General features: G+C 48.7%; 1 protein-coding gene and 1 pseudogene across 2 annotated transcripts; one reads left to right on the plus strand and one right to left on the minus strand.

The window, feature by feature from the left end:
- The first annotated feature begins 2,808 nt into the window (after positions 1 to 2,808).
- Positions 2,809 to 8,421, plus strand: LOC142912383 (putative RNA-binding protein 46). Of its 2 annotated transcripts, none has more exons than XM_076060544.1 (2): positions 2,809 to 2,974; positions 6,177 to 8,421. In XM_076060544.1, the coding sequence occupies exon 2, from the start codon at positions 6,340 to 6,342 to the stop codon at positions 7,468 to 7,470; it is 1,131 nt and encodes a 376-aa protein (XP_075916659.1). In that variant the 5' UTR covers positions 2,809 to 2,974; positions 6,177 to 6,339; the 3' UTR covers positions 7,471 to 8,421. The 2 variants fall into 2 exon arrangements, with proteins under 2 accessions (XP_075916659.1, XP_075916658.1); XM_076060543.1 differs by lacking the exon at positions 2,809 to 2,974 and adding an exon at positions 3,580 to 3,625.
- A 3,276-nt stretch (positions 8,422 to 11,697) lies between these two features.
- On the minus strand, positions 11,698 to 55,522 carry LOC142912364 (uncharacterized; annotated as a pseudogene).
- Positions 55,523 to 72,089: the final 16,567 nt, after the last annotated feature.

Below are 72,089 nucleotides of genomic sequence, written 5' to 3' on the forward strand. Positions count from 1 at the left end.
CGATCGAAACGTCGTGGGTTTATTGCTTTATTTAAAAAAATATATTTTTGATTTAAATTATTGTTATTTTCATTTTATTATCTATCTACGTGACTTTACCGAAAGAACCAAGAATATTAATTCCTGCAGTCACCAAAGTTTTAAGTCAAAACATTCACACACGTTGACAAAGCCTCACCTTGTGTTGTTGTGGGCAGGTCGCTTCTGATAACAAGAGCGGTATAGCAGCTCAAGCGGGCTTGGCCTGCTAACAAAAGAACGAAAATAAAAACTGCGTGAATATTTACAATAAAACAAAGTTACAAAGTGGCGAGCCGGGTGAAGACAAATTAAACTTAAGCGAGATAATTAAAGTGAATGCAATCAGGCGAGGGCAGGAGGCAAGGCCCCGCGTGGCTAGGCCCCGCGTTGTAAAGTTCCAACCTGGACATCGATTCCCATGCTCGCTGCTACTCAACTGACATCCCTACGAGAGAGAGCGAGGCTCTACCTTGGTAAACAACAACCACCACAACCACCACCACAACAACCACAATCGCAATGAGAATTTCTCACCTCGGATTCCAGTGCAGGAAGCGATAGCTTCGCTTCCTGTTACCTCATGACGTAACGCGGCAACAGGTGACGTGACGTCACTTCCAGAATACAAGACACGCTCCTCCTACAATGAGCTGCTCCGTAACTAATTAAATTAGAGAATTAATCAATTATGTTAATGTGACCCGTCCCATGTGTCGTGGGCAATGAACTGGTCGCAATAAACTCGCGACGGCTTTAACGAATACATTATGTTAATGAGCCACCAGTCACTGGGCGTAGCTTTGCCCAAATAAGGATTGGCACTGGAACGATATCGGCAGTGACGCAGGCGGAGGGACGTCACGCTCAAGAGCGCAGTGGACGGATGAGGGATGAATACCTTGGTGACATGACGTCACTATCGAGGTACACCTCCCCCTGGCGTTTCACGCCAATGAAGTAATGCTGAGAGATGACGTCACAGAGCGGGATTGGAGTTTAAGTTGATTTAGATTCATTTTCCATTGCTCCCTCCCTTGGGTGCGTGGGCTCAGCTACAACAACAACGTGGACATTATTGTGTATACAGTGTGTGTGTACACTGTGTGTGTATATACTGTGTGTGTACAATGTGTGTGTGTGTACACTGTGTGTGTACACTGTGTGTGTATACTGTGTGTGTGTACACTGTGTGTGTGTGTACACAATGTGTGTGTATACAGTGTATGTGTACACAATGTGTGTGTGTGTACACTGTGTGTGTGTGTACACTGTGTGTGTACACTTTACACTGTGTGTGTACACAATGTGTGTGTACACTGTGTGTGTGTACACTGTGTGTGTGTACACTCTGTGTGTGTGTACACTGTCTGTGTGTGTACACTGTGTGTGTGTACACTGTGTGTATACACTGTGTGTATACTGTGTGTGTGTACACTCTGTGTGTGTACACTATTGTGTGTACACTGTGTGTACACTGTGTGTGTACACTGTGTGTGTGTACACTCTGTGTGTGTACACAATGTGTGTGTACACAATGTGTGTGTGTGTACACTGTGTGTGTACACTGTGTGTGTACACTGTGTGTGTGTACACTGTGTGTATACACTGTGTGTGTGTACACTGTGTGTGTGTGTACACTGTGTGTGTACACTGTGTTTGTTTAGACTGTGTATATACACTGTGTGTACACTGTGTGTGTGTACACTGTGTGTGTACACTGTGTGTGTGTACACTGTGTGTGTGTGTACACTGTGTGTGTGTGTACACTGTGTGTGTGTACACTGTGTTTACACTGTGTGTGTGTACACTGTGTGTGTACGCTGTGTGTGTGTACACTGTGTGTGTGTGTACACTGTGTGTGTGTGTACAATGTGTGTGTACACTGTGTGTGTGTGTACACAATGTGTGTGTGTACACTGTGTTTACGTATATACACTATGTATGTACATACACACTGTGTGTATATACTGTGTGTGTACACAATGTGTGTGTACACTGTGTGTGTGTACACTGTGTGTGTGTGTGTGTACACTGTGTGTGTGTACACTGTGTGTACACTGTGTGTGTACACTATGTGTGTGTACCCTGTGTGTGTGTACACTGTGTGTATACACTGTGTGTGTGTACACTGTGTGTGTACACTGTGTGTGTACACAATGTGTGTACACTGAGTGTGTGTGTACACTGTGTGTACACTGTGTGTGTACACTGTGTGTGTGTGTACACTGTGTGTTTACACTGTGTGTGTGTGTACACTGTGTGTTTACACTGTGTGTGCACTGTGTGTGTGTACACTGTGTGTTTGTACACTGTGTGTATACTGTGTGTGTACACTGTGTGTGTGTGTACACTGTGTGTTTACACTGTGTGTATACACTGTGTGTGTGTACACTGTGTGTGTACACTGTGTGTGTACACTGTGTACACTGTGTGTGTGTACACTGTGTGTGTGTGTACACTGTGTGTGTACACTGTGTGTTTACACTGTGTGCGTACACTGTGTGTGTGTACACTGTGTGTGTGTACACTGTGTGTATACTGTGTGTGTACACTGTGTGTGTGTGTACACTGTGTGTTTACACTGTGTGTGTAAACTGTGTGTGTGTACACTGTGTGTGTACACTGTGTGTGTACACTGTGTGTGTTTGTGTACACTGTGTGTGTACACTGTGTGTGTGTACACTGTGTATATACACTGTGTGTGTACACTGTGTGTGTGTACACTGTGTGTGTACACTGCGTGTGTGTGCACTGTGTTTACACTGTGTGTGTACACTGTGTGTGGGTGGGTGAGTGAGCGACTGGGTGAGTGGGTGAGTTTGGCGCAGTAGCGGGTACAGGTGGTGCATCAGCCAGTCATCTCAGCCGTCTCAGTCAGTCGACCCGTGGCACCTGCTGGGCCTGCCCCGTGACTTCCTGCCAGCGGGCGTTCGACACTTCACGTGGCCTCAAGGTGCACCTAGCCTGGCAGAAGCGTCGTGGTGGCGTCACCGCCACTTAGTGGCGAATGGCGGTTGTTGTTGTTGGCAAAAACAACTCCCTACCTCCGCGTGGTGCCGGACGGGCAACGTTGTCGTGGACAGTGCTGTGGGGTGGAGGGCCAATTCCAATCGGCCTCTTCTCTCAGGGCATTTGCGACCATCATAGCGGCTAATTAATTGAAGGTGGAGGGGCTGGTAACCCCTCCACCTTCATTTACTTAATTGAAGGTGGAGGGGTTACCCACTCACCCACCCACTCACCCAGACACTCACACATCCACCCACTCGCCCACCCACTCACCCAGACACTTACCCAGACACTCACCACCCACTCACTCACCCGTCCACACACATCCACCCACTCACCAAGTCGCCCACACACCCAGCCACTCACAACAATCGCCACTAATTGGCGGTGACGTCACCACGACGCATGTGCCAGGCTCACGTGGTTAGCAGTAATTAATTAATTAAGCCCCTCTCCACCTTCAATTAATTCACCCCTCCACCTTCAATTGATTACCGCTAACCACGTGACCCTGGCACAAGCGTCGTGGTGACGTCACCACCAATTAGTGGCGATTGTTGTGAGTGGCTGGGTGAGTGGCTGGGTGAGCGAGCAGGTGAGTGAGTGGGTGAGTGGCTGGGTGAGTGAGCGGGTGAGTGAGTGGGTGAGTGGCTGAGAGAGTGGGTGAGTGAGTGGGTGAGCGTGTGGGCATCTGGGTGGGTGAGTGGGTGGGTGAGTGAGTGTGTGAGCTGAGTGTGTGGGCGACTGGGTGAGTGGGTGGGTGAGTGGGTGGTGAGTGTGTGAGCGACTGGGTGAGTTAGTGTGTGGGTGGGTGAGTGAGTGAGTGGGTGAGTGAGTGTGTGAGGTGAGTGTGTGGGCGACTGGGTGAGTGGGTGGGTGGATGAGTGGGTGGGTGACTGTGTGAGTGAGTGAGCAACTGGGTGAGCAACTGGGTGAGTGTGTGAGGTGAGTGTGTGGGCGACTGGGTGAGTGGGTGGGTGAGTGGGTGGTGAGTGTGTGAGCGATTGGGTGAGTGTGTGGGTGAGTGGGTGAGTGAGTGTGTGAGGTGACTAGGTGAGTGTGTGGGTGGATGAGTGGGTGGGTGACTGTGTGAGTGAGTGAGCAACTGGGTGAGCAACTGGGTGAGTGAGTGTGTGTGCGACTGGGTGAGTGAGTGGGTGGGTGTGTCTGTAGATGAGTATGTGAGCGACTGGACGAGTGAGTGTATGAGTGGTTGGGTGAGTGTGTGGGTGGGTGAGTGGCTGAGTGAGTGGGCGAGTAAGTGAGCAAGTGAGTGGGTGAGTGAGTGGGTGAGCCAGCAGGTGAGTGATTGGGGAGTGGCTGAGTGAGTGGGTGAGTAAATGGGTGGGTGAATGTGTGAGCGACTCGGTGAGTGAGTGGATGAGTGAGGAGGGGTACTGCGGAGGGTGGGGGGGGTGTACCAGGGGTGAGGGGTAATGATTATTATACAGGGCGGTACAAAAGTCAGGACACAGTTTCTTGGGTTTCTCTTTAAGTTTATTGTGATTTTTCGAATTCATATAGTTTAACACGTAGCAGGCTTTCGCGACCAATATTTTTAAAGGTTTTTGGGTAAGATCGCGTTATTTATAAATGTGTCGTAACCCTCCACCACCCGACACGGCCAATCAGCAAAAAAAGTGTCACGTTGACAAAAGACAAATAGTTCACTACTTTAGCCCACCGGTGTGTTGAAGAGTGAATCCACAACATTTACAGTTTGAGTAGTGTGACGTTTCGCTGGTAATTACATCCAGCATCATCAGGCAATTCGCCAGAATGGTAAATACCCTCTCCACTTGCTCCCGGTCTTAAATAGAGCAGCAGCAGGGTGACGTCATCATTTAACTCATATCAGGTGCAGTGATTTGAGGCTGAGGGGGGGGTATTGTAATGATATAATCGAATAGTAATCAGTCAATGGTTATGATTAGTAATGAGTTGTAGATTAGTAATTAGTTGTAATGTGTGTTAGTAATCCGTTAATTAGTATGTGTTTCCCCTATAAGGAATTGTAATATGTATTATTTAATAATACGCTTCCAGGCCGCACTAAGCCTGTAGCTGTCAGAGCGATTAAAGTTATTTTTATTCCTCTCAATTTCAATGGATTCTCTAATTAGTCTTTGCCAGCAATAATTAGTTTTACACAACACTTCAACGTTATCAAAATCAATTGAGTGTCCTTGTTGACAAGCATGTTCTGCCACTGCCGACAGTTGTGTTTGAGATAATTTTATATTTCTCTGATGTTCTTTTAGTCTTACGCTGATGTTACGTACCGTCTGTCCAATATAGCATCTGCCACATAAACAATTAATCCGATATACACCTTCTGTTGATAATTTAGGTAATGCGTTTTTAGTACAAGATACTAGTTTTTGAATTTTGTGTACTGTACCAAATCTTACTGTAATGTTTTGCTTTTGCAAAACACGGGCTAATTTGTCAGTTACTCCTGAGATATATGGAATTTTTTATTGTTTTAACAATGTGATCGCTTTCAGCAGTATTGCTTTGCGATCGTGATTTGGCATTCAGTGCTCTGTTGATTTGAGCATTATTGTAGCCATTCTGTCCTAGTGCGTCTTTAACGTGTTTGATCTCTCTCACTAGACTCTCTCCATCTGACACTGTTTTAGCCCGATGTATGAGCGTCTTGATAAGAGAGGATTTCTGAGCTGGATGATGATGTGATTCTGCATTCAGATAGGTATCAGTGTGCGTTTGCTTTCTGTAAACGCTGTGTGTTATTTTACCGTTTAGGCCATGTCCAAGCAAAATATCTAGGAATGGGAGTGTGTTATTCACCTCCATTTCCATGGTGAACTGGATGGCCGGGTTTTGTGCATTGAGATGATTTAGAAAATCATTAAGCGTATCTTTACCATGTGACCAGACAACCAAAGTGTCATCCACATATCTAAACCAAAAAGATGGTTTTAATGTTGTCTTTTGTCAATGTGACACTTTTTTTTGCTGATTGGCCGTGTCGGGTGGTGGAGGGTTAAGACACATTTATAAATAACGCGATCTAACCCAAAAACCTTTATTATGAGTTTATATAGGTAGCTCTGCTTAAACGCGTCTCTCTCTCTCCATCCATCTCTGTCTTCACTCTCTCCCTCTCTTCATATCCCCTGTAGGTTCGGGCCCGAGCGAGTTCCTGCCGGGGATTTGGCTCTTCAGGAGTTGATTCCCCCCGTGACTTTGTCGGCACGAGGCGACCGCGCGGAGCGTCAAGGGCTCCACCGGGCCCCAAGGCGCCGCCCCAGCACCACCGTAGCAGCCAAACCACCGGTGCTCGGCATGGCCTGCATGAAGAAAGTCCAACTGGACCTCATGTTGCGCACGGGGTACAACATCGTCCAGGAGAGCAGACAGAGGAAGTTCGGACCGCCGCCCGACTGGCGGGGGCCCCCTCCCGCCCGTGGCTGCGAGGTGTTTCTGGCTGGGATCCCGCGCGACTTCTACGAGGATGAGCTGGTGCCCGTGCTGGAGACGGTGGGGAAGCTCTACCAGCTCCGCCTCGTGATGGCGCACGGCGGAGAGACCCGCGGCTACGCGTTCGCTACCTACGCGACGCTCGCCCAAGCCACGGATGCCGTCAAGAAACTCAACAAATTAGAGATCCGTCCCGGACGCCGCATTGGAGTCCACTTCAGCGTGGACAATCGCCGCCTCTTTATTGGGGGGCTGCCAAAGGACAAGAAGCGGGCGGAGGTGATGATGGCGATGAGCGGTGCCACGGAGGGCATGGTGGACGTCAAGATGAGCGTCTGTTACTGGGACAAAACCCTCAACCGAGGCTACGCGTTCATCGAGTACGGGAGCCATCGCGCGGCCGCCATGGCCCGGAAGAAGCTCCTTCGAATCGACTTCCGGCCGTGGGGCCGGACCATCAAGGTGGACTGGGCCATCTCGGAACAGGCGGCCGCGGCCGCGACGGCGGCGGAAGACGAGGAGGAGACGGAGCCGGCGGTGCCAGACCTACTGCAGCCGGAGTGCACGGCCACCGGCAAGGCCGCGCACAGCCTGTTTGGGGGCTGGGGGGCACGCACGTGGCTGTGGTGGGTACCTCTCCACCTGCGGCCCATGCCCGTGGCTCTCGAGGCGCTGCCGCAGGCGGCCATGCTGTCGTGGCAGGCGCGGCTGCGGGTGCTGTGCCGGACCGCCGGCGTCAGCTACCCGACCTTCGAGCTGCACGCTCACTCGGGGCCCGGGATACCCGTGGGCCTCCTCTATAAGGTGTCGATTCCCGGGATGGGAGAAGGCGCCGGAATCTTCCCCGCATTTCTGAGCTCCAGCGAGGAGGGAGCACGGGAGGTGGCGTGTCAGCTCGCCCACAACATCCTCAGCGATGCGAATCCTCTGAGAATGCGCCCAGCCCCCGCCGCGACACCACATCCCAGCCGCCTCTCCCAGGACCTCTCAGCGTAACCCGGCTCCTTCCCCATGACCCAGCAGGTGGTCGCCACGTGCTGTACCTGCTCCAAAAGCGACATGTACCCGTAGCGACATGCGTCCATTGCAGCGGCGTTCGTCAGACCGCTGACGATGTTCTACCCACGAGCCCTCACTTAGCGTTCGCTCTGAACCTCACGTCCATTGCGGCGTTCAAACTGCAAATTACCCGGCCGCTCACTCTCTACGTTCACGTTCCCGCACGCTCTCCACTCAGCCATCCGCCCCCTTTCCTTTTTCCCCTCGTGCGGGGGGGGGGGACCACCCCTGACTTCATTTGACTTGTCGCCCCGTACGCGTCCTCATTCGCTCCTTCTCACCGGACCACGCGCCGCTACCTCGCTCGCTACGCACGTCTCACCAAATGACTCTCCACGTTACGTCTCGTCACTGTGCCGGCTCTTCTTGGCCACGATTCCGGCTGGCGGCGTGACGGCGATGGAGAGAGATGCCGGCGAACGGCGACACGCCAGGACCCGGGACCCCACGCACGAGCCCCGAGCTCCGGGTCCGCTCCCCCTTATATCCCCCCAGGCGTGGCTAGGCCCCGCCTCCGGCCACGCCCTCTCGTGGAACCTTCCAGCAGGTTACACGAGAGGGCGTGGCCGGAGGCGTGGCTAGGCCCCGTCTCCGGCCACGCCCTCTCGTGGAACCTTCGAGCAGGTGACCGGAGTAACTCGGCTAGCGCCACCTGTTGCCTTTGCCCCAGATGCGCCTCCTTCCCTGATTGGTTGTTACCTCTGTGGCCGTACCCGTGAAGCCCTTGCCAGGCCAGCGGGTGTCACCCTGTCAGCAGGTGTCGCCCTGTGATGTCAGCAGGTGTCACCCTGTCATGTCCAGGTGTCACCCTGTCATGTCAGCAGGTGTCACCCTGCCATGTCAACAGGTGTCACCCTGTGATGTCACCAGGTGTTACCCCTTGTCATGTCAGCAGGTGTCACCCTGTGATGTCGGCAGGTGTCACCTTGTGATGTCAGCAGGTGTCACCCTGTCATGTCAGCAGGTGTCACCCTGTCATGTCAGCAGGTGTCACCCTGTCATGTCAGCAGGTGTCACCCTGTCATGTCAGCAGGTGTCACCCTGTCATGTCAACAGGTGTCACCCTGTGATGTCACCAGGTGTCACCCTGTAATGTCACCAGGTGTCACCCTGTCATGTCACCAGGTGTCACCCTGTGATGTCACCAGGTGTCACCCTGTGATGTCAGCAGGTGTCACCCTGTGATGTCAGCAGGTGTCACCCTGTGATGTCAGCAGGTGTCACCCTGTGATGTCAGCAGGTGTCACCCTGTCATGTCAGCAGGTGTCACCCTGTGATGTCAGCAGGTGTTACCCTTTGATGTCAGCAGGTGTCACCCTGTGATGTCAGCAGGTGTCACCCTGTGATGTCAGCAGGTGTCACCCTGTGATGTCAGCAGGTGTCACCCTGTGATGTCAGCAGGTGTCACCCTGTGATGTCAGCAGGTGTCACCCTGTGATGTCAGCAGGTGCCACCCTGTGATGTCAGCAGGTGTTACCCTGTCATGTCAGCAGGTGTTACCCCTGTCATTACACTTTAATGTAAACCGACAACAGAATCCTTGAAGAAAAAAAACTCATTCAGGTTTTTTGACATGTCGACGCCATTTCGTTTTTGAAAATGCACGGGAGAATAATATATTGTGTTCACGTCGCATTCTGATGTCAGAACATTTGATTGTTTATCAAATAGAAAAACCCTTGAACAACTTTGCTGCACACGGAGATGTCCGTGCACCGCCTCGTTTCCACGGCCTCTATCCCGGTGCCATTTGTATTTTAGTTCTGTTCCTTCACCTGAAGAAGGCTACTTGTGTTGTGGCCGAAACGTCGTGATTTTTGTTGTTTTATTTTTTACCTACGTGGTGACTTTACCGAATAGAACCAAAGAGTACACATACAGCTGTTAAGAGGTTGATGTTTTATTGATTTTCAGTTTAGGTGTTTTTTTCCAGTAATGTTTCTGTTGTTAATGTTTTAGTGCAAATAAAGTCCTAAAAAGTCTCTCTCCACTCTCTCTCTCCACTCTCTCTCTCCACTCTCTCTCTCCACTCTCTCTCCACTCTCTCCACTCTCTCTCTCCACTCTCTCTCTCCACTCTCTCTCTCTCCACTCTCTCTCTCTCTCTGAGCGTGCTCGGAGGAGGTCGCATCCAGGTGGAGCTCCGTGCTGCACACCTGGAACAATGGAGGCCTGATTTTCCATCAATTAGGCCAGGCCTGAGAGAGGTTACAATGGGGAGATTAAACATCACTCTTTCCCCACGTTTTGTGAAGGTTTATTCCTTTTGATTTCTTTCTTTATTTTGCTCACTGAGTCGTCCCGAAAAGTTTATTTCGAGCGGCTCGTGAGCTGGACGGAGAACGGCAACGACGACAACAACAACAGCGAGCCCGTGCGCAGGTGTGCTGCTGCCGACCACCACCATGGCGCAGCGCACCGCGCTGGAAGCTCTCACGAGGAAGAATGGTCTCGCCGTGTATCCGCCATCGGAGGTCGCCGTCGACGCCGTCGCCGCCGCGGTGGCCGCGCGCGGCGGCTACGCCGGCGTCGTCGCGGCCCAGCGGCAGAGCGGCGGCGTCACGGTGTACGTGGCGGAGGAGGCGATGGCGGCGCGCCTGGTGGAGACGGGGCTCACCGTGGGTGAGCTTCACCTGCGGTGCGCCCCACTCACCGCACCCGCCGTCAGGGTGGTGCTCTCGGGCGCGCCGCCCTTTCTGAGCAGCGCCGACATCCTGCGGGACCTCCAACGCTACGGGACGGCGGTGTCGTCAATCGTGATGCTGCCCCTGCGGACGAGGGACCCCAGGTTGGCGCACGTGCTGACGCTACAGCGCCAGGTTTTCATGGTCCTGAAGGACGGCAACTCGGACCTGGACGTGAACTTTAAATACACGGTGCAGGGCCGCGCGTACACGGTGTACGCGTCTACAGCTGGCATGAGATGCTACGGGTGTGGTGCCAACGGCCACGCCCGGAGGAACTGCCCGAACAGGGCGAGCGAGTCTGCTGCGTCTGCCGTGCCGCCCGTAGCGGAGCAGGCGGAGCAGCAGCAAGAACAGCAGCAGCAGCAGCCGCAGCAGCGGCAGCAACAACCACAGAAGCAGAAGCAGCAGCAGCATTAGCAACAACAGCGGCAGCAGCAACAACAGCAACAGCAACCACAGCAGCAGCAGCAGCGGGGGCAGCGGGGTGATCTCGCCGTCCCGGCAGCTGACTGCGGAGAGCGGACGACCGATGACGAGCGAGATGTGTTGGTCCGCCCGTCCGTCCCTCCCCGGCGGAGGAAGCGGAGGGCCAGGGGCGATCCCGTGGTAGCGGGACGCGTCGAGGCCCCGCGAAGTGATTGGTGGTCGCCGGCGCTGACAGAGAGCCAGAGAGCCACGCGGACATGGAGACAGAGAGCCGGGACGAGCCCGCGCCGCGAGATGAGACGGACGACGGCGGCGACGACGCGCTTCGTCCGCCGGACTGGGACCCACCCCGAGCCGGGGGGGGCCCCAGCCCTGAGTGGGTCGATGGGCGGAGCGGCTGCCGGGCCCCAGGTGGGCGTGCATCGGGGTTGTGTTTCCAACTCTGACTTTGGTATGGAACGAGCGTGGACGGGATCGGGATCGGAGTCGACGATGGTGTACGACACCGACCCGACCGACGCCGATAGCGCCGAGTTCGGCGAGCGGGGAGACAGGGAGGTCGAGGAGTATGACGAGCAAGTCGTCCTCGACTTCGTGCGAACGACTCGCGGGAGGCGAGGGGTGGACGCCGAGACTTCCTTCCCCAACAAGGTGGCCTTCCTGGCGACCCCACGGAAGATCTACCGCACCGTAGACGATGGCGGCTGCACTTATGGGGATTATGAGAGACTGAAGTATTTGTCGTTAAGGATAAAGGAGAGGCTGCGCACTCTTCGGGCGCCCCCGGTGGCCGCCGAACCGATCGTCACCGGGAGCGATGGCTGCCGGGGGCAGGAGCGGCAAGACACGAAGCCTCCCGTTACACGGGAAATACCACTCGGCTCGCTGATACGTCAGGGCCGGGAGGGAGCGTCGCAGCTTGGACAAACCTTCTGCGAGATGTGAAATGTTTTCGTGCGAGAACAGTTGAAAAGTTGAGGCAGTGCCTAGTCGGCTTTGTCTCTCTATGCTGCCTCGTGGCTGCGTTTTTTCCTACTGAACGCTGTGCACGGTCACCCGTGCTGCAGTTGGTTTACTGGGCTCGATGGGTGTTTTCCTGCTCCTTTCGCGTGGCACAGCGGTTTATCTCCGTGTCGTGCGCTGCTTGCGGACCCGGGACTGTGTTGTTGTTAGTTTGTTGTTGTGGTTGTTGTTTTTGTTCGGAGACGCCGGGCGTGCGCGCGCAGGTGCGCATCGATCGGGGTGTTTGGTTTACACTCCATTGGCACGTCGGTCACACGCGCGATGGCGAGCGTGGACCCCGAAGCCGTTTTTTTTTCGCACGTGTTCACTCACGTGCTGGCAGGGGAGCCCCCTCCCCCCCCATGTGCAGTGCGTGTGTTGGATTCTGGACCCGGGGTGGTTGGGTTTTCCCACTTCTCTCGTTGTGAAGCGTTTTTTTTTTGCTTGTCTGTGCTGGTGGCGATCAGCTGTGTCGGTTTCTTTTGCTGCGCACGCGATGACGCGCGAGGACCTGTTTCTGGGTTGGTGGCTGAGCTCACCTGTGTCTTGTGGCGGTGCGTGGTTCGCACCTGGCCACGTTTTTTTTTGTTTCCCGTTTCAGTGTCATTACGGTACGGTTTTCTTTTTGTAACGAAATGCACGCTTGCGTAGATGGTGACGCGGTTTTTTCTGACTGTGGCTGTTGTTGACGGCTCGCGCGAGGGGACGCACATGGACTTTGTGTATTGCATTCTGTTTATTGGTGACTCTCGCTGTGTGAAAACCGAAACCGCCAGAGCATTTGCTGCTGGGTAATAAACGATTCAAAGGTCAAGGTCTCTCCACTCTCTCTCTCCACTCTCTCTCCACTCTCTCTCTCCACTCTCTCTTTCCACTCTCTCTCCACTCTCTCTCCACTCTCTCTCTCTCTCCACTCTCTCTCTCCACTCTCTCTCTCCACTCTCTCTCTCTCCACTCTCTCGGCCGAGTCCCTGCCACTTGTGGTTCTGAGTGTCACACGCTTGGGATCCTTCTTGCCCTCCACTGCGGTTCTGTGTGTGACCGACGACGTGTGTGGAGAGCTGAAGGGTAGCGGTTAGCGCTACGCTGCACCACGAACCTGACGACCCAAGTTCGATTCCCACTCACATCCAACATCGGTGACGATTATCTGAACCGGTCCAGGGCCTCCCCTAGGTCGACTCCGCCTCAAATGAGTACCTGGTGCGGTGTGTAAACATCGCCACTAGGGAGACTAAGGCGGCCGGGCGTGGTGTTGGTCACCCACCCCCTCGTGTACCGTGCCGGCCTTATAGGAGCTCGCTAACAGCACTTGCCCCTACAGTCTGTTAAGGCTACACGGGGGATCTTTGTCTGTGCGCGCCACGGTGAGTGTGTGCAGCGAGTGTCTCTGCTGGGCGTATCAGAAGGCAACGAAAATAAGGACAACTTGGCAGTCACACAGACACAGTGACACACACACGCAGAGACACAGACACACGCAGAGACACAGACACACACACAGAGACATAGACACACACGCAGAGACACAGACACAAGCAGAGACATAGACACACGCAGAGACACAGACGCAGAGACACATAGACACACACGTAGAGACATAAGACACACACGCAACCACAGACACACACGCAGAGACAGAGACACACAGAGACACATAGACACACACACGCAGAGACAGACACACACGCAGAGACATACACACACGCAGAGACAGACACATGCAGAGACACAGACACACACCGATACAGACACAGACACACGCCGAGACAGACAACAACAACAACCGCAGTTCGCCACCAAGTGGCGGTGACGTCACCACGACGCTTGTGCCAGGCCATGTGCACCTTGAGGCCACGTGAAATGTCGAACGCCCGCTGGCAGGAGGTCACGGGGCAGACCCAGATGCGACGGGTCGACTGACTGAGACCTCTGGCTGATGCACCACCTGTGCCCCCTACTGTGCCAACCTGCTGTCCTCAACGGATGGCACCTCAGCCAGCCACTCACAGTGGGTGACTTCCTCCAATATTTGAGGCACCGCAGCCTCAGTAGGGTCATCCCCACTTTGTCCCACGTTTTCCTGGCTGAGGGATTTCTCCTTCCCGAGGACCTCAGAAATGCTCAGAAAATCTGCAAACCTGTTCCTGGGGGTCGGATATTGGATCACCGTTCTTTCCTATAATGATTGTAATAGGTGTGACGCTGCAGGTTACTTTTTTGATGGAATTAAAGAGCGATTTGTGATCGCGGGCCACTGAGGCAGACTCCATCTCCTCAGCAACCCGCGACCACCACCCATCCTTGCAGCGCCTCACGGCTCTCCGAACCTCCGAGCGAAGGCTGCGGTAAGCCTCCTCATTCTCCGACGTGGGATGCTGTAGCCGATGAGAGTGGGCCTGTCGATTTTTCTCAGCCAGCTTGAACACCTCCTCTTGTCAGCCAGGGTCTCTGGGGAGGTCTGGACCGTGTACCCAAAGCAGCCATTGCAGCTACAGGAGCTACAGTCCTAAACCTCGCCCATTTCCCCTCGACATCAAGAGGAGTGGGGGACGATTCCAATCCCAGCCGCAAGCGATGATGAAATTCTCGTTTGTAACTTTCATCAGCTAGCTGAGACCATGCCACTAAGGGTTTGAATGGGGTCCTGGGTGTACACCCACCACCGGAGTAGAAGAATTGCAGGTGCATCTTACAGATGACAAGTGGATGGTCAGTAGGCAGATCAGCTCCACGGTAGGTCCTTGTGTCAAGGACATGGGCCCGCATTCACTGTTCCGTCACTATGTAGTCCAGCAGATGTTCTTGCTTGGACCCGGCATACATCCATGATGTGGTGTGGATGCGCCGATGCCGGAACAGCGTGTTGGTAATTACAAGTCCATGGGCTGCACAAAAATCTAGCAGCCTCCTGCCGTTGTTATTGAGCTGATCTGCCCGATGCCTTCCAATTACTCCAGACCAGGTGCCAGCATCATGACTAACTCGGGAATTGAAGTCACCCAAGAAGATGACTATCCCGAGGGGCTACTTTAGCCAGCACCTGTGACAGGAGGTCATAGAAGACATTTGACTCATTGGCCTTGCTTGCATCCCTCCACGGATGTTCGTCTTTGGTGGGGGCATAAGTTACCATGACCACCACTCCTCACCTGTGGTTGATGGCAAGGCGAGCCCAAAGTAGCCTGGAGCTTACAGCTTCCCACACCTCATCACCACGCTCCCACGCCCCCGTCATTCTTTTATTCAGAAGACGAGCCACACCCTGTTGTTTGGCAGTCTCCTGCCCCGAGTAGAGGACTGTCCACCCCTCATGGTGGCAGGAGCCAGAGCCGGTCCACAGGACCTCCTTATTACCACAGAGATCCAGGCGGTACCGGTCCAGCTCTTGACAGAGGAGTGGCAGCCTCTCCTCCGCAGTGAGCGTTCAAACATTCCACGTGGTCACATGGCATGGTTTTTTGTTGTTTATGGAGGAGCACCGAGGGGAAGGATTCAGTCTCCTGGCTCCGCCAAATGGGGTTTGGCCAGGAGACGTCATAGACGCCTGTCCCCCCGGGGCCTCCGGCACAAGCTTATATAATGTTGTGGTCGTGGTTTAGTGGTAATTAATTGGAGGTGGAGGGGTTACCAGCCCCTCACACCTGTCCAGAGCCCCCACTTAGCCACTGTGGTGGTTACAAACGCCATGAGGGGAAAGGCCAATCCGAATTGGCCCTCCCCCCCGGCACTGCCCACGGCAGCGTTGCCCGTCCGGCACCACAAGGAGGTAGGGGGTTGTTTTGCCGGACACCACCACCATTACTACCACTACTACCACCAACACTACCACCACCATTACACCACCACTACTACCACCACCACTAGCACCATCACCACCACCACTTCCACCATTACCACCACTACTACTATACACTACCATCACTACCACCACCACCATTACCACCACTACTACCACCAACACTACCACCACCATTACACCACCACTACTACTACCACCACCACTAGCACCATCACCACCACCACTTCTACCACCACTTCCACCATTGCCACCACCACCACTACTACCGTACACTACCATCACTACTACCACCACCATTACCAACATCACTACAATCTCTGACCACCACCGCTACCACCAATACCACCACCACTACCGGGATGTTTGCGTGCTGAATGCTGGAATCTGATCCCGCGTCTCCTCCCTCTCCTCCGGCCCTCCCTCCTCACCAGCGGCCTCCCAGACAGCCTCCCCCGGCACGGGCCCCGACCCCGACCACGGCCACGGCCACGGCCGCCCCCTCCGCGAGGGCTCGCTCCTCCCGGCCCATCCGGGTGCCCAAGCGCTCCGCGGACGCCGGAGGAGGAAGAGCCGAGTCCCACGCGGCGCCCTTCAAGGTCGCTCGCCCGGGAGACGGCGACGACGCCGGGGGGCCGGGGCCCGCGCCGGGGCCTCCCCGCCGCGGCCGTCATCTTCGTCGCTCCGTGACGTTCCGGGCTCTCGAGGGGGGGGGGGCACCGCCGCCGCCGGAAGACTCCGGCGGCGACGGCGCCCGGCCGACGCCGGGAATCGGCCCGAGTGTCGCCCCGGAGCGCGGAGACGGCGGCAGAGAGTCGGGGCCGGCGCTCGGCGCCGACGAGGCGGCGGGCGAGGAGGAGGAGGAGGCGGAGAGATGCAGGGAGGCCGCGGTTGGACCGCGTGCAGCGTGGAAGAGACACTTCGACTTTTGGTGGCAGGGCATGGGCAGGAGGGGGAGCAGCAGTAGGGGCGGAGGAGGAGGCGGAGCGAGAGGAGGAGGAGGGGAAGAGGAGGCCGAGGCGGCGATGAAGGCGGAGGAGGAAGAGGAGGAGGAGGAGGTTTTGACCGGGCAGTCGCCGCTAAGCAAGCGGCGGGAGGCGGCGGCGGCGGCGGATTGTCCGGCGGGACCGAATCCCGATCCCTGCCCGGGCTCCTCTACCTGCCGCGCTCCTCCGCCTCCTCCGCCTCCTCCGCGCTCGGCCCCACATGGGGCGACGTTCCACTTCTTCTCGCTGATGCCATGGCCGCTGGCTGAGCCGCCACCACCGCCCACCGGGAGGCGCCGGGGTCGCGCCCTGGAGAAGCAGCGGCAGCGACGGAGACAAATTCAGCAACAATACCGGCAGCAGAGAGCGTCGTCATCGTCGCCCAGCTGTTGGTCGTTCTCGGACGCATCGTCGTCGTGGTCGTCTTCATCGCCGGAGGAGGTGGTGGAGGGTGACGAGGCGAAGGAGCGGTGGGGCGAGGTGGAGGAGGTGGTGGAGGGTAACGAGGTGAAGGAGCGGAGGGACGAGGAGGTGGTGGAGGGTGACGAGGTGAAGGAGCGGAGGGACGAGGAGGAGGTGGTGGAGGGGGGCGAGGTGAAGGAGCGGAGGAACGAGGAGGAGGATGTGGTGGAGTCTACGGGGGGCATCCGCAGGCTGCTGCTGAAGTTTTGCACCAGCCGCCTGCAGCCGAGCGTCGACAGAGCACGAGACGATGGGGAGGTGGCGGACAACGAGGAGGAGGAGAACGAGGAGGAGGAGGAGAGGAAGACGAGGAGGAGGAGGAAGAAGAAGAGGACGAGGAGGAGGGGACTACGGAGATCACGCAGTGCAGCCGATGATGGCGACTGCAAGTCGGGCGACGAGGTGGAGGAGGAGGAGGAGAGGGTGGCGAGTCTCAAAAGGGTGGAGGAGTGCCGGATTCTCAAGCAGATAGACGACATCATGGCTGAGATACCCCAGCTGGAGGGGAGATGCAGGGTGAGGAGGAGCAGATGAGGTGTAGGGTGGTGAGGAGGGGCTGGGTGGTGAGGTGTAGGGTGGTGAGGAGGTGCTCGGTGGTGAGGTGTCGGGTGGTGAAGAGGAGGGTGAGGAGACTCCAGGGCAGCGGGTCAGGGCGTTGGGAGTGGCTCACTCAGTCACTCACTCACTCAGTCAGTCACTCACTCAGTCACTCACTCAGACACTCACTCACTCAGACACTCACTCAGTCACTCACTCACTCACTCAGTCACTCACTCACTCAGACACTCACTCAGTCACTCACTCGCTCACTCGAACACTCAGTCACTCAGTCACTCACTCACTCAGTCACTCAGACACTCACTCAGTCACTCACTCAGTCACTCACTCAGACACTTACTTAGACACTCACTCAGACAGTCACTCACTCAGTCACTCACTCAGACACTCACTCAGACACTCAGTCACTCACTCAGTCACTCAGTCACTCACTCAGACACTCAGTCACTCACTCAGACACTCAGTCACTCGCTCAGACACTCAGTCACTCACTCACTCAGACACTCACTCAGTCACTCACTCACTCAGACACTCACTCAGACACTCAGTCACTCACTCAGTCACTCAGTCACTCACTCATACACTCAGTCACTCACTCAGACACTCAGTCACTAGCTCAGACACTCAGTCACTCACTCACTCAGACACTCACTCAGTCACTCACTCACTCACTCGAACACTCAGTCACTCACTCAGTCACTCACTCAGTCACTCACTCAGACACTCACACAGTCACTCACTCAGTCACTCACTCAGACACTTACTTAGACACTCACTCAGACAGTCACTCACTCAGTCACTCAATCAGACACTCACTCAGACACTCAGTCACTCACTCAGTCACTCAGTCACTCACTCAGACACTCAGTCACTCACTCTGACACTCAGTCACTCACTCAGACACTCAGTCACTCACTCAGACACTCACTCAGACAGTCACTCACTCAGACACTCACTCAGACACTCAGTCACTCACTCAGTCACTCACTCAGACACTCAATCACTCACTCAGACACTCAGTCACTCACTCAGTCACTCACTCGCTCACTCAGTCACTCACTCAGACACTCACTCAGTCGCTCACTCGAACACTCAGTCACTCAGTCACTCACTCAGTCACTCAGATACTCACTCAGTCACTCACTCAGTCACTCAGACACTTACTTAGACACTCACTCAGACAGTCACTCACTCAGTCACTCACTCAGACACTCACTCAGACACTCAGTCACTCACTCAGTCACTCAGTCACTCACTCAGACACTCAGTCACTCACTCAGACACTCAGTCACTCACTCAGACACTCAGTCACTCGCTCAGACACTCAGTCACTCACTCACTCAGACACTCACTCAGTCACTCACTCACTCACTCGAACACTCAGTCACTCACTCAGTCACTCACTCAGTCACTCACTCAGACACTCACTCAGTCACTCACTCAGTCACTCACTCAGACACTTACTTAGACACTCACTCAGACAGTCACTCACTCAGTCACTCAATCAGACACTCACTCAGACACTCAGTCACTCACTCAGTCACTCAGTCACTCACTCAGACACTCAGACACTCACTCAGACACTCAGTCACTCACTCAGACACTCAGCCACTCACTCAGACACTCACTCAGACAGTCACTCACTCAGACACTCAGTCACTCACTCAGTCACTCACTCAGTCACTCACTCAGACACTCAGTCACTCACTTAGTCACTCAGTCACTCACTCAGACACTCAGTCACTCACTCAGACACTCAGTCACTCACTTAGTCCCTCAGTCACTCACTCACTCACTCAGACACTCAGTCACTCACTCAGCCACTCACTCAGACACTTACTCAGACACTCAGACAGTAACTCACTCAGTCACTCAGACACTCACTCAGACACTCAGTCACTTAGACACGTACTCAGACACTCAGTCACTCACTCAGTCACTCACTCAGACACTCAGTCACTCAGACACGTACTCAGACACAGTCACTCACTCAGACAGTCACTCAGTCACTCACTCAGTCACTCAGTCACTCACTCAGACACTCAGTCACTCACTCAGACACTCAGTCACTCACTCAGACACTCAGTCACTCACTCAGTCACTCACTCAGTCACTCACTCAGACACTCAGTCACTCACTTAGTCACTCAGTCACTCACTCAGACACTCAGTCACTCACTCAGACACTCAGTCACTCACTTAGTCCCTCAGTCACTCACTCACTCACTCAGACATTCAGTCACTCACTCAGTCACTCACTCAGACACTTACTCAGACACTCAGACAGTAACTCACTCAGTCACTCAGACACTCACTCAGACACTCAGTCACTTAGACACGTACTCAGACACTCAGTCACTCACTCAGTCACTCACTCAGACACTCAGTCACTCAGACACGTACTCAGACACTCAGTCACTCACTCAGACAGTCACTCAGTCACTCACTCAGACACTCAGTCACTCAGACACACATTGACACACTGACACACACACACTGACACACACACACTCAGACACACACTGATACACACACACACTGACAAAGCAAAAAACAAAGATCCCCCGTATAGCCTTAACAGACTGTAGGGGCAAGTGCTGTTAGCGAGCACCTACACACACTGACACACACACCATGATACACACACTAACTGGAGGAGGTGGAGCGTGGTCAGCACATCTACGCCTGAAACATTTTAGAAAGAAGCGGAGAATACGGAACAACCCACCTGTTGTCCATTTCGATTTCCGCGTTGCCTCTAATCTTCAGTCTTGCTGTGTATCCACCGTCTGCTGGAGCTCACCTTCTATAGCGAGGATATCCATCATCTCCAGTTTGTGTGTCTTTAATAAATTGTCTCGGATATTTCTTGCTGCCCTCTATGTCCTTCATACATGCTGCTGCATTGACATTAAGGTTTCCGCATGGCCCATGAATCATTTTTGCGGTCACTACTGCAAACAGATTTTGGGTCTTCCTCTGGATTTGGAAACTCGGCAGATATAACATCGATTTGGATTGGATGATTTTTTTCTTTCAGCCAGATTAAAATATGAGCGTGGGGAAGTCATCTACATCATTAGACCTCCTTTGCCGGTACCAAAATATAATAATAGGGGTTTTTCCCCTTTTTTCTGGCAACAAAACTGAAACCTTTTTACAAGGATTAATGTCGCTGCATTAACCACAATACCTGCAGTCAAAATGCAAACAAAACATGCACTATGATAATATATGATGCATTGTCCTTGAAACCGATTGGTCCACACCAAGGGACGGCTTTCTTTAGAGCCTCGACTCAATTGGTCCTCGAGCAGAGGACGCCAACTCAGTTGAGTACATCCAGCATCTTGATTCTCCAAAAAACACGACTATCAGTGAATGCTCTCGATGAATTTAACTTGCTTTTGTCTGAACACCTTGGCTGTGAAGTCGTATCGACGGCTGGGTGTCTGGCCGAATGAAAGTTTTTATTATTTTTGTTTTATCTCAGGCCAAGTTGGATTACATGTAAAGGTAATAAATAAGTCGGGGACATCCATACGCTCGAACGTATGACATGGCACCTTGAGCATATTCGTGCATGCGTCTAGGGCTTCCTGTGAACGTAGCAGACGCCTAGATGTTACAAGGGGGGGGGGGGGGGGGGGATGATGTTGCGCCATTGTTGGGCTGTATGCGTATTACCACGGGAGCTGACCTGTAATAGTGGACATGCGTCAGCAGGGGGTGGTGGACAGACCAGGTGGGACGAACAGGGCCCCCAGACCCCAAGAGGGGGGGGGGGGGGTTGGGGGATGTTCCAGGGCCCCCTAGAGAGTCCCAGAAGGCTTGGCCAGGGGCAGAGAGACCCTGGAACGGGGATAAAAGCCGGACCCCTGAACGGGTTTGGCGGTCCTCGTCCACCTGAAGCTCTGAAGAAGACTCTGAGCGCTACCCTGAAGACCCTGAAGCGAAGAACCCAGTGACCCTGGCTAGGGTCGGGTTCAGACATAACCAGTGTAGGGTTAGCGCTAGAACCAGAGTAAGGGCACCTTAGTGTGGAGGGACTACCTCCTGAGGTTATCGGCTGTGAGGGGTCGTCACCCCTCTGTGTTGTGGTTCCCTTGTTGAATAAAGTGTTGCCTCCAGCGAACCGTCTCGCCTCATCTTGGACCCACTGCACGTGTAACCTGTGGTAATGAAACCTCTTATCGCAAAAAATTAGCGGCGTGCGAACATGAAAGGTGTTAACGAAGTAAAAATAAATTTTGATTTTAAGCTTTCGTGACTGCTAGGAATTCATGTTCTTGGTTCTTTCGGTAAAGTCACCACGTAGAAGGGAAACAATAAAATAATAAAAATATAAAACAATACAATTCTCACAACGTTTCAACTGCAACACAAGCAATCGTCGTCAGCTGTGAAAACCACAACAAGAAAAAAAATAAAAATATAAAATAAAAATTCTCACGTTTCGACTGCAACACAAGCAATCATCATCAGGTGTGAAAACCACAGCAAGAAAATTTGAAAAAAGTGGCGTTTTTTTAACGTTAGCACCACGGAGAGCGATTTTACAGTCATTCAGATGGACGAGCCCATCTATGTTCGGGATAGAGGAGGGGGGAGACGAAAATAATGGATGCGGTCTGAAAGCCACCATAAGTGTGAACAATAATTTAAGACCCGAAATGGTTCATCAAATCCTTCCAATGATTGCTAAGCCAGAATTCCTTCCTCTCGGTTGAAATTGTCTCTGTGTATATGTGGATAGCCTCATGAACGAATCTCTCATGGTAGCCAGATGGATTGCAAAGAACCTCCGTCTTGGAGAAGTCAATGTCATGTGAGCCTACTGAATTATAACAGTGATCTGCCACGGCCGAGGTGTTGGTCCTAGCGTTTTTTAGGTCTGCATTCTGTTCACGAATGAGGTCCGAGACATGTTGTTTGGTTTCTCCAATGTAACTACTACCACAGAGGCAACTTATTTTGTAGACGCCAGGGTACTGTATGTCCGGAATCACATCTTTTACAGGCGGAACCAGATCACGGATTTTATGTAATGTGTTGAAACGGACCTGGATCTTGTCTTTAGTCAAGATTTTGGAGATCTTTTTTGTGATCCCCGCAATGTAGGGTAAAGTGATGGTTTTGAGAGTCTCCTCAAGAGGGTCCTTCTTCATGGTTGGAGTGATAGCTTTGCGGATTGTGTAGTCGGAGTAACCATTAGCCTTAAGAGCTTGGTGTACGTGCTTGAGTTCACTGGCTATGTGTTCCTGGTCGGATATGCATTGGGCTCTATGGTGCAGAGTCTTGATGAGGGAATTCTTCTGGGATGGATGGTGGTGGGAATCCGGTTTCAGGTAAGCATCCGTATGGGTAGCTTTCCCGTAGACAGAGTGTCTCATTGAACCATCAATTTTTTTTACCAATTCCCCTTTACAGTAAAATTGTAGACACGGCACAATATATACTTCTGAATCTTTATTTTTACCAACATTTAAAAAAAAAATTCTCCGTTAAGGCAAAATTCTGAAATATTGGATTTTTTACAAAGCCTTGTGAATTCACCTTGTATCTGAACAAGTTAAATTTGTGCAAATATTTGTTTTCAAACGTAAAAATAACAAAGACATTGCTTACAAATATCAGCTCTATGTTTTCAAGTAAATACATTTTGGGTAGTGAATAAATTATAGTCTAAATAAGCTACACATGACGAATTGTAGGCAATTATAGTTATAATCAAATACATTTTTAAACAATCACGTGGTCCCTGTAGTCGCCGTTAGAAACAATCTGCTTGAAACAGTTTATCAACATATACGAATACATTGATTCGAATAAGCAGAGTTAATTTCCTATTTATGGCATGCCAGTTATGTGTCAGTTTTCGATATCAACATCACCTTATAAAAGAATAACATTTAAAGTACGCACAGACAAGTATTCATTCGTAATTATTGACAGGCATATTAACAAAATTGAATTACTGCAGTGAAATTGACTGCATCAGGTTACATCGTATTAACAAGAAGCTATTTTAAAAATACGCACCGCCTGCTTAACAGTGTATGTACAACAAACTATTGTAGTGTCATTCAAAACGAGTAGGCCATTGCATGCTTGCATCTGGGTCAAAATGTAGCAAATTCTAAACAATGCCAACAAATAATAGATCACGGAGTTTAGATCGCAACACAAACAATCGTCATCAGGTGGGACAACCACAGCAGCAAGAAGACAAAACTGCTGAAGTAGGCGCCTACTTCAGCATCTTCTTCTTGCTGTGGTTGTCCCACCTGATGACGATTGCTTGTGTTGTGATCTAAACGCCGTGATCTGTTATGTTTCTACCCACGTGGTGACTTTACCGAAATAACTAGAGAGTGTGGATTCCTGCAGTCACAAAAGCTTCGAATCAAGATTGCCGACAAACTACACAACTGAGATGATGCATCAATCATCGCCCCCTACTGACAGGCTCTTGTCCACATGCAGGCCGGTGCAGGGCCACCACCTTGTGCCACACAGGGGCAGCTGCTACTTGGGGATGCTCTTCGAGCATCTCAGACAAGATACGAAACTCCGAGTTGCCGAGGCGATTAAGCAAGCACCATGTAAAAGCAATTATCATTAGAACATCGTGAATGCTTGGGAGCTTATTGGCTCTCGCTCCTGGTCAGAGATTGACCCAATCCACAGGTCCACAAAGACTAGCTGCTCGCTCTTACTCTGCAGGTTGAACCGACATCGTCTCTGGCTTACACATCTACCGGGTCTCCACTTGACTTTGTATTGTCTAGGAAGTCCACCCACACCTCCACTTCCACAAACTGCTGGGAGTTGCCTCGCTCTGCCTCACAGTCAGAATTCTCCTCCTGCTTCACGTTGCCTCCATCGATGTGAAGGTCCCATTTTGGAGTTGAATCTTCATCTTCACATTTCACCTTCACTTCTTCACATTTCACCATCACTTCTTCACATTTCACCTTCACTTCTTCGCTCTTCACCATCACTTCTTCCCTCTTCACCATCACCTCTTCATATTTCACCTCGATACCTTTAAAAGTGTCCAAGCTGGGATTTTCTTCCGGTTCTTGTTTAATGAGGGATGGGCTCATGGTGGAACTTTGACTTTCACAAGCTGATTTCAGACTCCACTCCTTGCAGATCTTCTGATGCTTCTGTGTTCTCTGGTGTACTTGAAGATTTGATGAATCTGCAAACGCCTTCCCACACACACTGCACTTGAAGGGTTTCTCTCCCGTGTGTGTTCTCTGGTGTACTACAAGAAGAGATGAACGTGCAAATGCCTTCACGCACACACTGCACTTGAAGGGTTTCTCTCCTGTGTGTGTCCTCTGGTGTATTACAAGAGCAGATGAATATGCAAACGCCTTTCCACACACACTGCACTTGAAGGGTTTCTCTCCTGTGTGTGTTCTCTGGTGTGCTACAAGAGTACATGAATGTGCAAACGCCTTCATACACACACTGCACTTGAAGGGTTTCTCTCCCGTGTGTGTTCTCTGGTGTGTTACAAGAGCAGATGACCGTGAAAATGCCTTCCCACACACACTGCACTTGAAGGGTTTCTCTCCCGTGTGTATTCTCTGGTGTGCTATAAGAGTAGATGAATCTGCAAACGCCTTCCCACACACACTGCACTTGAAGGGTTTCTCTCCTGTGTGAGTTCTCTGGTGCCGTGTCAAATCTCCAATCCGATTCGTGCTGTATGCACACCAGTCGCATTGTTGCCTTGTCGTACCGAGCTGCGCTGAGGGCATTTGCTCCATCAGACCAATTCTGCAGAGGAAGCATCAGAGGAAGCGTCAGCTGCAGACAGAAAAAAATAATATCCACACCATCTACACGTCAGTATCGATGCACAGAGGAAAGCATATATACACAGTAACACGTGTGTCTATACTTATTCATATATTCATGATATAGTGGAAAAGTGTCCCAAATTCATCACACGGGCTGTTATGGCACACAATGAGAGAGCAAATGGTTATAAACATGGCTGGAAGCCCTCGTATCTTCAAAATGAATGTTCACCAAAAACTCCGAGCACACAATTTCAGCTGTCTGGCTACAAAAGGAATATTTATGAGAGCTAAATTCAGCTGACATAGCAAAGGGTGTTGAAAACAATACTATTTGTGTTAGGCAGAAATGCATAAATTAACGTTCAATCGCAACTTAGAGGTGTGAATCCAGGCTCAGATGTCCTTAAATGCTGGGATGAACAGTTCCGACTTCAGCTGCATGTGTGTGCTGTGTTCACCTCCTGTTTCCATTCTTACAAAGAGTTCCAGAGGAAAACAAAAGTAAACTACTGTTATAAAATAACCTCCGTGTTCAACAGAGTTAATAGACTTTACTGCAAACAGAAACTGTACACTGTCACTGGGTAAACAGGCGGTGGCGTGTCTAGAATCACGCCTGGCCACCTTCATCTGCTCGGCATGAATGCTTTCTCACTCCACCAAGTAATTAATTGAAGATCAACGAACATAGCCGAGGCTAACTGGAGTTTGCGTCTCTCTCCTTGGTGAGATGTTAACTACCTCACCTGGTATACAGGAAGTCGTGGGTTCGATCCCGACCCTGACGCCTGCTGTATATTTGGAGTTTGCGCGTCACTCCGTTTAGCGTCTTTGACCGATAGACATTGACACACGTATTCTTGTTTCTTTCGGTAAAGTTACGCAGATAGAAAATAACAATAACAGATAATACAATTACATTAAATAAAGACCACTTGTGTTGCGATCAAAACGACGTGAGTTTTTTTGCTTTATTTACAATTTATTTTTATTTTATTGTTATTTTCATTTAATTTCTATCTACGTGACTTTACCGAAAGAACCAAGAATATTAATTCCTGCAGTCACCAAAGTTTTAAGTCAAAACATTCACACACGTTGACAAAGCCTCACCTTGTGTTGTTGTGGGCAGGTCGCTTCTGATAACAAGAGCGGTATAGCAGCTCAAGCGGGATTGGCCTGCTAACAAATGAAAATAAAAACTGCGTGAATATTTACAATAAAACAAAGTTACAAAGTGGCGATCCGGGTGAAGACAAATTAAACTTAAGCGAGATCATTAAAGTAAACGCAATCAGGCGAGGGCAGGAGGCAAGGCCCCGCGTGGCTAGGCCCCGCGTTGTAAAGTTCCAACCTGGACATCGATTCCCATGCTCGCTGCTACTCAATTGACATCCCTACAAGAGAGAGAGAGAGGCTCTACCTTGGTAAACAACAACAACCACCACCACAACGACCACAACTATGAGAATTTCTCACCTCGGATTTCAGTGCAAGCGCGCACACGGCAGCTTCCTGTTACCTCGCGACAGCAGGAAGTAGTATGACGTCACTTCCCTCCCACGAGCGGCTCGGTAACTGAATAAATTATATTTTTTGATTTAAAGCTTTCGTGACTGCAGTAATTCATATTCTTAGTTTTTTCGGTAAAGTCACGTTGAAGAGAAACAACAAAATAACAAAATATATATAAAACAATGAAAAATTCTCACGACGTTTCGACCATAACTCAAACGGTCATCATCAGGTGTGTCGGTTTGCATAAATTTATTTTTAAAACGGCACATTTATTTATAAAAAAAACGTTGGCGTCACGCGCAGCGATTGGCAGTTTGCCCAGGACTAGTCCATCTATTTTTTTGAAAAGAGGAGGGGGGAGACGAAATTTTTTATAATGTATGCTGTCTGAAAGCTACTGTAAGCGTGAACAATAAATCAAGAACTGAAATGATTTATGAAATCTTTCCAATGATTGCTAAGATAGAATCCATCTTCTCGGTTGAAATTGTCTCTGTGCTTGTATATGTGGATAGCCTCATGAACGAATCTCTCATGGAAGCCAGATGGCTTACAAAGAACCTCCGTCTTGGAAAAGTCAATGGCATGTGAGCCTACTGAATTAGAACAATGATCTGCTACGGCCGAGGTGTTGGTCCTACCGTGTTTAAGGTCTGCTTTATGTTCACGAATGCGGTCCGAGACATGGCGTTTGGTTTCTCCAATGTAACTACTACCACAGAGGCAACTTAGTTTGTAGACACCAGGGTATTGTATGTCCGGAATCACATCTTTTACAGACGGAACCAGATCACGGATTTTATGTAATGTGTTGAAACGGACCTGGATCTTGTGTTTATTCAAGATTTTGGAGATCTTTTTTGTGATCCCAGCAATGTAGGGTAAAGTGATGGTTTTGAAAGGCTCCTCAAGAGGGTTCTTCTTCATGGTTTGAGTGATAGCTTTGCGGATTGTATAGTCGGAGTAACCATTAGCCCTAAGAGCTTTGTGTACGTGCTTGAGTTCACTGCTTATGTGTTCCTGGTCGGATATGCATTGGGCTCTATGATACAGAGTCTTGATGAGAGAATTCTTCTGTGATGGATGGTGGTGGGAATCCGGTTTCAGATAAGCATCCGTATGGGTAGCTTTCCTGTAGACAGAGTGGCTCATTGAACCATCAGGTCTCTTTTTAATTAGGACATCCAAAAAAGGTATCTTGCCATCTATTTCGACTTCCATGGTACATCTGATGGCTGGGTGTATGGAATTGATGTGGTCGAAGAATTGGTCTAGAGCAGGCCGGCCATGTGGCCAGATGACAAAAGTGTCATCCACGTACCTCTTCCATAAGGTTGGGCGCAGAGTGGCAATCTGGATGGCGTCAGTCTCAAATTTCTCTATGAAAATGTTAGCTATAACTGGAGAAAGGGGGGAGCCCATTGGGGTGCCCTCAGTTTGTTTGTAGAAAGTTCCATTCCAAGTGAAGTATGTATTGGTTAAACAGTGTCTCACCAGGGGGGGTACCTCAGTGTTTAGTCCTTGATGAACCAAGTCTTCAATGATTCAAATTGTGTCAGGTACAGGAACCTTGGTGAATAAGGAAACTACATCAAAACTGACAAGCAGGTCGTCTGGGGACAGGGAAATACCCTTGATTGTTGATACCAGGTGAGTAGAATTTTGTACCGCAGAGGTGGTCTTTCCAGTGAAAGGACGCAGGATTTCAGAGAAAAAACGAGCTAGTTTGTAGGTGGGGGAGCTGATAGTAGAGACTATGGGACGAAGAGGTGTATCAACTTTATGTATTTTTGGTAAGCCGTATAATCTTGGTGGCCTGGCAGCAGAAGGTTTCAACGAAAACTGTTTAGATTGATCAATTAATGCGGTTGAATCAGAAATTATTTTGTTGGTTTGTGTGACGAGGCTCTTGGTGGGATCTCTTTTTATTTTTGTATAACTACCATCGTCGAGTAATTCTTTAATTTTGTTGTTGTATTCTATTTTATCCATGATGACAGTAGCATTGCCTTTGTCAGCTGAGAGAACTACAATATCATTCCTCTTTTTTAATTTATATAATTCAAAACGCTCATCTTTGCTGAGGTTGCTAGCTGGCATCTTAGCGTTTTTGAGGGTTGCAGCGATTTCAGATCTTGCTACGTCTGCAGCGATGTGACCCAGGCCCCTGAGAGCAACATCTACTTGGGCAATTATATCATTAACTGGTATGTGTTTAGGTGTGACTGCAAAGTTTAGACCTTTAGCTAAAACGGATTTCAGACCATCGGAAATAGAACTGTTACTGCGATTAATTACGACTTTATTAACGTCTAACTTTTTGGTGTGTGGGTCCGGTCTTTTGTTGAAGAGGAGGTTAAATTTGGAAATCAGGTTTTCCTTACATTTGGTCGACATAGTAGCAGCTGAAGAGGCAGTCATATTGTCTACATGTTCCCAATCCGATGTGGACATTATTGCCGTCAATGATAAGTGTGATTTGATGATGACCGTTTGAGTTATGGTCGAAACGTCGTGAGAATTTTTTATTGTTTTATATATATTTTGTTATTTTGTTGTTTCTCTTCAACGTGACTTTACCGAAAAAACTAAGAATATGAATAAATTATGTTAATGAGGTCGGCCCAGACGTCGAGGGATGGGGGCGTGGGCGCTGAACCCGTCGCAATAAACTCGCGACGGCTTTAACGGTCACATTATGTTAATGAACCACCAGTCACTGGGCGTAGCTTTGCCCAAATAAGGATTGCCACTGGAACGATATCGGCAGTGACCCAAGCGGAGGTGACGCCACGTTCAAGAGCGCGGTGGACGGGCGAGGGGTGAATACCTTGGTGACATGACGTCACTAGCGAGGTACACCACACCCTGGCGTTTCACGCCGATGAGGTAATGCAAAGTGGTGACGTCACAGAGTTGGAGTTTAAGTTTATTTAGATTAATTTTTCATTGCTCCCTCCCTTGGGTGTGTGAGCTTAGCAACAATGTGGACATTATTGTGTATACACTGTGAGTGTTTGTACACTGTGTGTATGTACACTATGTGTATACACTGTGTGTGTCACTGTGTGTCACTGTGTGTCGCTGTGTGTGTCACTGTGTCACTGTGTGTGTCACTGTGCCTGGCACAAGCGTCGTGGTGACGTCACCGCCACTTAGTGGCGAATGGAGATTGTTGCTGTGTCACTGTGTGTGTGTGTCACTGTGTGTGTGTCACTGTGTCACTGTGTGTGTGTCACTGTGTGTGTGTCACTGTGTCACTGTGTGTACCCTGTGTGTGTACACTGCGTGTGCACACAATATGTGTCACTGTGTCACTGTGTGTGTGTCACTGTGTGTATATACACTGTGTCCGGCAAAACAACCCCTTACCTCCTCGCGGTGCCGGACGGGCAACTCTGTCGTGGACAGTGCTGTGGGGGGAGGTCCAATTTTTGATTGGCTCCTCCCCTCATGGCATATGTGTCCACCACAGGGGCTAAACGGGGGCTCTGGACGGGTGCGAGGGGCTGGTAACCCCTCCACCTTCAATTAATTACCACTAAACCACGAGTTAAACTGAAATATGTAACTAATAAGCTTGTGCTGGAGGCCCCGGGAGGCCAGGCGTCTGTGACGTCTCCTGGCCAAACCCCAATTGGCGGAGCCAGGAGATTGAATATCTACCCTCGGGGCTCCTCCAGAAACAACGAAAAGCCACTACGGGTGGCCACGTGGAATGTTCGAACGCTCACTGCGGAGGAGAGGCTGCCACTCCTCTGTCGGGAGCTGGACCGGTACCGCCTGGATCTATGTGGCATTCAAGAAGTCCGGTGGACCGGCTCTGGCTCCTGCCACCATGAGGGGTGGACAGTCCTCTACTCAGGGCAGCAGACTGCCAAACAACAGGGTGTGGCTCTTCTTTTGAACAAAAGAATGAAGGGGGCGTGGGAGCATGGCGGTGAGGTGTGGGAAGCTCTAAGTGCCAGGCTACTTTGGGCTCGCCTTCCCATCAACTGGAGGCGAGGAATGGTGGTCGTGGTTACTTATGCCCCCACCGAAGATGAACATCCGTGGAGGGATGCAGGCAAAGCCAATGAGTCAGATGCCTTCTATGACGTCCTGTCACAGGTGCTGGCTAAAGTGGCCCCTCAGGATAGAGTCATCATGTTGGGTGACTTCAATGCCCGAGTTGGTCATGATACTGGCACCTGGTCTGGAGTGATTGGAGGGCATGGGCCAGATCAGCTCAATAACAACGGTAGGAGGCTGCTAGATTTTTGTGCAGCCCATGGGCTTGTAATTACCAACACGCTGTTCCGGCATCGGCGCATCCACACAACATCATGGATGCATGCCGAGTTCAAGCAAGAACATCTGCTGGACTACATAGTGATGGACCAGCGGATGCGAGCCCATGTCCTTGACACCAGGACCTACCGTGGAGCTGATCTGCCCTCTGACCATCGGCTAGTCATCTGTAAGATGCGCCTGCCATTCTTCCACTCCGGTGGTGGGTGTACACCCAGGACCCCATTCCAACCTAAAGTGGCCTGGTCTCAGTTATCTGATGTAAGTTGCAAGCGAGAATTTCATCATCGCTTGCGGCTGGGATTGGCATCGTCCCCGACTCCTCCTAATATCGAGGGTAAATGGGCGAGGTTTAGGACTGTGACTCATGCAGCTGCAATGGCTGCTTTGGGTACGTGGTCCAGACCTCCCCAGAGACCCTGGCTGACAGAGGAGGTGTTCAGGATGGTTGAGAAAAAGCGACAGGCCCACTGTCATCGGCTACAGAATCCCACGTCAGAGAATGAGGAGGCTTACCGCAGCCTTCGCTCGGAGGTTCGGAGAGCCGTGAGGCGCTGCAAGGATGGGTGGTGGTCCCGGGTTGCTGAGGAGATGGAGTCTGCCTCAGTGGCCCGTGATCACAAATCTCTATTTAACTCCATCAAAAAAGCAATCTGCAACGCCACACCTATTACCATCATTAGGGGAAAAAACGGTGACCCAATCTCCGACCCCCAGGAACAGGTTTGCAGATTTGCTGAGCATTTCTGTGAGGTCCTGGGGGAGGGAAAATCCCTCAGCCAGGAAAACATCGTGGCACAAAGTGAGGATGACCCTGCTGAGGCTGCGGTGCCTCAGATATTGGAAGAAGTCACCCCCTGTGAGTGGCTGGCTGAGGTGCCATCTGTTGAGGAAGTACTGAAGGTGATCCGGAGTCTGAGACCAGGAAAGGCAGCGGGCAGAGATGATCTCCCAAGCGAAATGCTGAGGGAGGGTGGCGTTTGTGCACAGACTGCCCTATATGACATCATAACAACAGTTTGGACCACTGGACGGGTTCCGCAGGATTGGAAGGATGCCCTGGTGGTCCCCCTTTTTAAGAAGGGGGACCGCACAGACTGTAACAACTACAGGGGCATCTCACTCCTCAGTGTGCCGGGAAAGGTCCTGACAAGGATTATTCAACATCGCCTTGCCAGGCACGCTGAGGAGAGGCTTGCGGAGCCCCAATGCGGTTTCAGAAAGGGCGGTCCTGCACAGATGCCATATTTTCTGTCCGTCTGCTACAGCAGAGGTGTAGGAAATTCCAACAAGACCTACATCTCTGCTTTATTGACCTGGTCAAGGCCTATGATACCATCAGTAGGCCTGGGCTCTGGGTTGTTCTTCGTGCTTTTGGAGTACCTGACCCTCTGCTCATGATCATTAAGGACCTTCATGATGGTGAGCGGGCCCGGGTAAAACTACGTGGCCGGGAGTCAGAGCCATTCCCTGTTAACCTTGGGGTGCGACAGGGATGCCTTCTGGCTCCCACATTATTTAACATCTATTTTGACCACATAGTTCGTGAAGCCTTCAATAGCTGTACCGGGGGAATCTCCATATGGTACAGATATAATGGGAGGCTGATCGACGCCCGGGTGCGGTCAAGGGATGGCTCCCTATTGCTCAACCACGTTATGTATGCTGATGATTTGGTAATAGCTGCACATTCGGAGGAGGAGTTGGAGACGCTGCTGCTGAGACTGGAGCGTGCCACTAAGAGGTGGGGCCTTACCATCAGCCCCACCAAAACTAAGCACCTGCCTGGGTATTTTGTACCATCGGACACTCCACCCCCACAACTCTCAATCGGTGATGGGGCAGTTGTGGAGAGAGTGGAGAGTTTCCCATACCTGGGCAGTGTGCTTATGACTGGCTCCAGTTTAACAGCAGAGGTCTCACTCCGAATCAGTCAAGCGGCAATATCTTTTCATCGGTTGCGTAACGCTGTGTGAAAGGTACCTGGTCTGTCGCTCCGCACTAAGCTTCAGGTCTTCTCGGCCATGGTCATTCCCTCCCTTCTCTACGCTTGCGAAACGTGGACCCCCCTAATGGAACATCTTCGCCGGTTAGAAACATTTAGGCTGGCCTGCCTACGATCCATCCTGGGTTTAATCAGACTGGATTGTGTGCGGAGCTCACAAATCCTTGAAAGATCTGGGCAAGGTCCCATCGGTGAGCTCCTCCGGCGGGGAAGGCTGCGATGGCTGGGTCATGTAGCCCGCATGCCCAGCCACCGCATGCCGAAACAACTTTTGTTCGGCCGGATTGAGGGGGCTAAGCGGGCGTGGCACGGGCTAGAGAAGAGATGGAGTGATGTGGTACAGGAGGACGTGGAGCTGAGTGGACTTGCAAATGACTGGTACCAGCGGTGTCAAGATCGGCCTCTGTGGAGGAGGCTCATGAAGGACGCTACTGGGCAGTTGGAGGTAGTCGCTCTCCAACAACAACGGAGGGCGGAGGAGCGACGCTCAGAATGAGCGGAGCTCCCGGTGGCTAAAGCACAGCAGGTTGGCACAGTAGGGGGCATAGGTGGTGCATCAGCCAGTCAGTCGACCCGTAGCACCTGGGTCTGCCCCGTGACCTCCTGCCAGCGGGCGTTCGACACTTCACGTGGCCTCAGGGTGCACATAGCCTGGCACAAGCGTCGTGGTGACGTCACCACCACTTAGTGGCGAATGGCGGTTGTTGTTGTGTCACTGTGTGTGTGTGTCACTGCGTGCCGCTGTGTCGACTCAGCCTCAAATGAGTATCTGGTGCGGTGTGTAAACATTGCCACTAGGGAGACAAAGGCGGCCGGGCGTGGTGCTGGCCACCCACCCCCTCGTGTACCGTTCAGGCCTTCATAGGTGCTCGCTAACAGCACTTGCCCCTACAGTCTGTTAAGGCTATGTGGGGGATCTTTATCTTTGTGTCACTGTGTGTGTCACTGTGTGTGTCACTGTGTCACGGTGTCACTGTGTGTCACTGTGTGTCACTTGTTGCTGTGTGTCACTGTTACTGTCACTGTGTGTCACTGTGTCACTGTGTGTGTCACTGTGTGTCACTGTATGTCACTGTGTGTGCCACTGTGGCACTGTGTGTGTCACTGTGTGTCCCTGTGTGTCGCTGTGTGTCCCTGTGTGTGTGTCACTGTGTCAGTGTGTCACTGTGTGTGTCACTGTGTGTCATTGTGTGTGTGTACACTGTGTCACTGTGTCTGTGTCACTGTGTCACTGTGTGTGTCACTGTGTGTATCGCTGTGTGTGTGTACAGTGTGTCACTGTGTGTACACTGTGTGTATACACTGTGTGTGTGTACTTTGTGTGTGTACACTGTGTGTGTGTACACTGTGTGTGTACACTGTTTGTGTCCGCATTGAACCGAACCCCCGGCAAGGCCATCTACTTAATGACGAGAGAAAATTCACACGAAATGTACTTTTTAATGAAGTCTTCCAGATGTAAATTGATACAAGCTTTTAATGAAGAAATAAACTCATCTAATTCAAAACACAACACAATTCAAAGATGTTTCATTTTAAAACTTCAAAACGGAGCATGGGGTACTTGCGTGAATGCGTCCTTCGTGTGCAAATGTTGTGACTTTCCTGGCCTGAAGGCCGTCAATTTGTTGGGCCCTTATTGGTGCACAGTGTCTCAACAACAGCAGTGGGGTTTGCTTCAACCGATAGGTACGAACATCCAGACGTGAATCAGGAAGGAGCATTTCTAGTCCCAGTTAGACAAAATCTACGTCAACACGTAAGACGAATCTACAATTCGTGTTGTAGAGAATGTACCTCTTCCTATACGTGTAACTTTCAAGTGGTATGCCTTGTAACTGATGAATGATCCGAGCGTGCTCCCTATTTCAAAGACAATGAGTTGCTCCAGAGGCAGACACTTCGTGAAACACAAAAATAGCCTTTGACCTGTATCACAAGAACAATGTGTCTCACCTGAGTTCTCTGTACAGGTTACTTTCAAACACACACACTTTGTCCTCACATCACTTATTCAATGTTTTACCCTCAGACAAAATGTTACATGTACGCGCACAATCAGACAAGTATTAATTCTAAATTATTGACGGGCATATTGACGGGCATATTAACAACATTGAATTACTGCAGCGAAATTGACTGCATCACGTTACATCGTATTAACAAGAAGTTATTTTACAAATACGCACCGTCTGCTTAACAGTGTATGTACACCGTACTATTGTTGCGTCATTCAAAACGAGTAAGCCGTTGCATGCTGGCGTCTGGGTCAAAATGTAGCAAATTCAAACCATTACGCTACAAATAATAGATCACGGCACTTCGATGGCAACACAAGCAATCGTCATCAGGTGGGACAAGCACAGCAGCAAGAAGAAGAAACTGCTGGAGTAGGCGCCTACTATTTCAGCAGTTTCTCTTGCTGTGGTTGTCCCACCTGATGACGATTGCTTGTGTTGTGATCTAAACGCCGTGATCTGTTATGTTTCTACCCACGTGGTGACTTTACCGAAAGAACTCAACAGTGTGGATTCCTGCAGTCACGAAAGCTTCGAATCAACATTGCCTACAAACTACACAACTGAGATGACGCATCAATCATCGCCCCCTACTGACAGGCTCTTGTCCACATGCAGGCCGGTGCAGGGCCACCACCTTGTACCACACAGGGGCAGCTGCTACTTGGGGATGCTCTTCGAGTGTTTCAGACGAGGTACGACACGAAACTTTGAGTTGCTGAGGCGATAAAGCAAGCACCGTGTAAATGCAATTGTTATAACATAGTGAATGCTTGGGAGCTTATTGTCTCTCGCTCCTGGTTACAGATCTACCCAACCCATGGGCCCACAAAGTGTTCAACTTCACGTTCTTGTCATTAAAGGCATGTGACAAAGGTGCATCTATTGGAGCGACATCGTCTCTGGCTTACACATCTACCGGGTCTCCACTTGACTTTGTATTGTCTCGGAGGAAGTCCACCCACACCTCCACTTCTACAAACTGCTGGGAGTTGCCTCACTTTGCCTTACAGTCAGAATTCACCTCCTGCTTCACGATGTGAAGGTCCCATTTTGGAGTTGAATCTTCACCTTCACATTTTACCTTCACGTCTTCGCTCTTCACCATCACCTCTTCACATTTCACCATCACCTCTTCATATTTCACCTTCACTTCTTCATATTTCACCTCGATACCTTCATAAGTGTCCAAGCTGGGATTTTCTTCCGGTTCGTGTTTCATGAGGGATGGGCTCATTGCGGCACTTTGACTTTCACAAGCTGATTCCAGACGACACTCCTTGTGGATCTTCTTATGCTTCTGTGTTCTCTGGTGTACTTGAAGATTTGATGAATGTGCAAATGTCTTCCCGCAAACACTGCACTTGAAGGGTTTCTCTCCCGTGTGTGTCCTCTGGTGTTTTTTAAGAGCAGATGACTGTGAAAATGCATACCCACACACAGTGCACTTGAAGGGTTTCTCTCCCGTGTGTGTTCTCTGGTGTGTTTTAAGAGCAGATGACTGTGAAAATGGCTTCCCACACACACTGCACTTGAAGGGTTTCTTTCCCATGTGTGTTCTCTCTGGTGTTTTTTAAGAGCAGATGACCGTGAAAATGCCTTCCTACAAACACTGCACTTAAAGGGTTTCTCTCCCGTGTGTGTTTTCTGGTGTCTTTGAAGATTATATGAATCTGGAAATGCCTTCCAACACACAGTGCACTTGAAGGGTTTCTCTCCCGTGTGTGTTCTCTGGTGTGTTTTAAGACGAGATGACCGTGAAAATGCATTCCCACACACACTGCACTTGAAGGGTTTCTCTCCGTGTGTGTTCTCTGGTGTCTTTGAAGATTAGATGAATCTAGAAATGCCTTCCCACACACACTGCACTTGAAGGGTTTCTCTCCCGTGTGTGTTCTCTGGTGTTTTTTAAGAGTAGATAAATCTGAAAATGTCTTCCCACACACACTGCACCTGAAGGGTTTCTCACCCGTATGTGTTCTCTGGTGTGTTTTAAGAGCAGATGACCATGAAAATGTCTTCCCACACACACTGCACCTTAAAGGTTTCTCTCCCGTGTGTGTTCTCTGGTGTGTTTTAAGAGCAAATGAATCTGAAAATGTCTTCCCACACACAGTGCACTTGAAGGGATTCTCTCCCATGTGTGTTCTCTGGTGTGTTTTAAGAGCAAATGAATCTGAAAATGTCTTCACACACACAGTGCACTGGAAGGGTTTCTCTCCCGTGTGTGTTCTCTTGTGTATTTTAAGAGTAGATGAATCTGAAAATGCCTTCCCACACACACTGCACCTGAAGGGTTTCTCTCCTGTGCGAGTTCTCTGGTGCTGTGTCAAATTTCCAGTCTGATCCGTGCTGTATGCACGCTGGTCGCATTGTTGACTTGTCGTACAGGGCTGCTGTGCTGAGGGCCTTTGCTCCATCAGACCAGCGTCAGCTGCACACAGAAAATAAGAATATCCACACCATCGACACGTCAGTATCGAGCCATGGAGGAATTAATATATACAGTCACACGTGACTTACACGTCTATATTCATTCATATATTCATGACTAGCTGTACTACCCGGCTTCGCCCGGGACTTGGACCCACCACGTCCGGCCGCCTTTGTCTCCCTAGTGGCGATGTTTACATCGCAACAGTTACTCGTTTGAGGCTGAGTCCACCTAGGGGATGCCCAGAAGCGGTTTAAATAATCGTCGCCGGTGGTGGCCGTGAGCGGGAATCGAACTCGGGTCGCCGGGTTCGTAGCGCGGCGTAGCGCTAACCGCTACACTACAATGTGTTACTCTTACACACACAGACACATACACAGACACACACAGACACACGCACAGACACACACACACACAGACATACACACACAGACACACACACAGAAAACGCTAACTACTACACTACAATGAGTTTCGCTTCCACGTGCGAGGGTCACGTGACAGATTTGACGTCACAGCTCACTTGCCGTGCAAAAAATCTATACATTATTGAGCTCCCCTCCCCCCCCCAACAAAAACACAAAAGTGTATTTGTATAATGTTTGTATGGTGTACAGTCTGGAAAGTACCCACATGGCAAATTTCCAGTTTGTTGCATGTCGGGAAGTACGCTAAACATTTTGAACAGACACACACAATCACAACTTTGCCTTTATATATATTTGGAGATGCAGTGAAAAACTTTCCCAAATTCATCACGCGGTTTCAGTTTTTTGATTTTCAGTTTTATTTATTTTGGTTATAGTCCCATGAGCCATTCGGCTCTTGAATCGGGTGCAACCACAACAAGCAACAAAACAAAAACACGACCAAGAAAAACATCTTACAGTGACTATGTGTGACTGTGCAAACAGCACTGTCATGGCACGCAATGAGAGGGCAAATGTCATAAATATTCCTGTAAGCCCTCGCATCTTCAACATTAATGTTGCCATAGAAACATTGTGGGGTTTTTTGCTTCATTTAAAAAAGAAAAATTATCATCTGTCTATCTACGTGACTTTACCGAAAGAACCAAGAATATTAATTCCTACAGTCACAAAAGTTTTAAGTCAAAACATTCACACACGTTGACAAAGCCTCACCTTGTGTTGTTGTGGGCAGGTCGCTTCTGATAACAAGAGCGGTATAGCAGCTCAAGCGGGCTTGGCCTGGTAACAAAAGAAAATAAAAACTGCGTGAATATTGACAATAAAACAAAGTTACAAAGTGGCGAGCCGGGTGAAGACAAATTAAACTTAAGCGAGATAATTAAAGTGAATGCAATCAGGCGAGGGCAGGAGGCAAGGCCCCGCGTGGCTAGGCCCCGCATTGTAAAGTTCCAACCTGGACATCGATTCCCATGCTCGCTGCTACTCAACTGACATCCCTACGAGAGAGAGAGGCTCTACCTTGGTAAACAACCACCACCACAACCACCACCACAACAACCACAATCGCAATGAGAATTTCTCACCTCGGATTTCAGTGCAAGCGCGGATCGGCAGCCTCCTGTTACCTCGCGACGTCACGCGGTAGCAGGTAACATGACGTCACTTCCAGGGTAAGAGACACGCCCTCCCATGAGCAGCTCCGTAACTGAATAAATTATGTTAATGAGCCCGGCCCATATGTGAGGGATGAGGCGTGGCTGCTGAACCCGTCGCAATAAACTCTCGACGGCTTCCTCGGACACATTATGTTAATGAACCGCCAGTCACTGGGCGTAGCTTTGCCCAAATAAGGATTGATATCGGCAGTGACCCAAGCGGAGGTGACGTCACGCTCAAGAGCGCTGTGGACGGGGTTGGGGGAGTGTGAATACCTTGGTGACATGACGTCACTAGCGAGGTACACCTCCCGCTGGCACTTCATGCCGATGAGGTCATGCTGAGTGGTGACGTCACAGAGCGGGGATGGAGTTTAAGTTGATTTAGCTTCATTTTCCATTGCCCCCTCCCTTGGGTGCGTGAGCTCAGCAACAACAACGTGGACATTATTGCGTATACACTGTGTGTGTGTACGTACACACTGTGTGTGTACTTACACACTGTGTGTGTGTACATACATACACACACACTGTGTGTGTGTAGTGGAGGGCAAAGGCGGTGCATTGGCCAGTCATCTGAGTCAGTAGACCCATGGCATCTTATCATCAATTAATTTTTTAAAATGTATTATTTTTATTTATTTGTATTACATTTTTTCATTTTTTAATCTTTTATTTTGTTTATTTTTTGTTTTCTATCTACGTGACTTTACCGGAAGAACCAGGAATATGGTAGCGCATTCTCTATTTGTTGCAGAGGTTCAAAGTTCAAATCCGACAGGCACATTTGGCTACCCCAGTAACATTCACCACAATATGCGCAGTTCTGCTTTACAGCGGATGTAAAACAGAGTATTGTGTCACTCACAACGCACATTGCATGTTGGTGTCACGGTCAAAATTGTGGTAATTCCAAACATTATCCAGAAACTCTACAACGGAAATGTTTGGCTACGTACGGTTTGAAAGAAGTGTTAGTCAAACAGAATGTGTACTTGCGTGCGCGTGTTTAAACGTATCTTTGTACGAGCGGTAGGGCAGCGGTTAGCGCTACGCTGCGCTACGAACCCGGAGACCCGGGTTCGTTTCCCGCTCACGGCCAACACCGCCAGTGACGATTATCTGAACCGGTCCTCGGCCTTCCCTAGGTCGACTCAGCCTAAAGATGAGTACCCAGTGTGATGTGAGCATCACCACTCGGGATACAAAGGCGGCCGGGCGCGGTGCTGGCTACCCACCCCGTGTGCCGTGCCAGCCTTCATAAGTGCTCGCTAACAGCACTTGCCCCTAGAATCTGTTAATGCTCTACCGGGGATCTTTGTTCTTGTTGTTGTGTACGAGTGGGGAGCGGTAATTTAGTGGCTATCGCACTGCACTCCGTAACCCGGTGACCCAAATTGTATTCCTGCTCATGACACACAACAGTGGCAGATATTTAAACCAGTCCTGGGTTTTCCCTACATCGATGTAGTCTTGAATGACTTCCTAGTGTGGTGTGTAAATACCAGGGGAGACAAAGGCGGCCCGGTGCGGTGTTGGCCACCCTCCCCCTCGAGTGCCGTGCGTGCCGGCGTTTATAGGAGTGTGAGTACCTGGTACGGTGTGTAAACATTGCCACTAGGGAGATAAAGGCGGTCGGGCGTGGTGCTGGCCACCCACCCCCTCGTATACCGTTCCGGCCTTCATAGGTGCTCGCTAACAGCACTTGCCCCTACAGTCTGTTAAGGCTATATGGGGGATCTTTGTCTTTGTGTGAGTGCAATAAGATCAGGCAACATGACTGGCAGAGAAAATTGCTTGAGATTATTTTAAAAGCATGGGTTTAGAAAAGTGAACAAAGCATGTCCCTATTATGTGCATTACCATTGAAGGGTGCATTGGGTTCAAAGCCATCCGCATAGCCTCAAATCTGCATTAATGCCAATTTGTCTCCGTATCTGGTAAGATCATAGTATTACAGGAGGTCCTCTCACGCGCCAATCCAGACTGATGTGAGTGCACGATCTCTGTATTAGTTTTTTTATTGTCCTTAACTCAAATCAAACAATATGCAGTTCAGGTCAAATAAGACATTCCTTTTTAATGCTTTCCAACCAAGGTTGAGATGTTAATGCATTAGCTCTGTTCGTTCATATCTGCCCATCTGTCTGTAGCATGGCATTTCAATAACCCTCTTAAAGATGTATGGACTGATGCTGTACAAGAAGGATGTGGAGCTGAGTGGGCTTGCCGATGACCGGTACCAGCGGTGTCAAGATCGGCCTCTGTGGAGGAGGCTCGTGAAGCACGCTGCTGGGCAGTTGGAGGCAGTCGCCCTCCAACAACAACGGAGGGCGGATGAGCGACCCTCACGACAACGAGCGGAGCGCCGGCCACACCAAGTCGGTGCAGTGGTGCCTCTGTCAGTCATCTTATTGAGCACACGGCACTTGGGTCTGTCCTGTGAGCTGGCAGAGAGCCTTCGACACATCACGTGGCCTCAACACGTAAGACAAAACTATAATTCGTGTTGTAGAGAATATACCTCCTCCTATACGTGTAACTTTTACGTGGTATGCCTTGTAACTGATGAATGATCCGAGCGTGCTACGTATTTCAAAGACAATGAGTTGCTCCAGATGCTTCGTGGAACACAAAAAAACGTTTGACCTGTATCACAAGAACAACGGGTCTCACCTGAGTTCTCTGTACAGGTTACTTCCAAACACACACACACACTGTCCTAACATCACTTATTCAATGTTTGACCCTTACAGATCAAATGTTACAAGTATGCACAAAACCAGACAAGTATACATTCTAAATTATTGACAGGCATATTAACAAAATTGGATTACTGCAGTGAAATATACTGCATCACGTTACATCGTATTAACAAGAAGCTTTTACAAAAAAGTTGCACAGTCTGCTTCACAGTGTATGTAAAACATACTATTGCGTCATTCAAAACGAGTAGGCCATTGCATGCTGGCATCTGAGTGAAAATGTAGCAAGTTCTAAACATTACCTACAAACTACACAACTGAGATGAAACATCAATCATCGCCCCCTACTGACAGGCTCTTGTCCACATGCAGGCCGGTGCAGGGCCACCACCTTGTGCCACACAGGGACAGCTGCTACTTGGGGATGCTCTTCGGGCGTTTGAGATGAGGTACAAAACTCCAAGTTGCTGAGGCGATTAACCAAGCACCATGTAAAAGCAATTATGATAACATAGTGAATGGTTGGGAGCTTATTGGCTCTTGCTCCTGGTTAGAGATCTACCCAACCCATGGGCCCACAAAGTGTTCAACTTCATATTATTGTCATTAAAGGCCTGTGACAAAGGTGCATTTATTGTAGCGACATCGTCTCTGGCTTACACATCTACCGGGTCTCCACTTGACGTTGTATTGTCTAGGAGCAAGTCCACACACACCTCCACTTCCACAAACTGCTGGGAGTTGCCTCACTCTGACTCACAGTCAGACTTCTCCTCCTGATTCACGTTGTGAAGGTCCCATTTTGGAGTTGAATCTTCATCTTCACATTTTACCTTCACTTCTTCGCTCATCACCTCTTCACATTTCACCATCACCTCTTCATATTCTACCTTTATTCCTTTAAAAGTGTCCAAGCTGGGATTTTCGTCCGGTTCTTGTTTCATGAGGGATGGGCTCATTGCGGCACTTTGACTTTCACAAGCTGATTTCAGACTCCGACTCCGCTCCTTGTGATGCTTTTGTGTTCTCTGGTGTCTTCGAAGATTTGATGAATCTGCAAACGGCTTCCCGCACAGAGTACACTTGAAGGGTTTCTCTCCTGTGTGTGTTCTCTGGTGTTTTACAAGATCAGATGACTGTGCAAATGCCTTCACACACACACTGCACTTGAAAGGTTTCTCTCCCGTGTGTGTTCTCTGGTGTTTTACAAGAGCAGATGACTGTGCAAACGCCTGCACGCACACACTGCACTTGAAGGGTTTCTCTCTCGTGTGTGTTCTCTGGTGTACTTCAAGATTTGATGAATGTGCAAATGCCTTCCCACACACTGCACTTGAAGGGTTTCTCTCTCGTGTGTGTTCTCTGGTGTACTTCAAGATTTGATGTATGTGCAAATGCCTTCCCGCACACACTGCACTTGAAGGGTTTCTCTCCCGTGTGTGTTCTCTGGTGTAATACGAGATGATATGACTGTGTAAACGCCACCCCGCGCATCGTGCACCTGAAGGGTTTCTCTCCTGTGTGTGTTCTCTGGTGTGTTTTAAGAACAAATGACCATGAAAATGCCTTCCCACACACACTGCACTTGAAGGGTTTCTCTCCTGTGTGTGTTCTCTGGTGTTTTTTTAACAACAGATGACCGTGAAAATGCCTTCCCACACACACTGCACTTGAAGGGTTTCTCTCCCGTGTGTGTACTCTGGTGTCTTTGCAGATGTGATGACTGTGAAAATGCCTTCCCGCACACCATGCACCTGAAGGGTTTCTCTCCCGTGTGTGTTCTCTGGTACTGTGTCAAATTTCCAGTCCGATCCGTGTTGTATGCACACCGGTCGCATTGGAGCCTTGTCCTACCGAGCTGCGCTGAGTGCATTTGCTCCATCAGACCAATTCTGCGGAGGAAGCGTCAGAGGAAGCGTCAGCTCCAGACAGAAAAAAATAATATCCACACCATCTACACGACAGTATCGAGGCACAGAGGAATGCATATATAGTCACATGTGACTTACACGTCTATACTTATTCATATATTCATGATGTAGTAAAAACGTTTCCCAAATTCATCCAGGGCTGTTATGGCACACAATGAGAGGGCAAATGTCATAAACATGCATGGAAGCCCTCGTATCTTCAAAATGAATGTTAACCCAAAACTCCGAGTACACAATTTCGGCTGTCTGGCTACAAAAGGAATATTTATGAAAGCTAAATTCAGCTGACATAGCAAAGGGCATTGAAAACAATACTATTTGTGTTATGCAGAAATGCATAAATAAAAATTTTCACCTACGTGACTTTACCCAATAGAACCAAAGAGTATGGATTCTAGCAGTCACGAAAGCTTTAAATCTAGAATTGATAACCTCTATGGGGAGGGCTTTCACCTATCTGTTAGAGCTTTTAACAGACAACGGGACAAGAAGTCACAGCTCATCGAGACGCTGACCTTCCTCAAAAGATGCCATGATCACAAGGTAATACCCATCGCTTTCACACTCACTTCTGCTGCTGTATGTTCTCCAAATTCTAAACAGATTCTTCTTAAGGCCAGCCTATCTTTAATCTCAGAGAGGATAAGGCTACTCCGATTTGAACTCGATACTTTAGACAGGACTCTCCTACAAGCTCATTTAATGTTAACACAAAAAATGTCACCTTCTGATTGGAATCACGTAGACAACATGACTGCTTCTTCTGCTGAGTCACTGTCAGTCAAATGTAAAGCTAACCTGATTTCTAAATTCAACCACCTATCAAAGAAGAACCCAGTTCCACATATAACAAAACTAGATGTTAACAAAATCGTCATTAATCAGAGTAGCACCCCGATCTCGGACAATCTGAAAACAGTACTGGCTAGGGGACTAAATTTTGCTGTCACCCCAAAACACATACCAATAGATGATATCATCTCTCAGGTCGATGTAGCCCTCAAAGGCGTAGGACACATCCAAGCAGACATTGCGAGAGCTGAAATAGCCACTATTCTTAAGAATGCTAAGAAACCCATTAGTAACATCAGCAAAAATGAACGCTCTGAACTCACAAATTAAAAAAAACCAGAAGTGATATAGTCATCCTCTCAGCTGATAAAGGCAACGCTACTGTTATTATGGATAAAGATTCATACAACAACAAAATCCAGAATCTGCTCAACGATGGAAGTTACTCAAAAATAAAAAATGACCCTACTAATAGCCTAGCGATAAAAACCAACAAGATCATCACAAGTTCGACCTCCCTAATCGACCCAACTAAACATCCCTCCCTAAAACCTTCTGCTGCAAGACCCCCTAGATTCTATGGTCTTCCCAAGATTCATAAAGAAGGCACCCCACTTCGACCCATCGTATCCACGATCAACTCCCTTACCTATAGACTAGCCCGTTTTCGGTCAGATACCTTGCTGCCTTTCACTGGCAAGACCGCCTCAGCAGTACTTAACTCAGCCCAATTGGTCTCTATGGTCAAAGACGTTGTACTGTCCCCTGACGATATCCTTGTCAGCTTCGATGTGGTCTCTTTGTTCACCAAGGTCCCAGTACCTGATACCATTGAAATAATTGAAAATTTGGTCCAACATGGACTAGACCCCGACACACCTGCACTGGTTAGGCACTGCCTCAACAATACCTACTTTACTTGGAATGGCTCCTTCTACAAACAAAATGAGGGTACCCCCATCGGATCCCCCTTATCACCAGTGATAGCCAATTTTTTCATGGAGAAATTTGAATCAGACGCCATCCAGACTTCCACCCTCAGACCTTCCCTGTGGAAGAGATATGTGGATGACACTTTCGTCATTTGGCCACATGGCCTCCCAGCTCTGAACCTTTTCCTACACCACATCAATTCCAGACATCCCGCCATCAAATTCACCATGGAAGTGGAGAAAGATGGCAAGCTACCATTCTTAGATGTTCTGTTTGAGAGGAGACCTGATGGCTCATTGGGGCATTCTGTCTACAGGAAACCCACCCACACAGATTCCTACTTGAAACCTGATTCCCACCACCACCCAGCCCAAAAGAATTCTCTCATCAAAACTTTATACCATAGGGCTCATTGCATTTCGGACCAACACCACCTGACCAGTGAATTAAAACATGTACACCTGGCCCTCAAAAGGAATGGTTACTCTGACCGTACCATCCCCCAAGCTGTTTCTCCCTCCATACAGAAACAACCACTTGATACTCCGGTCAAAACCATCACACTTCCATATATAGCAGGCGTTACTAAAAAGATTTCCAAAATTCTAAACAAACACAAGATCCAGGTCCGGTTCAATACAGTACACAAAATTCGTGATCTGATCCCATCCGTGAAGAATGTCATTCCTGACTTACAGTACCCCGGGGTTTACAAATTGAGTTGTACCTGCGGTGATTGCTATATCGGGGAGACAAAGCGACATGTCTCTGACCGAATTAGCGAGCACAAATCAGATTTGAAACACGGCAAAACGAATTCTTCTGCCATTGCTGATCACTGTTACAACGCTGTGGGGGATCACGATATAATTTTCTCCGATACCAAGGTTCTTTGCAAACCCACGGGCTTTTATCAGAGATTTGTTCATGAAGCAATTCAGGTCTACAAACACAGACACAATTTCAACCGAGAAGATGGTTTCAAATTAAGCAACCATTGGAAAGATGTTCTAAATCGAACTAAACATTAAACTAATTTCAATGGTACAGTATATTTTTTCAAGTAGTAGTACCCCAAACTTTCGCAACTCTTATAAATTCCCTTATCACACCATCAATAGGTAAACTCCCCCTCCCCCCCGCGCCAAACGGCAAGTCCACCGGCACGTACACCACCTCTTTTCTAAAATCGGCCAATCAAATGCTAATTTTTATGCTAATTTCTTTGTCAGAACACCTTGTTTGCTCGCACACAGTTTAAAGGTCCGCTGTCTGAGCGTGGTTGTGTTTCGCTAAATTCTCCTGTTTGATTAGTACTAGGTGCCTCGGTGAATGTATATGCTCTGACTTTAACATAGCTATTTCTGTGACCAGTTACAAGCTAATCACTCAGCTATTTCAATTCTATGCTAATTCCTTTGTCAAGGGGTACCTCTGCGGATGTGTATACTTTAACTTAGCTTGATAACTTTAAAAGTGTCCAAGCTGGGATTTTCTTCCGGTTCTTGTTTCATGAGGGATGGGCTCATTGTGGCACTTTGACTTTCACAAGCTGATTTCAGACTCCACTCCTTGTGGATATTCTGATGCTTCTGTGTTCTCTGGTGTACTTGAAGATTTGATGAATGTGCACATGCCTTCCCGCAAACACTGCACTTGAAGGGTTTCTCTCCCGTGTGTGCTGTCTGGTGTTTTTTAAGAGCAGATGACTGTGAAAATGCCTTCCCACACACAGTGCACTTGAAGGGTTTCTCTCCCGTATGTGTTCTCTGGTGTGTTTTAAGAGCAGATGACTGTGAAAATGGCTTCCCACACACACTGCACTTGAAGGGTTTCTCTCCCGTGTGTGTTCTCTGGTGTTTTTTAAGAGCAGATGACCGTTAAAATGCCTTCCTACAAACACTGCACTTGAAGGGTTTCTCTCCTGTGTGTTTTCTGGTGTCTTTGAAGATTATATGAATCTGGAAATGCCTTCCCACACACAGTGCACTTGAAGGGTTTCTCTCCCGTGTGTGTTCTCTGGTGTGTTTTAAGAGTAGATAAATCTGAAAATGTCTTCCCACACACACTGCACCTGAAGGGTTTCTCTCCCGTGTGTGTTCTCTGGTGTGTTACAAGAGGAGATGACTGTGAAAATGTCTTCCCACACACACTGCATTTGAAGGGTTTCTCTCCCGTATGTGTTCTCTGGTGTTTTTTAAGAGCAGATGAATCTGAAAATGTCTTCGCACACACACTGCACTTGAAGGGTTTCTCTCCCATATGTGTTCTCTGGTGTGTTACAAGATTACATGACTGTGTAAACGCCTTCACGCACACATTGCACTTGAAGGGTATCTCTCCTGTGTGTGTTCTCTGGTGTTTTTTAAGAGTAGATAAATCTGAAAATGCCTTCCCACACACAGTGCACTTGAAGGGTTTCTCTCCTGTGTGAGTTCTCTGGTGCCGTGTCAAATTTCCAGTCCGGTCCGTGCTGTATGCACACCGGTCGCATTGTTGACTTGTCGTACCGAGCTGCGCTGAGTGCCTTTGCTCCATCAGACCAATTCTGCAGAGGAAGCGTCAGCTGCAGACAGAAAAAAAGAATATCCACACCATCTACACGTCAGGCACAGAGGAATGCACACGTGACTTACACGTCTATACTTATTAATATATTCATGATGTAATGAAAATTTTCTCAAATTCATCAGATTTGATGAACGTGCTAACGCCTTCACGTACAGAGTGCACCTGAAGGGTTTCTCTCCACGGGCTGCTATGGCACACAATGAGAGGGAAAATGTCATTAATATGCCTGGAAGCCTTCATATCTTCCAAGATGAATGCTAACCCAAAACTCTAAGCACACAAATTTGGCTGTCTGACTACAAAATGAATATTTATGAAAGCTAAATTCAGCTGACATAGCAAATGGTGTTGAAAACAATACTATTTGTGGTTTGCATAAATGCATGAATTAATGTTCAATCGCAACTTAGAGGTGTGAATCCAGGCTCAGATGTCCTTGAATGCTGGGATGAACAGTTCCGAATTCAGCTGCATGTGTGTGCTGTGTTCACCTCCTGTTTCCATTCTTAGTAAGAGTTCCAGAGGAAAACAAAAATAAACTATTGTTTTGATATAACCTCCGTGTTCAACAGAGTTAATAGACTTTACTTCAAACACAAACTTGACACTGTCACACACTGCCATGGGTAAACAGGTGGCGGTGTGACCAGAACCATGCCTGGCCACCTTCATCTGCTCAGCATTAATTCTTCCTCACTCCACCAAGTAATGAATCGAGGATCATCAACATAGCCGAGGCTATCCGTGTCTCTGTCTCTCTCTCTCCCCGTGGTGAAGTGTTCCCCTCCACACATTCAGAGTCAACAGCGGCACGCGCTTAGCGTCTTTGACCGATAGACACATTGACACACGTATTGTTGGTTCTTTCAGTAAAGTCACATAGATAGAAAATAAAAATAACAGATTAAATTCAATAAGATAAAGACCACTTGTGTTGCGATCGAAACGTCGTGGGTTTTTTGCTTTATTTTCAATTTTTTATTTTATTGTTATTTTAATTTTATTTTCTATCTACGTGACTTTACCGAAAGAACCAAGAATATTAATTCCTGCAGTCACCAAAGTTTTAAGTCAAAACATTCACACACGTTGACAAAGCCTCACCTTGTGTTGTTGTGGGCAGGTCGCTTCTGATAACAAGAGCGGTATAGCAGCTCAAGCGGGCTTGGCCTGGTAACAAAAGAACGAAAATAAAAACTGCGTGAATATTTACAATAAAACAAAGTTACAAAGTGGCGAGCCGGGTGAAGACAAATTAAACTTAAGCGAGATAATTAAAGTAAATGCAATCAGGCGAGGGCAGGAGGCAAGGCCCCGCGTGGCTAGGCCCCGCGTTGTAAAGTTCCAACCTGGACATCGATTCCCATGCTCGCTGCTACTCAACTGACATCCCTACGTGAGAGAGCGAGGCTCTACCTTGGTAAACAACAACAACAACCACCACCACCACAACCACCACAACGCTGAGAATTTCTCATCTCGGATTTCAGTGCAAGCGCACAAACGGCAACTTCCTGTTACCTCGCGACAGCAGGAAGTAGTATGACGTCACTTCCCTCCCAAGAGCGGCTCTACAACTGAATAAATTATGTTAATGAGGCCGGCCCATAAGTGGAGGGACAGGGGCGTGGGCGCTGAACCCGTCGCAATAAACTCGCGACGGCTTTAACGGACACATTATGTTAATGAGCCGCCAGTCACTGGGCGTGATGAGTACTAGGTGCCTCGTTGAATGTATATGCTCTGACTTTAACATAGCTATTTCTGTGACCAGTTACAAGCTAATCACTCAGCTATTTCAATGCTAAATTCGATGCTAATTCCTTTATCAAGGGGTACCTCTGCGGATGTGTATACTTTAACTTAGCTATTTCAATGAGCCATTTCAATGCCAAATTATATGCTAATTCCTTTGTCAAGGCGCTTGGTCTTTTTCTTCTCACACAGCTTAAAGGTCGTGATCTAAGCGTGGCTTCTTCCACTCTAGCGCTGTCCTCCAGACAGTCTCGTCCCTTCACCTGATGAAGGCCGCTTGTGTTGTGGCCGAAACGTCGTGATTTTTTGTTAATTTTTTATTTTATTTTCACCTACGTGACTTTACCCAATAGAACCAAAGAGTATGGATCCTAGCAGTCACGAAAGCTTTAAATCTAGAATTTACCCAATAGCACCAAAGAGTACTGGGCGTAGCTTTGCCCAAATAAGGATTGCCACTGGAACGATATCGACAGTGACCCAAGCGGAGGTGACGTCACGCTCAAGAGCGCGGTGGGCGGGGTTGGGGTGAATACCTTGGTGACATGACGTCACTAGCGAGGTACACCTCCCCCTGGCGTTTCACGCCGATGAGGTAATGCAGAGTGGTGACGTCACAGGGTTGGAGTTTAAGTTGATTTAGATTCATTTTCCATTGCTCCCTCCCTTGGGTGCGTGGGCTCAGCAACGTGGACATTATTGTGTATACACTGTGTGTACACTGTGTGTGTGTACACTGTGTGTGTGTACACTATGTGTGTGTACACTGTGTCGCTGTGTGTGTCACTGTGTGTCACTGTGTGTGTACACTGTGTGTGTACACTGTGTGTACAGTGTGTGTACACTGTGTGTACGTATATACATTGTGTGTGTACACTGTGTGTGTGTACACTGTGTGTCACTGTGTATACACTGCGTGTGTATACACTGTGTGTGTGTACACTGTGTGTGTCACTGTGTGTCACTGTGTGTAGCTGTGTGTGTCACTGTCACTGTGTGTGTGTCACTGTGCCTGGCACAAGCGTCGTGGCGACGTCACCACCACTTAGTGGCGAATGGCGGTTGTTACGTCACTGTGTCACTGTGTATGTCACTGTGTCACTTGTGTGTACACTGTGTGTGTACACTGTGTGTCACTGTGTGTGCACACTATGTGTGTCACTGTGTCACTGTCACTGTGTGTGTACACTGTGTGTGTGTGTACACTGTGTATACACTGTCACTGTGTGTACACTCTGTGTATACACTGTGTCACTGTGTGTCGCTGTGTGTGTCACTGTGTCACTGTGTGTGTGTCACTGTGCCTGGCACAAGCGTCGTGGTGACGTCACCGCCACTTAGTGGCGAATGGCGGTTGTTGTTGTGTCACTGTGTCAGTGTGTGTCACTGAGTGTGTACACTGTGTGTGTGTACACTGTGTCACTGTGTGTCACTGTGTGTGTACACTGTGTGTGTCACTGTGTGTGTACACTGTGTATACACTGTGTGTATACACTGTGTATGTACCCTGTTTGTGTCCACATTGAACCTAACCCCCGGCAAGGCCATTTACTTAATGACGAGAGAAAATTCACACGAAATGTACTTTTCAATGAAGTCTTCCAGATGTAAATTGATACAAGCTTTTAATGAGTAAATAAAATCATCTAATTCAAAACAACACAATTCGAAGATGTTTCATTTTAAAACTTCAAAACGGAGCATGGGGTACTTGCGTGAATGCGTCCTTCGTGTGCAAATGTTGTGACTTTCCTGGCCTGAAGGCCGTCAATGTGTTGGACCATTATTGGTGCACAGCGTCTCAACAATAGCAGTGGGGTTTGCTTCAACCGATAGGTCCGAACATCCAGACGTTAATCAGCAAAGAGCATTTCTAGTCCCAGTTAGACAAAATCTACGTCAACACGTAAGACAAAACTACAATTCGTGTTGTAGGGAATGTACCTCCTCCTATACGTGTAACTTTCAAGTGGTATGCCTTGTAACTGATGAATGATCCGAGCGTGCTCCCTAGTTCAAAGACGATGAGTTGCTCCAGAGGCAGACACTTCGTGAAACACAAAAGTACCCTTTGACCTGTATCACAAGAACAACGGGTCTCACCCGAGTGATCTGTACAGGTTACTTCCAAACACACACACACACACTTTGTCCTAACATCACTTAATCTAGATTTGAACACTTAATCAATGTTTGACACTCATAGAAAAATGTTACATGTACACGCACAATCAGACAAGTATTCATTCTTAATTATTGACAAGCATATTAACAAAATTTAATTACTGCAGTGAAATATCCTGCATCAGGTTACATCGTATGAACAAGAAGCTATTTTTAAAAATGCGCACCGTCTGCTTAACAGTGTATGTACATATTCTTGGTTCTTTCGGTAAAGTCACGTAGAAGGGAAACAATAAAATAATCAAAATATAAAACAATAAAATTCTCACTGCAGTCGAAACGTCGTGAGAATTCTGTTGTTTTATATTTTTATTATTTTATTGTTTCCCTTCTACGTGGCTTTACCAAAAGAACGAAGAATATGAATCCCTGCAGTCACGAAAGCTTTAAATCAAAAGTGTATGTACACCGTACTATTGTTGCGTCATTCAAAATGAGTAGGCCGTTGCATGCTGGCGTCTTGGTCAAAATGTATCAAATTCTAAACATTACGCTACAAATAATAGATCACGGCACTTCGATGGCAACACAAGCAATCATCATCAGGTGGGACAAGCACAGCAGCAATAATAAGAAACTGCTGTAGTAGGCGCCTACTACTTCAGCAGTTTCTCTTGCTGTGGTTGTCCCACCTGATGACGATTGCTTGTGTTGTGATCGAAACGCCGTGATCTGTTATGTTTCTACCCACGTGGTGACTTTACCGAAATAACTCAAGAGTGTGGATTCCTGCAGCCACGAAAGCTTCGAATCAAGATTACCTACAAACTACACAACTGAGATGACGCATCAATCATCGCCCCCTACTGATAGGTTCTTGTCGACATGCAGGCTGGTGCAGGGCCACCACCTTGTGCCACACAGGGGCAGCTGCTACTTGGGGATGCTCTTCGAGTGTTTCAGACGAGGTACGACACAAATCTCCGTGTTGCTGAGGCGGTTAAGGAAGCACCGTGTAAATGCAATTATTATTATAACATAGTGAATGCTTGGGAGCTTATTGTCTCTCGCTCCTGGTTACAGATCTACCCAACCCACGGGCCCACAAAGTGTCCAACTTCACGTTCTTGTCATTAAAGGCCTATGACAAAGGTGCATCTATTGGAGCGACATCATCTCAAGCTTACACATCTACCGGGTCTCCACTTGACTTTGTATTGTCTAGGAGCAAGTCCACCCACACCTCCACTTCCACAAACTGCTGGGAGTTGCCTCGCTCTGCCTCAGTCAGAATTCTCCTCATGCTTCACGTTGCCTCCATCGATGTGAAGGTCCCATTTTGGAGTTGAATCTTCATCTTCACATTTTACCTTCACTTCTTCCCTCTTCACCATCACCTCTTCATATTTCACCTCGATACCTTTAAAAGTGTCCAAGCTGGGATTTTCTTCCGGTTCGTGTTTCATGAGGGATGGGCTCATTGCGGCACTTTGACTTTCACAAACCGATTTCAGACTCCACTCCTTGTGGATCTTCTGATGCTTTTGTGTTCTCTGGTGTACTTGAAGATTTGATGAATTTGCAAATGCCTTCCCAGACACACTGCACTTGAAGGGTTTCTCTCCCATGTGTGTTCTCTGGTGTGTTTTAAGAGCAGATGAATCTGAAAATGTCTTCCCACACACAGTGCATTTGAAGGGTTTCTCTCCCGTGTGTGTTCTCTGGTGTCTTTGAAGATGAGACGAATCTGAAAATGCTTTCCCACACACACTGTTCTTGAAGGGTTTCTCTCCCGTGTGTGTTCTCTGGTGTGTTTTAAGAGCAAATGAACCTGAAAATGTCTTCCGACACACACTGCACCTGGAGGGTTTCTCTCCCGTGTGTGTTCTCTGGTGTTTTTTAAGAGTAGATGAATATGAAAATGTCCTCCCACACACACTGCACTTGAAGGGTTTCTCTCCCGTGTGTGTTCTCTGGTGTCTTTGAAGAGTAGATTAATCTGAAAATGTCTTCCCACACACAGTGCACTTGAAGGGTTTCTCTCCCGTGTGTGTTCTCTGGTGTTTTTTAAGAGTAGATGAATCTGAAAATGTCCTCCCACACACACTGCACCTGAAGGGTTTCTCTCCCGTGTGTGTTCTCTGGTGTGTTTTAAGAGTAGATGAATCTGAAAAAGTCTTCCCACACACAGGGCATTTGAAGGGTTTCTCTCCCGTGTGTGTTCTCTGGTGTTTTTTAAGAGCAAATGACTGTGAAAATGCCTTTCCACACACACTGCACTTGAAGGGTTTCTCTCCGGTGTGTGTTCTCTGGTGTGTTTCAGGGGCAAATGAATCTGAAAATGTCTTCCCACACATACTGCACTTGAAGGGTTTCTCTCCCGTGTGTGTTCTCTGGTGTCTTTGAAGATGAAATGAATCTGAAAATGCCTTCCCACACACACTGCACTTGAAGGGGTTCTCTCCCGTGTGTGTTCTCTGGTGTTTTTTAAGAGTAGATGAATCTGAAAATGTCTTCCCACACACAGTGCACTTGAAGGGTTTCTCTCCGGTGTGTGTTCTCTGGTGTGTTTTAAGAGCAGATGAATCTGAAAATGTCTTCCCACACACACTGCACCTGAAGGGTTTCTCTCCCGTGTGTGTTCTCTGGTGTGTTTTAAGAGCAAATGAATCTGAAAATGTCTTCCCACACACACTGCACTTGAAGGGTTTCTCGCCCGTGTGTGTTCTCTGGTGTCTTTGAAGATGAGATGAATCTGAAAATGCCTACCCACACACAGTGCACTTGAAGGGTTTCTCTCCGGTGTGTGTTCTCTGGTGTGTTTTAAGAGCAGATGAATCTGAAAATGTCTTCCCACACACACTGCACCTGAAGGGTTTCTCTCCCGTGTGTGTTCTCTGGTGTGTTTTAAGAGCAAATGAATCTGAAAATGTCTTCCCACACACACTGCACTTGAAGGGTTTCTCGCCCGTGTGTGTTCTCTGGTGTCTTTGAAGATGAGATGAATCTGAAAATGCCTACCCACACACACTGCACTTGAAGGGTTTCTCTCCCGTGTGTGTTCTCTGGTGTGTTTTAAGAGCAAATGAATCTGAAAATGTCTTCCCACACACACTGCACTTGAAGGGTTTCTCGCCCGTGTGTGTTCTCTGGTGTCTCTGAAGATGAGATGAATCTGAAAATGCCTTCCCACACACACTGCACTTGAAGGGTTTCTCTACCGTGTGTATTCTCTGGTGTCTTTGAAGAGTAGATGAATCTGAAAATGCCTTCCCACACACACTGCACTTGAAAGGTTTCTCTCCCGTGTGTGTTCTCTGGTGTACTTTAAGAGCAGATGACTGTGAAAATGCCTTCCCACACACAGTGCACCTGAAGGGTTTCTCTCCCGTGTGTGTTCTCTGGTGGGTCTCAAGAACTGATGGCCATGCAAATGCTTTGTCACACACAGTGCACTTAAAGGGTTTCTCTCCTGTGTGAGTTCTCTGGTGCTGTGTCAAATTTCCAGTCCGATCCGTGCTGTATGCACGCCGGTCGCATTGTTGACTTGTCGTACCGAGCTGCTGTGCTGAGGGCCTTTGCTCCATCAGACCAGCCTCAGCTGCAGACAGAAAATAAGAATATCCACACCATCTACACGTCAGTATCGAGCCATGGAGGAATTAATATATACAGTCACACGTGACTTACACGTCTATATTCATTCATATATTCATGACTAGCTGTACTACCCGGCTTCGCCCGGGACTTGGATCCCCACGTCCGGTCGCCTTTGTCTCCCCAGTGGCGATGTTCACACCACAACAGTTACTCGTTTGAGGCTGATTCGACCTAGGGGAGGCCCAGAAGCGGTTCAAATAATCATCACCGGTGGTGGCCGTGAACAGGAATCAAACTCGGGTCGCCGGGTTCGTAGCGTAGCGCTAACCGATACACTACAATGCATTACGCTTCCACACACACACACACAGACACACACACAGACACACACAGATACACACACACAGACACACACACAAACAGACACACACACAGACACAGATACACACACACAGACACACACAGACAACAACAACAACCGCCATTCGCCACTAAGTGGCGGTGACGTCACCACGACGCTTGTGCCAGGCTATGTGCACCCTGAGGCCACGTGAAGTGTCGAACGCCCGCTGGCAGGAGGTCACGGGGCAGACCCAGGTGCCATGGGTCGACTGACTGAGATGACTGGCTGATGCACCACCTGTGCCCCCTACTGTGCCAACCTGCTGTGCTTTCGCCACCCGGCGCTTCGCTCGTTGTTCTGAGCGTCGCTCCTCCGCCCTCCGTTGTTGTTGGAGGGCGACTGCCTCCAACTGCCCAGTAGCATCCTTCACGAGCCTCCTCCACAGAGGCCGATCTTGGCACCGCTGGTACCAGTCATCGGCGAGTCCACTCAGCTCCACGTCCTCCTGTACCACATCACTCCATCTCTTCTCTAGCCCGTGCCGCGCCTGCCTAGCCCCCTCAATCCGGCCAAACAAAAGCCGTTTCGGCATGCGGTGGTTGTGCATGCGGGCTACATGACCCAGCCATCGCAGCCTTGCCTGCCGGAGGAGCTCACCGATGGGACCCTGCCCAGATCTTTCAAGGATTTGTGAGCTCCTCACACAATCCAGTCTGGTTAAACCCAGGATGGATCGTAGGCAGGCCAGCCTAAATGTTTCTAACCGGCGAAGATGTTCCATTAGGGGGGTCCACGTTTCGCAAGCGTAGAGAAGGGAGGGAATGACCGTGGCCGAGAAGACCTGAAGCTTAGTGCGGAGCGACAGACCAGGTAGCTTCCACACAGCGTTACGCAACCGATGAAAAGATATTGCCGCTCGACTGATTCGGAGTGAGACCTCTGCTGTTAAACTGGAGCCAGTCATAAGCACACTGCCCAGGTATGGGAAACTCTCCACTCTCTCCACAACTGCCCCATCACCGATTGGGAGTTGTGGGGGTGGAGTGTCCGATGGTACAAAATACCCAGGCAGGTGCTTAGTTTTGGTGGGGCTGATGGTAAGGCCCCACCTCTTAGTGGCACGCTCCAGTCTCAGCAGCAGCGTCTCCAACTCCTCCTCTGACTGAGCAGCTATTACAAAATCATCAGCATACATAACGTGGTTGAGCAACAGGGAGCCATCCCTTGACCGCACCCGGGCATCGATTAGCCTCCCATTATATCTGTACCATATGGAGATTCCCCCGGTACAGCTATTGAAGGCTTCACGAACTACGTGGTCAAAATAGATGTTAAATAATGTAGGAGCTAGAGGACATCCCTGTCGCACCCCAAGGTGTACAGGGAATGGCTCTGACTCCCGGCCACGCAGTTTTACCCGGGCCCGCTCACCATCATGAAGGTCCTTAATGATTGTGAGCAGAGGGTCAGGTACTCCAAAAGCACGAAGAACGACCCAGAGCCCAGGCCTACTGATAGTATCATAGGCCTTGACCAGGTCAATAAAGCAGAGATGTAGGTGTTGTTGGAATTCCCTACACCTCTGCTGTAGCAGACGGACAGAAAATATGGCATCTGTGCAGGACCGCCCTTTCCTGAAACCGCATTGGGGCTCCGCAAGCCTCTCCTCAGCGTGCCTGGCAAGGCGATGCTGAATAATCCTTACCAGGACCTTTCCCAGCACACTGAGGAGTGAGATGCCCCTGTAGTTGTTACAGTCTGTGCGGTCACCCTTCTTAAAAAGGGGGACCACCAGGGCATCCTTCCAATCCTGCGGAACCCGTCCAGTGGTCCAGACTGTTGTTATGATGTCATAGAGGGCAGTCTGTGCACAAACGCCACCCTCCCTCAGCATTTCGTTTGAGAAATCATCTCTGCCCGCTGCCTTTCCTGGTCTCAGACTCCTGATCGCCTTCAATACTTCCTCAGCAGATGGCACCGCAGCCAGCCACTCACAGGGGGTGACTTCTTCCAATATTTGAGGCACCGCAGCCTCAGCAGGGTCATCCTCACTTTGTGCCACGATGTTTTCCTGGCTGAAGGATTTTCCCTCCCCCAGGACCTCACAGAAATGCTCAGCAAATCTGCGAACCTGTTCCTGGGGGTCGGAGATTGGATCACCGTTTTTTCCCCTAATGATGGTAATAGGTGTGGCGCTGCAGGTTACTTTTTTGATGGAGTTAAATAGAGATTTGTGATCACGGGCCACTGAGGCAGACTCCATCTCCTCAGCAACCCGCGACCACCACCCATCCTTGCAGCGCCTCACGGCTCTCCGAACCTCCGAGCGAAGGCTGCGGTAAGCCTCCTCATTCTCTGACGTGGGATTCTGTAGCCAATGACAGTGGGCCTGTCGCTTTTTCTCAACCATCCTAAACACCTCCTCTGTCAGCCAGGGTCTCTGGGGAGGTCTGGACCGCGTACCCAAAGCAGCCATTGCAGCTGCATGAGTCACAGTCCTAAACCTCGCCCATTTACCCTCGACATCAGGAGGAGTCGGGGACGATGCCAATCCCAGCCGCAAGCGATGATGAAATTCTCGCTTGCAACTTTCATCAGATAACTGAGACCAGGCCACTTTATGTTGGAATGGGGTCCAGGGTGTACACCCACCACCGGAGTGGAAGAATGGCAGGCGCATCTTACAGATGACTAGTCGATGGTCAGAGGGCAGATCAGCTCCACGGTAGGTCCTGGTGTCAAGGACATGGGCTCGCATTCGCTGGTCCGTCACTATGTAGTCCAGCAGATGTTCTTGCTTGGACCCGGCATGCATCCATGATGTTGTGTGGATGCGCCGATGCCGGAACAGCGTGTTGGTAATTACAAGCCCATGGGCTGCACAAAAATCTAGCAGCCTCCTACCGTTGTTATTGAGCTGATCTGGCCCATGCCCTCCAATCACTCCAGACCAGGTGCCAGTATCATGACCAACTCGGGCATTGAAGTCACCCAACATGATGACTCTATCCCGAGGGGCCACTTTAGCCAGCACCTGTGACAGGAGGTCATAGAAGGCATCTGACTCATCGGCTTTGCCTGCATCCCTCCACGGATGTTCATCTTCGGTGGGGGCATAAGTAACCACGACCACCATTCCTCGCCTCCGGTTGATGGGAAGGCGAGCCCAAAGTAGCCTGGGGCTTACAGCTTCCCACACCTCACCGCCACGCTCCCACGCCCTCTTCATTCTTTTGTTCAAAAGAAGACCCACAACCTGTTGTTTGGCAGTCTGCTGCCCCGAGTAGAGGACTGTCCACCCCTCATGGTGGCAGGAGCCAGAGCCGGTCCACCGGACCTCCTGAATGCCGCATAGATCCAGGCGGTACCGGTCCAGCTCCCGACAGAGGAGTGGCAGCCTCTCCTCTGCAGTGAGCGTTCGAACATTCCACGTGGCCACCCGTAGTGGCTTTTCGTTGTTTCTGGAGTAGCCCCGAGGGTAGGTATTCAATCTCCTGGCTCCGCCAATTGGGGTTTGGCCAGGAGACGTCATAGACGCCTGGCCCCCCGGGGCCTCCGGCACAAGCTTATTAGTTACATATTTCAGTTTAATTCGTGGTTTCGTGGTAATTAATTGAAGGTGGAGGGGTTACCAGCCCCTCGCACCCGTCCAGAGCCCCCGTTTAGCCCCTGTGGTGGACACATATGCCATGAGGGGAGGAGCCAATCAAAATTGGATCTCCCCCCACAGCACTGTCCACGACAGAGTTGCCCGTCCGGCACCGCGAGGAGGTAGGGGGTTGTTTTGCCGGACACACACACACAGACACACACACACAGACACACACACAGACAACGCTAACCGCTACACTACAATGCGTGACGCTTCCACATGCGAGGGTCACGTGACAGATTTGACGTCACAGCTCACTTGCCGTGCAAAAAATCTATCAATTATTGAGCTCCCCTCCCCCCCCCCAAAAAACACAAAAGTGTATTTGTATAATGTTTGCACGGTGTACAGTCTGGAAAGTACCCACATGGCAAATTTCCAGTTTGTTGCATGTCGGGAAGTACGCTAAACATTTTGAACAGACGCACAAAATCACAACTTTGCCTTTTATATAAATTTGGAGATGCAGTGAAAAACTTTCCCAAATTCATCACGCGGTTTCAGTTTTTTGATTTTCAGTTTGATTTATTTTGGTTAGAGTCCCGTGAGCCATTCGGCTCTTGAATCGGGTGCAACCACAACAAGCAAAAAAACAAAAACACGACCAAGAAAATCATCTTACAGTGACTATGTGTGACTGTGCAAACAGCACTGTCATGGCACGCAATGAGAGGGCAAATGTCATAAATATTCCTGTAAGGCCTCACATCTTCAACATTAATGTTGCCATAGAAACGTTGTGGGGTGTATTGCTTCATTTAAAAAAAGAAAAATTATTACCTGTTATTTTAATTTAATTTTCTATCTACGTGACTTTACCGAAAGAACCAAGAATATTAATTCCTGCAGTCACCAAAGTTTTAAGTCAAAACATTCACACACGTTGACAAAGCCTCACCTTGTGTTGTTGTGGGCAGGTCGCTTCTGATAACAAGAGCGGTATAGCAGCTCAAGCGGGCTTGGCCTGCTAACAAAAGAAAATAAAAACTGCGTGAATATTTACAATAAAACAAAGTTACAAAGTGGCGAGCCGGGTGAAGACAAATTAAACTTAAGCGAGATAATTAAAGTGAATGCAATCAGGCGAGGGCAGGAGGCAAGGCCTCGCGTGGCTAGGCCCCGCGTTGTAAAGTTCCAACCTGGACATCGATTCCCATGCTCGCTGCTACTCAACTGACATCCCTACGACAGAGAGAGGCTCTACCTTGGTAAACAACAACAACCACCACCACCACAACGACCAACACCACAACGATGAGAATTTCTCACCTCGGATTTCAGTGCAAGCGTGCACACGGCAGCTTCCTGTTACTGACAGCAGAAAGTAGTATGACGTCACTTTCCTCCCAAGAGCTGCTCTGTAACTGAATAAATTATGTTAATGAGCACGGCCCATATGTGGAGGGATGGGGGCGTGGGCGCTGAACCCGTCGCAATAAACTCGCGACGGCTTTAACGGACACATTATGTTAATGAGCCACCAGTCACTGGGCGTAGCTTTGCCCAAATTAGGATTGGCACTGGAACGATATCGGCAGTGACCCAGGCGGAGGTGACGTCACGCTCAAGAGCGCGGTGGACGGGGGAGGGGTGAATACCTTGGTGACATGATGTCACTAGCGAGGTACACCTCCCCCTGGCGTTTCACGCCGATGAGGTAATGCTGGGTGGTGACGTCACAGAGTTGGAGTTTAAGTTGATTTAGATTCATTTTCCATTGCTCCCTCCCTTGGGTGTGTGAGCTCAGCAACGTGGACATTATTGTGTATACACCGTGTGTGTGTGTACACTATGTGTATACACTGTGTGTGTCACTGTGTGTCACTGAGTACCTGGTGCGGTGTGTAAATATCGCCACTAGGGAGACAAAGGCGGTCGGGCGTGGTGCTGGCCACCCACCCCCTCGTGTACCGTCCTGGCCTTCATAGGTGCTCGCTAACAGAACTTGCCCCTACAGTCTGTTAAGGCTACACGGGGGATCTTTGTCTTTGTGTATCACTGTGTGTGTACACTGTGTATACACTGTGTGTGTGTACACTGTCTGTGTACACTGTGTGTGTGTACATTGTGTATACACTGTGTATAAACTGTGTGTACACTGTGTGTGCACACTGTGTGTGTGTACACTGTGTGTGTGTACAGTGTGTGTGTGTACAGTGTGTATACATTGTGTGTGTACACTGTGTGTGTGTACACTGTGTGTGTACACTGTTTGTGTACACTGTTTGTGTCCGAACCCCCGGCAAGGCCATCTACTTAATGACGAGAGAAAATTCACACGAAATGTCCTTTTCAATGAAGTCTTCCAGATGTAAATTGATACAAGCTTTTAATGAAGAAATAAACTCATCCAATTCAAAACACAACACAATTCAAAGATGCTTCATTTTAAAACTTCAAAATGGAGCATGGGGTACTTGCGTGAATGCGTCCTTCGTGTGCAAATGTTGTGACTTTCCTGGCCTGAAGGCCGTCAATGTGTTGGACCCCAACAGCAGTGGGGTTTGCTTCAACCGATAGGTACGAACATCCAGACGTCAATCAGCAAGGAACATTTCTAGTCCCAGTTAGACAAACTCTACGTCAACACGTAAGACAAAACTACAATTCGTGTTGTAGAGAATATACCTCCTCCTATACGTGTAACTTTCAAGTGGTATGCCTTGTAACTGATGAATGATCCGAGCGTGCTCCCTATTTCAAAGACGATGACTTGCTCCAGAGGCAGACGCTTCGTGAAACACAAAAGTACCCTTTGACCTGTATCACAAGAACAACGGGTCTCACCTGAGTTCTCTGTACAGGTTACTTCCAAACACACACACACACTTTGTCCTAACATCACTTATTCAATGTGTGACCCTCAGACAAAATGTTACATGTACGCGCACAATCAGACAAGTATTAATTCTAATTAACATTGATTACTGCAGCGAAATTGACTGCATGTAAGCAGGTAACATGACATCACTTCCGGGGTAAGAGACACGCCCCTCCCATAATAAGCGGCTCGGCAACTGAATAGATTATGTTAATGTAAACTGGCCATATGTCGAGGGATGGGGCGTGGCTGCTGAACTCGACGGCTTCAACGGACACATTATGTTAATGAACCGCCAGTCACTGGGCGTAGCTTTGCCCAAATAAGGATTGGCACTGGATTGACATCGGCAGTGACCCAAGCGGAGGTGACGTCACGCTCAAGAGCGCTGTGGACGGGGTTGGCAGTGTGAATACCTTGGTGACATGACGTCGCTAGCAAAGTACACCTCCCGATGGCACTTCATGCCGATGAGGTCATGCTGAGTGGTGACGTCGCAGAGCGGGGATGGAGTTTAAGTTGATTTAGCTTCATTTTCCATTGCCCCCTCCCTTGGGTGCGTGAACGCAGCAACAACAACGTGGACATTGTGTGTGTACATACACACACTGTGTGTGTGTATGTACACACTGTATGTGTGTACGTACACATACAGTGTGTACATACACACTGTGTGTGTGTGGGTAGTGGGGGGCAAAGGTGGTGTATTAGCCAGTCATCTGAGTCAGTCGACCCATGGCATCTTATCATCAATTTATTTTAATTTTTTTTATTATTTTTATTTATTCGTATTTTTAAAATTTTATTTTTATTTTATTTTGTTTATTTTTTGTATTCTATCTACGTGACTTTACCGAAAGAACCAGGAATATGGTAGCGCATTCTCTATTTGTTGCAGAGGTTCAAAGTTCAAATCCGACAGGCACACCTGGCCACCCCAGTAACATTCACCACAATATGCGCTGTTCTGCTTCACGGCGGATGTAAAACAGAGTATTGTGTCACTCACAACGCACAGGTCATTGCATGTTGGTGTCACGGTCAAAATTGTGGTAATTCCAAAACATTATCCAGAAACTCAACAACGGAAATGTTTGGCTATGTACGGTTTGAAAGAAGTGTTAGTCAAACAGAATGTGTATTTACGTGCACGTGTTTAAACGTATCTTTGTACGAGCGGTAGGGCAGCGGTTAGCGCTACGCTGCGCTACGAACCCAGAGACCCGGAGTCGTTTCCCGCTCACGGCCAACACCGCCAGTGATGATTATCTGAACCGGTCCTGGGCCTTCCCTAGGTCGACTCAGCCTAAAAATGAGTACCCAGTGTGATGTGAGCATCACCACTCGGGATACAAAGGCGGCCGGGCGCGGTGCTGGCTACCCACCCCCTCGTGTGCCGTGCAATCCTTCATAGGTGCTCGCTAACAGCACTTGCCCCAGCAGTCTGTTGAAGGCTGTACGGGGGATCTTTGTGTGTGTGTGTGAGTGTGTGAGTGTTTGTGTGCAATAAGATCAGGCAATGACTGGCAGAGAAAATTGCTTGAGATTATTTTAAAAGCATGGGTTTAGAAAAGTGAACAAAGCATGTCTCTATTATGTGCATTACCATTGAAGGGTGCTTTGGGTTCAAAGCCATCCGCATAGCCTCAAATCTGCATTAATGCCAATTTGTCTCCGTATCTGGTAAGATCATAGTATTACAGGAGGTCCTCTCACGCGCTAACCCAGACTGATGTGAGTGCACGATCTCTGTATTAGTTTTTTTATTGTCCTTAACTCAAATCAATCAATATGCAGTTCAGGTCAAATAAGACATTCCTTTTTAACGCTTTCCAACCAAGGTTGAGATGTTAATGCATTAGCTCTGTTCGTTCATATCTGCCCATCTGTCTGTAGCATGGCATTTCGATAACCCTCTTAAAGATGTATGGACTGATGCTGTACAAGAAGGATGTGGAGCTGAGTGGGCTTGCCGATGACTGGTACCAGCGGTGTCAAGATCGGCCTCTGTGGAGGAGGCTCGTGAAGCACGTTGCTGGGCAGTTGGAGGCAGTCGCCCTCCAGTAACAACGGAGGGCGGATGAGCGACGCTCACGACAACGAGCGGAGCGTCGGCCACACCAAGTCGGTGCAGTGGTGCCTCTGTCAGTCATCTTATTGAGCACATGGCAACTTGGGTCTGTCCTGAGCTGGCAGAGAGCCTTCGACACATCACGTGGCCTCACCACGTAAGACAAAACTACAATTCGTGTTGTAGAGAATGTACCTCCTCCTATACGTGTAACTTTTAAGTGGTATGCCTTGTAACTGATGAATGATCCGAGTGTGCCACCTATTTCAAAGACAATGAGTTGCTCCAGATGCTTCGTGGAACACAACACCGTTTGACCTGTATCACAAGAACGGGTCACACCTGAGTTCTCCGTACAGGTTACTTTCAAACACACACGCACTTTGTCCTAACATCACTTATTCAATGTTTGACCCTTACAGATCAAATGTTACAAGTATGCACAAAACCAGACAAGTATACATTCTAAATTGACGGGCATATTAAAAAAATTGGATTACTGCAGTGAAATATACTGCATCACGTTACATCGTATTAACAAGAAACTTTAAAAAAAAGTTGCAGTCTGCTTCAGAGTGTATGTAAAACATACTATTGTGTCATTCAAAACGAGTAGGCCATTGCATGCTGGCGTCTAAGTGAAAATTTAGCAAATTCTAAACATTACCTACAAACTACACAACTGAGATGACACATCAATCATCGCCCCCTACGGACAGGCTCTTGTCCACATGCAGGCCGGTGCAGGGCCACCACCTTATGCCACACAGGGGCAGCTACTTGGGGATGCTCTTCGAGTGTTTCAGACGAGATACGGCACAAAACTCCAAGTTGCTGAGGCGGTTAAGCAAGCACCATGTAAAAGCAATTATTATGATAACATAGTGAATGCTTGGGGGCTTATTGTCTCTCGCTCCTGGTTAAAGATCTACCCAACCCATGGGCCCACAAAGTGTTCAACTTCACATTCTTCTCATTAAAGGCCTGTGACAAAGGTGCATCTATTGAAGCAACATCGTCTCTGGCTTACACATCTACTGGGTCTCCACTTGACTTTGTATTGTCTAGGAGCAAGTTCACATACACCTCCACTTCCACAAACTGCTGGGAGTTGCCTCACTCTGCCTCAGTCAGAATTCTCCTCCTGCTTCACGATGTGAAGGTCACATTTTGGATCTTCATCTTCACATTTTACCTTCACTTCTTCGCTCATCACTTCTTCACATTTCACCATCACCTCTTCATATTTCACCTCGATACCTTTAAAAGTGTCCAAGCTGGGATTTTCTTCCGGTTCGTGTTTCATGAGGGATGGGCTCATTGCGGCACTTTGACTTTCACAAGCTGATTTCAGACTGCACTCCTTGTGGATTTTCTGATGCTTCTGTGCTCTCTGGTGTACTTGAAGATTTGATGAATCTGCAAACGGCTTCCCGCACAGAGTACACTTGAAGGGTTTCTCTCCCGTGTGTGTTCTCTGGTGTACTACAAGAGCAGATGAATGTGCAAACGCCTTCACGCACACACTGCACTTGAAGGGTTTCTCTCCTGTGTGTGTTCTCTGGTGTTTTACAAGATCAGATGAATGTGCAAACGCCTTCACGCACACACTGCACTTGAAGGGTTTCTCTCTCGTGTGTGTTATCTGGTGTACTTCAAGATTTGATGAACGTGCAAACGCCTTCCCGCACAGAGTGCACCTGAAAGGTTTCTCTCCCGTGTGTGTTCTCTGGTGTTTTTTAAGAGCAGATGACCATGAAAATGCCTTCCCACAAACACTGCACTTGAAGGGTTTCTCTCCCGTGTGTGTTCTCTGGTGTTTTACAAGCGCCGATGACTGTGCAAATGCTTTCACGCACACACTGCACTTGAAGGGTTTCTCTCCCGTGTGTGTTCTCTGGTGTTCTACAAGAGCAGATGACTGTGCAAATGCCTTCCCACACACACTGCACTTGAAGGGTTTCTCTCCCGTGTGTGTTCTCTGGTGTGTTACAAGATGACATGAATCTGAAAACGCCTTTCCGCACAGAGTACACTTGAAGGGTTTCTCTCCTGTGTGTGTTCTCTGGTGTTTTTAAGAGCAGATGACCATGAAAATGTCTTCCCACACACACTGCACATGAAGGGTGTCTCTCCCGTGTGTGTTCTCTGGTGTGTTTTAAGAACAAATGAACCTGAAAATGTCTTCCCACAAACACTGCACTTGAAGGGTTTCTCTCCCGTGTGTGTTCTCTGGTGTGTTACAAGATTACATGACTGTGTAAACGCCATCCCGCACATCGTGCACCTTAAGGGTTTCTCTCCCGTGTGTGTTCTCTGGTGGTTCTGAAAAACTGATGGCCATGCAAATGCCTTGTTACACACAGTACATTTGAAGGGTTTCTCTCCTGTGTGAGTTCTCTGGTGCCGTGTCAGATTTCCAGTCCGGTCCGTGCTGTATGCACGCTGGTCGCATTGTTGACTTGTCGTACCGAGCTGCGCTGAGTGCCTTTGCTCCATCAGACCAATTCTGCAGAGGAAGCGTCAGCTGCAGACATAAAAAAAGAATATCCACACCATCTACACGTCAGGCACAGAGGAATGCACACGTGACTTACACGTCTATACTTATTAATATATTCATGATGTAGTGAAAAAGTTTCCCAAATTCATCAGATTTGATGAAGGTGCAAACGCCTTCACGCACAGAGTGCACCTGAAGGGTTTCTCTCCACGGGCTGTTATGGCACACAATGAGAGGGGAAATGTCATAAATATGCCTGGAAGCCTTCATATCATCAAGATGAATGTTAACTCAAAACTCCGAGCACACAATTTCGGCTGTCTGGCTACAAAAGGATTATTTATGAAAGCTAAATTCAGCTGACATAGCAAAGGGTGTTGAGAACAATACTATTTGTGTTATGCAGAAATGCATAAATTAACGTTCAATCGCAACTTAGAGGTGTGAATCCAGGCTCATATGTCCTTGAATGCTGGGATGAACAGTTCCGACTTCAGCTGCATGTGTGTGCTGTGTTCACCTCCTGTTTCCATTCTTACAAAGAGTTCCAGAGGTAAACAAAAATAAACTATTGTTTTGATATAACCTCCGTGTTCAACAGAGTTAATAGACTTTACTGCAAACACAAACTTGACACTGTCACACACTGCCATGAGTAAACAGGTGGTGGTGTGACCAGCACCATGCCTGGCCACCTTCATCTGCTCAGCATTAATTCTGCCTCACTCCACCAAATAATGAATCGAGGATCATCAACATAGCCGAGGATATCCGTGTCTCTGTCTCTCTCTCCCCGTGGTGAAGGTGTTCCCCTCCACACATTCAGAGTCAACAGCGGCACACGCTTAGCGTCTTTGACCGATAGAAATTGACGCACGTATTGTTGGTTCTTTCAGTAAAGTCACGTAGATAGAAAATAAAATAACAGATTAAATTTAATAAGATAAAGACCACTTGTGTTGCGATCGAAACGTCGTGGGTTTTTTGCTTCATTTTCAATTTTTTTATTTTTCTTTTAATTTATTATCTGTTATTTTAATTTTATTTTCTATCTACGTGACTTTACCGAATAAACCAAGAATATTAATTCCTGCAGTCACAAAAGTTTTAAGTCAAAACATTCACACACGTTGACAAAGCCTCACCTTGTGTTGTTGTGGGCAGGTCGCTTCTGATAACAAGAGCGGTATAGCAGCTCAAGCGGGCTTGGCCTGGTAACAAAAGAACGAAAATAAAAACTGCGTGAATATTTACAATAAAACAAAGTTACAAAGTGGCGAGCCAGGTGAAGACAAATTAAACTTAAGCGAGATTATTAAAGCGAACGCAATCAGGAGTCAAGGCCCCGCGTGGCTAGGCCCCGCGTTGTAAAGTTCCAACCTGGACATCGATTCCCATGCTCGCTGCTACTCAACTGACATCCCTGAGAGAGAGAGACTCTACCTTGGTAAACAACAACCACCACGACCACCATGAGAATTTCTCACCTCGGATTTCAGTGCAAGCGCGGATCGGCAGCCTCCTGTTACCTCGCGACATCACGCGGGTAAGTACGTAACATGACGTCACTTCCGGGGTAAGAGACACGCCCCTCCCACAATGAGCAGCTCTGTAACTGAATAAATTATGTTAATGAGGCCAGCCCATATGTGGAGGGATGGGGGCGTGGCTGCTAAACCCGTCGCAATAAACTCTTGACGGCTTCAATGGATACATTATGTTAATGAGCCGCCAGTCACTGGGCTTACCTTTGCCCAAATAAGGATTGCCACTGGATTGATATCGGCAGTGACCCAAGCGGAGGTGACGTCACGCTCAAGAGCGCCGTGGACGGGGTTGGGGGAGTGTGAATACCTTGGTGACATGACGTCACTAGCGAGGTACACCTCTCCCTGGCGTTTCACGCCGATGAAGTAATGCTGAGTGGTGACGTCACAGAGCGGGGTTGGAGTTTAAGTTGATTTAGATTCATTTTACATTGCTCCCTCCCTTGGGTGCGTGGGCCCAGCTACAACGACGTGGACATTATTGTGTATACACTGTGTGTGTGTACACTGTGTGTGTGTAAACTGTGTGTACACTGTGTGTGTACACTGTGTGTGTGTACACTGTGTGTACACTGTGTGTGTGTACACTATGTGTGTGTGTACACTGTGTACACTGTGTGTACACTGTGTGTGTACACTGTGGGTACAGTGTGTGTGTACACTGTGTGTGTACACTGTGTGTGTGTACACTATGTGTGTGTACACTGTGTGTGCAAGCCAACTGTGGACCGGTTTTGGTGGACAATGTCTCAACAGCAGTGGGGCTTGCTTCAAGCCATGGTTGTGAACATCCAGACGTTAATCAGCAAGGAGCATTTCTAGTCCAAGTTCGACAAAATCTACGTCAACACGTAAGACAAAATTATAATTCGTGTTGTAGAGAATGTATCTCCTCTACGTGTAACTTTAAGGTGGTATGCCTTGTAACTAATGAATGATCCGAGTGTGCTTCCTATGTCAAAGACAATGAGTTGCTCCAGATGCTTCCTGAAACACAAAAGTACCCTTTGACCTGTATCACAAGAACAACGGGTCTCACCTGAGTTCTCTGTACAGGTTACTTCCACAACACACACACACTTTGTCCTAACATCACTTATTCAATGTTTGACCCTTATAAAAAAATAAAGTGATGCATGTACACACAAAATAAGACAAGTGTTCATTCTGAAATATTGACAGGCATTTTAAGAAAATGTAATTACTGCAGTGAAATATACTCCATCAGATAACATCTGATTAAGAAGCTATTTGAAAAAAAAATATGCACCGTCTGCTTAACAGTGGATGTAAAACATGCTACTGTGTCATTCAAAACGAGGCCATTGCATGCTGGCGAATTCTAAACATTAGCGACAAATTACACAACTGAGATGAAACATCAATCATCGCCCCCTACTGACAGACTCTTGTTCACATACTCTTTGGTTCTTTCAGTAAAGTCACATCGGTAGACAAAATAATAATAGAGCACGACGTTTCGATCGTAACACAAGCGGTCATCCTCAGGCGGAAAAAATAATAAATGCAGGCCGGTGCAGGGCCACCACCCTGTGCCACACAGGGGCAGCTGCTACTTGGGAATGCTCTTCGAGTGTTTCAGACGAGATACAAAACTCCGAGTTGCCGAGGCGGTTAAGCAAGCACCGTGTAAAAGCAATTATTATAACATAGCGAATGCTTGGGGGCGTATTGGCTCTCACTCCTGGTCAGAGATCTCCCCAACCCACAGGTCCACAAAGACTGGCCACTCGTTCTTACTCTGCAGGTTGAACCTAGGAATTGAGTGTTCAACTTCACATTCTTGTCATTAAAGGCCTGTGACAAAGGTGCATCTATTGTAGCGAGATTGTTTCAAGCTTACACATCTACCGGGTCTCCACTTGACTTTGTATTGTCTCGGAGGAAGTCCACCCACACCTCCACTTCCACAAACTGCTGGGAGTTGCCTCACTCTGCCTCACAGTCAGAATTCTCCTGCTTCGCGTTGCCTCCATCGATGTGAAGGTCCCGTTTTGGATTTGAATCTTCATCTTCACATTTTACCTTCACTTCTTTGCTCTTCACCATCACTTCTTCACATTTCACCTTCACCTCTTCATATTTCACCTCGGTTCCTTTACAATGTCAAAGCTGGGATTTTCCTCGGGTTCTTGTATCATGAGGGATGGGCTCATTGTGGAACTTTGACTTTCACAAGCTGATTTCAGACTCCACTCCTTGCAGATATTCTGATGCTTCTGTGTTCTCTGGTGTACTTGAAGATTTGATGAAACTGCAAACGCCATCCCGCACAGAATGCACCTGAAAGGTTTCTCTCCTGTGTGTGTTTTCTGGTGTACTTTAAGATTTGATGACTGTGCAAACGCCTTCCCACACACAGTGCACTTGAAGGGTTTCTCTCCTGTGTGTGTTCTCTGGTGTGTTTTAAGAACAGATGACTGTGAAAATGCCTCCCCACACATACTGCACTTGAAGGGTTTCTCTCCTGTGTGTGTTCTCTGGTGTCTTTTAAGAGCAGATGACCGTGAAAATACCTTCCCACACACACTGCACTTGAAGGGTTTCTCTCCCGTGTGTGTTATCTGGTGTCTTTTAAGAGCAGATGACCGTGAAATTGCCTTCCCACACACAGTGCACTTGAAGGGTTTCTCTCCTGTGTGTGTTCTCTGGTGGGTCTCAAGAACTGATGGCCATGCAAATGCCTTGTCACACACAGTGCACTTGAAGGGTTTCTCTCCTGTGTGAGTTCTCTGGTGCTGTGTCAAATTTCCAGTCCGATCCGTGCTGTATGCACGCTGGTCGCATTGTTGACTTGTCATACCGAGCTGCACTGAGTGCATTTGCTCCATCAGACCAATTCTGCGGAGGAAGCGTCAGCTGCAGACAGAATAAAATTATATCCACACCATCTACACATCAGTATCGAGGCACAGAGGAATGCATATATAGTCACATGTGACTTACACGTCTATATTCATATATTCATGATGTAGTAAAAACGTTTCCCAAATTCATCACACGGGCTGTTATGGCACACAATGAGAGGGCAAATGGTTATAAACATGCCTGGAAGCCCTCGTATCTTCAAAATGAATGTTCACCAAAAACTCCGAGCACACAATTTCAGCTGTCTGGCTACAAAAGGAATATTTATGAGAGCTAAATTCAGCAGACATAGCAAAGGGTGTTGAAATCAATACTATTTGTGTTAGGCAGAAATGCATAAATTAACGTTCAATCGCAACTTAGAGGTGTGAATACAGGCTCAGATGTCCTTAAATGCTGGGATGAACAGTTCCGACTTCAGCTGAATGTGCGTGCTGTGTTCACCTCCTGTTTCCATTCTTATAAAGAGTTCCAGAGGAAAACAAATGTAAACTACTGTTATGATATGACATCCATATTCAACAGAGTTAATAGACGTTACTGCAAACACAAACTGTACACTGTCACTGGGTAAACAGGCGGTGGCGTGTCTAGAATCACGCCTGGCCACCTTCATCTGCTTGGCATGAATGCTTCCTCACTAAACCAAGTAATTAATTGAGGATCAACGAACATATCCGAGGCTAACTGGAGTTTGCGTGTGTCTCTCCGTGGTGAGATGTTAACTA

Source organism: Petromyzon marinus, unplaced genomic scaffold, assembly GCF_048934315.1.
Source record: "Petromyzon marinus isolate PM22_M1 ecotype Great Lakes invasive population unplaced genomic scaffold, UKy_Petmar_22M1.pri1.0 PM_G_Scaffold_2, whole genome shotgun sequence".
Lineage (NCBI taxonomy): Eukaryota > Metazoa > Chordata > Hyperoartia > Petromyzontiformes > Petromyzontidae > Petromyzon > Petromyzon marinus.

Excerpts from the sequence above, each read along its gene's own strand:
- LOC142912383 (XM_076060544.1), top strand. The coding sequence starts at position 6,340 with ATGGCCTGCATGAAGAAAGTCCAACTGGACCTCATGTTGCGCACGGGG.